Source organism: Festucalex cinctus, chromosome 13 (assembly GCF_051991245.1).
Source record: "Festucalex cinctus isolate MCC-2025b chromosome 13, RoL_Fcin_1.0, whole genome shotgun sequence".
Lineage (NCBI taxonomy): Eukaryota > Metazoa > Chordata > Actinopteri > Syngnathiformes > Syngnathidae > Festucalex > Festucalex cinctus.
Window position 1 is genome coordinate 24,061,671 of NC_135423.1, and position 72,089 is coordinate 24,133,759.

Genomic DNA, 72,089 nt, shown 5'->3' on the forward strand with positions numbered 1-72,089 from the left:
CACAAAATTTTAAACTGCAAGTATGCGATATCCAGGCATGTGTGCGACTTATTAAGTTGTACTCACAAGATTCTTAAAGCATGCACATGCAGTATTTTGCCTCCAGGAAGAATTTACATTTGTTTTGTCTCCTCTTTTTTTAAGACAAAAATGTTTGTATTTACTTTTTTTTTTTTTTTTTTTTAAATAGTTTTGGTGTTCGTTGCCACCTTTCTCAGAAGCTGTTTGCTGCGTAAAAACAACAAAAACAAATGACTGCGTTAATTAGAAGGCAAGATGAACGTTTTCACCCAAGAATTTACAGCACTTCACTTTTTCCACATTCTGTTATGCTGTAGCCGTATCAATAATAAATTTAAAAATGTGTTCCTCAAAATCCTAAATACAACATCCCAAAATTAAAATGTAGATTTATTTTACTCCTTTTATCTGATCATCCTTGAGATATTTCTTCAACTTGCCTGTGGTAAATATAGTTGATTGGGCATGATTTCGAAAGGCACACACCTGTCTATATAAAATCCCACAGATAACAAGTGCATGTCAGAGCATAAACCAAGCAAAATGTCAACGGAATTGTTGTAGACTTCAGAGACATGATTGCCTGAAGGACAGATCTGGCCTTTGAAGGTAACAATGAAAAAGGTGGCTTTCATTATCTGTAAATAAAAAGTTTCAAAATGGAATACATTTATCCTTTTCACCAAAATGATTTTTTTTCTCCAACATTTCCTCAATACTTTGTTGATTCACTTTTGGCAGCATTTGAACTCTCAGGTCTTTTTGAATATCACGCCACACAAAAATCAGAAATTAGGGGGGGAAACAATTAAACAGAAATCAGGAAAAAAGCATGTGTATTTAAAAAAGAAAGAAGAATATGATGTCACAAGCTTGGCACACCGATTGTGTTCCTTTTTGTCCGCAGTAAATGTTTGAACATGTTAAAAAACAAAAAAAAAAAAAAACATCACGTCATCATTGAGTTTTCTCCAGTAAGAACAATTGTGAGGTTTTGTTTTGTTTTGTCTTTTTAATTTAACATTCAAGATGGAATGATTCTTAATAGGTACCATTGTATTGTAATACCAGTACATATTAATGTGTATTGTAATTTGTTTTAACAGTTTTTTACGATTGCTTAATCACAAAATGCAAAACAGGGCTCGGATTTTAAAAATCTTACACGCAATTAGCACAACCATGCACACGAGATGCAGAACATCTCACATCCTGTGCAAAAGGAATTACTCTTGTCAAAACTCTAAACACACATATATAAACCATCTTATGTTCCCATATGACATACACAAGTGTCATAAGGTTTAACTATGTTTGAACCAGTTACATACTGCATTGTTTAGCTTACATTTTTTCACACTATTAACACACTATTTCTGGTACCTGAGACAGTTACCACAACATGTAACTCATGTACCAAATCACTTAACCACTTCCACTAAACCATAAAAACGCAATTCCTGCTTTAAACTCAGTTCAACGTTCTAAAACACACGTTTTTCAAAACGCTACACACAATTCTCTGCTATAAACATAACTTTTCATGAAGAAAAACAGTTGTTTTCACAAAGAACACACTGCCAGTCAAAATGTTGAATGTACTTGCCTTGCTATACTCGCTGAGTCATCACATGGTTTACAGTTTTTGACAGTTGGTAACACACAACTTCAGTGTGCTGTGAATGAATGGTTGGTTGTGTGCAGCAAATGCTGAGCTTTGTGTATCAATTGACTGGTATGTGTGTGTCATCCAAGGATGTGGCTGTGTGTACCAAATGAGAACACGAGTTCCGTTTCGCCGGCAAAGAGTCATCTTGAAAAGGGAGCGTCAGTTCTAGCTTTTTGTATGTGAGGTTTTCAGGTTTGTGTGTACAATTTGAAGGAATGTGAACTGTATGAATGAAGAAATGTGTTTTCCATTCATCATGGAGTTTGGTGTCAAGTGTGTTACACTGTGGTCATCAGTGTTCAGCTGGGTCATGTAAGTGTCTTATGATGGTTTGTGTGTCATTTGACAACAAAATAGCATTTTGAGAAGAAATTGTATTATTTTGAATGTAAAGTGTTCTTTTGTAGGAGGAATGAAGGCGTGTGTGTTTTCTGGATTTGTGTGTAGAGTTATGAGAATATGGACCATGCTTTCAGAAAACGTGTGCCATCAAGAAAAACTGTAATAAACTTTTAGCAGTTACTGTAAGCAAAGTACACGAAGAAAGTACAAATACACAATATGATAAATCAGTCAAACACAAGATACATTCTACACACTATTGAAAATAGGATTCATTTTTCTTCATATAACCAAACCAGTCAAGATAGCCAATCACAACAAAATGTGGCCCAGAACTGTAAGACCAATAAAAATACTGTACTTCCAGTACAGATTAAATTTACTGTTTGAAAAAAGAAAAAATAATAATCCAGCCATCCATTTTCTTAACCGCTTGCACCTCACAAGGGTCGTGGGGAAGTGCTGGAGCCTATCCCAGTTGGCTTCGGGCAGTAGGCGGGGTACACCCTGAACTGGTTGTTGCCAGGCAATCGCAAGAAAAAGAATAAAATAAATTAAATAAATCAGCAACTCTGGTCCCAGAGATCTGCAGCCCTCCTCCAACATAGGCGCTATCAGGCTTCTCCAGAGCTTGCTGATGAGTTGGTCATTTGAATCACCTGTGTTGGAGGAAGGAGACATCTAAAACACGCAAGACTGCGGCTATCTAGGACCGGGGTTGCCCTACCCTTGGCTTAGTTAGATCTGACCAGCAAATTTCATCAACATCGTAGGCAAAATCATCATTGGATTTTTTTATTTTTATTTTTTAACCCATTGTCTTGTTGGAGGGTTGACTGGTTAACACATCTGCCTCCCAGTTCTGAGGATTCGGGTTTGAGTCCAGATTCCGGCCTTCCTGGGTGGAGTTTGCATGTTCTCCCCGTGCCTGTGTGGGTCTTCTCCGGGTACTCCGGTCTCCTCCCACATTCCAAAGACATGCATGGCAGGTGAATTGGGCCCTCCCAATTGTCCCTAGGTGTGTTTGTGAGTGTGGATGGTTGTTCGTCTCTGTGTGCCCTGCGATTGGCTGGCAACCAGTCCAGGGTGTACCCCGCCTACTGCCCAAAGCCAGCTGAGATAGGCTCCAGCACTCCCCGCTACCCTTGTGAGGAGTAAGTAGTCAAGAAAATGGATGGATGGATGTCTTGTTGGAAGGCCTCCCTCAGCATCAATCCGTGGTTGATGACATTATCAACTATCCATCCATCCATTTTCTTGAGCGCTTATTCCTCACGGAGAGAACATGCAAACTCCACCCAGGAAGGCCGGAGCCTGGACTCGAACCAGAGTCCTCAGAACTGGGAGGCGGACGTGCTAACCACTACCACACCGTGCCGCCCTCATTATCAACTAGTGTTGCATAAATTTTGACAAATTTGCTCCTCTTCTTTGAGAATGTTCTCCTCATATTTCTGTTCTTCCTCAACCTCTACCTCCTACTTGTCCTTCACGGATTCCCCCTCTCATACTCATTTTTCTTCCCCTGACTTCTTCTGTTTTGGTTGAAAGCAGATGAACTTACCTGCTGCATTTTGCAGTGTTCAAACATGATTGGTTTGTCTACAATAAAGCAATCGTCTTGAAACAGCTCACGTGCGTGTTTAATCAACTGGCTCACGAGTATGGTAATTTGTCAGTCAATGATTTGGAATTGCAAGGAAGTGACTTTATGACATAAGCTACCTCTGTGTCTTATGTATAAAAGTGTGTTCAGTGTTTCGCAAATCATTGTGTGTGTTGTTCTGAAAAAAAGTGTGAGGCTGACTGTGTTTATAGTGGTAAAAATCTGGTCCAATTTTTTTACTCCATCAGTGTAATGTGTTGATAATTATGTAATTCTGTTTTGTTTTTAGTGTTTATGCAATCGTAAAAAAAACAAAAAAACAAAAAAAAACTGTAAGAATACGATGTATTTCTTAATTCAACTATAAACACATGGTCAAATGATATATTATATATATATATATATATATATATATATATATATATATATATATATATATATATATATATATATATATATATACACACACACATGCTTTGGTATGACAAAGTCAACATTGTGAGTGCATTTTTATTTTATTTTTTGCATTTTCATTTGCATTTGCGAAGCAAACCCTGCTTTTTGCACAAAACAATGTCTGTACCTGGATGTCTAAGTTTTATTTGTGGTCAGTGAAAAACACAAAGAAAGAAAGAAAGAAAGAAAGAAAGAAAGAAAGAAAGAAAGAGAGAGAGAGAGAGAGAGAGAGAGAGAGAGAGAGAGAGAGAGAGAGAGAGAGAGAGAGAGAGAGAGAGAGAGAGAGATTTTGTGTAAATACCTGCCAGAGGCAGCCTGAGAAGTACTACAACGGGAGAGTAAAGAAAAATAAAACAACAGCATACAAAAAGCTCAAGCCCCCTTCTGATTGAATTTGTTGAGGCATGGCATTGAGATAGATCACAAACACTGATTTGTGTGCGTGAGTGTTTCCGACCACTGCCCAAAGTGGAAAACGATGGAATTTCCCTTCCAGATGTGAGAGACTGGTGTCTGCATGTGTGTGTGCGTGTGAGAGAGAGATAAGCACATTTGTGTGTGCATCAGCATTCAAGCAGTCCTGTGAGTGTGATTAGATATTTACTCTGTGCTGCAGTGTGTGATTAAGTGTGGTTTGAAGCAGTGGTTTTACGCTACACTGCGTCACTGACTGCAATAACAATACTCACATGGGTAAAAGAAAAAAAAAATGGTGGGTTTGGAACACAGCAGAGCGCTCTGTTTCGTATCTGCTTTTAAAAACTGCATCCCATTCAAGACCAGCATGTTAAGCTATCAGGTAAACAAAACAAATTATGACATGTTATCCTGATTTCATTTCAAGGAGCAGCCTTCACCTCCGCTGCGTTCATGTGGTGTACTTGCACAATTTTTATTGCACTTTTTAGTTTACTGATATTAGTAATAATAATTATGATTCTATTTTTTCAGTCATGGGACAAGGAAAACGATTTCTTTTAATTTGATTGCACTGCATTAATTGATCTAAATTAAATCCAATATCTACATCATGGATCTGATTACAGTCTTTAGAGAAGATACCAAGAACCGATACCAGTAGTACTTTTGAAACAAAATCTATCATGTTCCAAAAAAAATGGGCAACAAATCAACAAAAGACTGGCAAAGGAATGCTCAAAAACACGTGTGGAACATTTCACAGGTGAACAGGTTAATTGGAAATAGGTGAGTGTGAAAATTGGGCATCACCAAAAGGCTCAGTTGTTCACGAGCAAGGATGAGGCGAAAACGTCTTTATGCAAATAGTCCAAAAGCTGAAGAACATTTATCAACATACAAATTGCAGGAAATTTAGGGATTTTATCATCTACAGAATCTGAGGCAACAAGGGCGAAAAGCAAAGGCATTACAATAAATAAATAAAAAATCATATAAAAGATATTGAGGGCTCAGGATCACTTCAGAAGACCACTGTCAACATAATTGGATGTTAATATTTAAGCCAAAACTCCATTTAGCCATATAGCAACCATCTGAGATGGACTGACACAAAGTGTAAAAGTGTGCTGTGGTCATGACAAGTCCACATTTCAACCTCGGACTCCTAAGCAACTGAAGTTGTACATTAAGTAAGAATGGGAAACAATTCCTTTTACAACAATTAGTGTCCTCAGTTCCCAAATGCTTATAAAGTATTGTTAAAATTAAAGGTGATGTAACACAGTGGTAAACATGTCACTGTCCCAGCTTTTTGGAACATGTTGCAGGCATCCATCCATCCATTTTCCTGACCGCTTATTCCTCACAAGGGTGCTGGAGCTCAGCTGGATCCCAGCTGGCTTTGGGCAGTAGACAGGGTACACTCTGGACTGGTTGCCAGCCAATCGCAGTGCGTACAGAGACAAACAACCATCCACACTCACAATCAACCTAATCAACCTGCCATGCATGTCTTTAGAATGTGGGAGGAGACCTGAGTACCTGGAGAAGATCCACGCAGGCACGGGGAGAACATGCAAACTCCACCCAAGTCTCGAACCCAAGTCCTCAAAACTGGGAGGCAGACGTGTTAACCAGTCATCCACCGTGCTGCCCCTTGTTGCAGGCATCAAATTCAAAATAAGTAAACATTTGCAAAAAAAAAATAAAAAATCAGTTTGAATATTAACTATCTTAATGTTACATGACATTCTAATTTGGAGCTGAGCAAACTTCAAGTTCAGATCCCCTGACAGGATTGTGTAGTCACATGTAGCTTTAATGTGTAGTGACAAACAAAACTAAAAGCGTTTCCATACAGTCTGGAACAACTGAAATAGCAAATTTATGTTTCTCTTTTTGTTGAGTGTAATATGCAGTACATGTAAATGATGAATGAATTTAAAAGAATGGCCTGTGCAGGAGGTTTCTCAATTGCTCGTTTTTCTTTATTTTTCAGAATGGGTCATAAGGAGTGACTCACAGTTCAATGCCCTTTGTAGATGACATTAGAGGAAGTTGAAAAATTCATAATTCTGCGTTTTCAACAACCAGTTTATAAAGAAAATGTAGGGCGCATAAACAACATTGTATAATTAAGATCTATGCGCTTTAAAAGAGACAACTAAATTAAAACGAGGTCATGGAGGATTACTGATGTTAGAGCCAGTGGTTTGATGATTCATATCGGTTTGCTTTTATCAAGTTGGATTAGAAAAATAAATCATTTGAGGCTAATTGAAATGTCTTCTCATGGCACTCACGAGTACAACATGAACTCCTGTGACTGTTGACTCCTTACTCATTGATGTGCACCAGCTTGAAGTGAGGGAGGCTTTTGACATCAAAATGAAAAACAAATCCTCAGAACATACACATTTTAATCACAATTGATTCACAAATGGAACAATCAATATGTTTACATATATTAGAATAAAAAAATCTAACATTGATTTATTTAAATCAATTAATCAGACTTTTAAAATTCACGTAAACATATTACTCTCACTCTGATCGAACCTTTGAAAGTTGGAGTCATTAATTAATTCAACTTGTATACACTGCAATCAATCAAGTTGGATCTGGATTGCTGTTCATGAGCCAGTGTTGGTCAGATGACAAATCTGGGAAAAGAATATCATTATTACCACGTCACAATTAATTGTAACCAGCCAACATCTTTTGCGCACTGACTAAACACATAAAAAGTGTCTTGTGAAATAATCCACGACTCCAAAAACTCAGTAGGACTACAAGAAGACAAGGCGGTGGCCATTGTCCTTGGCTGGCTTTCAAATCAGTGGTGTTACTAATGCATGACACATTAAAATATTGTTTATTATTTTTGCTTGTTTTTTTCAGTTCCTACTAGTTTTTCTTCATACCAGAAGTTGGATAGCATGAACAGAATTGATTTGGCGAAAATGTGTATCCTTAGAGCATATTTTGATTTCTCGTCAGGGTTCATTCAAGGTCGCAATGTTGGCTAAATGACGGCAATCGGTATTAGTCAAGTGGTTTAATGGTTTTTCTTGTTGCGAGGAAATTTTGAACAACAACTCACATCAACATTCGGTACCTTCACAAACATTCATACCCTCAGTGGCATACGGACTTAAAACATTTCTTCTATATCTACGTCATCAGCTAACCTCCAATCACGGCTTTCCACTATTTTATTTAATTATTTATTTATTTATTTTTTATTGTTCACTAACCACTGTGGCTAGTGGTTTCCCAGCATAGCCACTCACTATTTTCATTAGCCACAATTTTGTTGTTTGCTAATTATGTTTAATATGATTAGAGCTGGATTCAAGAACAAGATAACCAATAACCAATTTCCACCTGATTCCATGGAAAAGACACTAACCGACTGGAAAAGCTTGAGCAGTTGTGCATTGTTTTGTGGTGTATTCCTTCATAACAGCAAAGCTCGCGTTGCACAGTAAACTAAACGTTTTAATACTTTTAACGTTTGACAGACAAAATAATTGCTTCTTTTCCAATTTCAATTGGAATTGCAGGTTTTTAACATCAACTTTGTTCGTTTTTTTGTTTGTTTGTTTTTTTTGTTCTTTTTGAGAGAGAATTTGAAAGCTGTCTTGTTTCTGTTGGTTTCATCGTTTCTAAGAAGGCTAGCTGCCTCTAATGCTGCCATTGTAAATGAGAAATGGTTGTCAACCTGGTTAAATGAAGGTTAAATTAGAAAATAATATACATAAGGGAATTGGGGCATAATCACTTGTAGAAGGGAGGTGAACATTTTTGAATTAACTTCAGTGGAAACTTGTGTAATATAAAAAAAAAGAAAAGAAAAAAAAAAAAAAAGGTGGAAACCAAGCATGTTGGTAACATGATGAATGTGTGCAAGCAGTGAGTGAGTACTGAATGTCAGATTTTGTTCAAAGCATTCTTCCCAAGTATCCCACATTAGAGTTTAGTTTATAAAGTGAGCATCCATCACCACAAAAAAGCTTTTTTGTTTATCACTTTCAATTCACTTACAGATTTGTGACATTGTGGTAATGGGAAGTTGTTTAAAACAGATATGTCATCCAGGTTGTCTCACGGCCAGATAAATGACAGCGATCAAGAAGAACAACCAGAGCATGATGAAAGGATTCCCCTTTAAAGATACAGAAATTGATGCGACTCAGCTTGTGACATCAGGGGTTGCCGCAGCAAGTCAGCTACATGATTTAGCATTGTTTTTATGAGGATGCCCATCCTGACAACTGAGATTCTTTTTTGTTTGTTTGTTTGTTTGTTTGTTTTTTAAATCCATGCTTGGGACCGACAAAGGCTGTATGTGGCACTGCCCAACAATTGAACCCACTTCGTAGAGATTGCTCAATACCACTTTTACATATAACTGCACCCTCGAGGATTGGCCAATACTGATCCTATACCGATGTGATTCTTTTTGTCACTAAAACATGTTAATAATATGTGGATGTAATCTGCTTGATTCTTGATTTTGACATATAAAAGAATTGTATTGTATTCTGGTCCCCAAAAGAAAGAAAGAAAGAAAGAAAGAAAGAAAGAAAGAAAGAAAGAAAGAAAGAAAGAAGGGAAATGCACTGAGGTCAAGTGTAACTGCTGAGGTTTTTTTAACTCATTCGCTCGCCGCCATTTTCACAGAAGCAATCCTGTTCGCTCCTGGCTGTTTTACTGGATTTTGACTGATTTTGAAAGGCCCACAGAATATTGTGTCCTATTGCTATAAAAATATGGAACCTATCAAAAGAAAGATTAAAGTCTCTTCTGTCATCAGAAGAAAAAAAAAAAAAGTATATTTCTATCTGTTTCCGTTTTGGCATTAGAATGTAGCTAAGTTTAAGAAATTTTCACAAATCTATTTAGAAATATGAGTAAATTAGCTTTTTTTCAACATGGCCCCGGTTGATCTCCTTTGCTCTGCTGCCACCTGTTTTTTTTTTAGTATTTATATGTTTTTGGGAGCAAATGAGTTAAAACGGCAGACATGACTACAACCAGAGATATCGGGGTGTTCAAACTATAGCTATCTTTTTTTTTCTTTTTCTTTTTCTTTTTTTTTTTAGCGGCCTACGGCATAAACTAAAATAAACATTTGACATGGCCCATGTCATTTGTCTGTACTTTGTTTTTAATCTCTCTTTTTGTTTTCAACCAAACACACGTGTTAAGTGCCACCCCAAAATCCTGAAAAACCTTTGACTTTTTGCTTTTCAAAACACTTTTATTAACTTTATTGTGCTTTTTTTTTTTTTTTACATTTTTTTTTTTTTTTTGAAAGGGAGCAGCATTTACCGTTACACCACCAGTGATATTCAAGCAAGATCAACTTGTTGAAATTCTCCTGAAATTTGCAGCAAATTATACTTTCTGGGATGCAATGCTGGGATGGAGTTGAGTTTCTGACACTCACGTTTCCCAACAAGTATTTCATAGCTTCTCTCCACCCACTGACGCTGCTGGTGCTGCCGCCGTTGCCGCTGCTGGTGCTGCCGCCGTTGCCGGTGCCGCCGTTGCCGGTGCCGCCGTTGCCGCTGCCGCCGTTGCCGCTGCCGGTGCTGCCGTCGCCGCCGCCGGTGCTGCCGTCGCCGCTGCTGCTGCGGCCGTCGCCGCTGCTGGTGCTGCCGTCGCCGCTGTTGGTGCTGCCGTCGCCGCTGCTGGTGCTGCCGTCGCCGCTGCTGGTGCTGCCGTCGCCGCTGCTGGTGCTGCCGTCGCCGCTGCGCCTGCTCGCTAGGCCTGTTCGCCGGGCCTGCTTGCCGCTGGGCCTGCTCGCTGTTGGGCCTGCTTGGCCTGGTTTGGCTCCATCGTTGCTGGTTCAGCCGTCGCTGCTGCTCGCCGCGCCTGTTTGGTTGGCTCCACCGTTGCTCGCCGGGCCTGTCTGGTTGGCTCCACCGTTGCTCAACGGGCCTGCCTGGTTTGGCTCCATTGCGGCCACTCTGCGGGTCTGTGTCGCCGGTGCTGCCGTCGCCGCTGCTCGCCGGGGCTGCTAGCCGGGCCTGCCTGGTTGGCTCCACGTCTGCTCCCGGGCCTGCCTGGTTGGCTCCACCGTTGTTGCGGCTCTGCGGGCCTGTACTGCTGGGTCCGCCGTCGCCGCGGCTGGCCGAGACTGTCTGTCTGGCTCTGCCGTTGCCGCCGCTCGACGGACCGGCATAGCTGATTCTGCCATCGCCGCTGCTCGACAGGCCTACATCGCCGATTTCGCATCATGCCACCAAAACAAAGACCGGACTCAAAACCGGAGGATGACTATCTAACACTCACACAGGTAAACACACTACTGCAACAACAAAATGAACTATTCAATACATTACTAAGTCAGCAGCAGGAACAATTCAAAGGTTTTGTTAAAATAATATTGGACTCAAATAATGCAAGGCTTGACAACATCACCCGGGAAATACAAGAAATAAAGGGAAGTCTACAATATACACAAAAGGAAGTGGATGAGCTCAAAATGACTCAAATTCAAAACACGGAAAACAGTAAAACTACGCAAACAGAAATCTATAAGATACGTGACAGTTTACACATTCTAAATGAAAAAATTGAATACCCGGAAGGACAGTCAAAGAGAAATAATCTGATTATAGAAGGAATAGAAGAAACACCGGGAGAAACATGGACAGACACCGAAGCGAAAGTGATGAAGATGTTTAAAGAGAAGCTACAGATGGAGACGATAGAATTGGAGCAGGTACATCGCAAAGGCAAACCTGAAATTGGGAGGAACAGACCAAGGTCAATAGCTGTTACAGTTGAAAAACACAAAGACAAAACAAAAATCCTACAAAAAGCAAAAAAATCTCAAGGGTACAAAAATATACATTAACGAGGACTTTACTGACACTGTTAGGGAAAAACGGAAAGAACTCATACCAAAAATGAAAGAAGCACGAGAGAGAGGAGAGATTGCCTACATAAGATATGACAAACTGATAATTCACCCTCGAACAAGCACATCAAGACATCATGACCAACGCAACTCACTAATAAACTGAAAGAATATATAGTATGCTGGGTATAGTATACTTGACTAAGATCTACAAAATGGCAAATTTGTACACAAAGGGAAATAACCTTAAAATATTTGATTATACGGAACATAAGATATCTGATCTAGAAAATACCCTTGACCCAGATACATTTTTTGGTAGCAACAATTATGATATCGTTTGTGAGTATTATACAAATGAACAATTAAATGTAAATATAGATAATGATTGTTATGCACTCTCAATTATACATTTTAATAGTAGAAGTCTACATAAAAATGTTGCAGAAATTAAAGAATGCTTGCGTAAAATTAACAAATTCCATGTAATAGCCATATCAGAGACATGGCTTGAAAATGAGATAACAAATGATATTGAGATGGAAGGATATGAACTGTTTACAATGAATAGGGAAAACAGAAGAGGAGGAGGGGTTGCAATTTATGTCGATAAGGTTTTTAAATGTAGTAAAGTTGAACATCTGACAACTGCCATGGATAACGTAATGGAATGTGTGACAATTGAAGTACATATAAAAAATGTACCAAATGTAATTATAAGTTGTATATATAGGACACCTGGGTCATGTCTTGACACATTTAACGATAAACTAGTAGAAATTCTTAGTTATACAAATGATAAAAAAACACGAATAATGTGTGGTGATTTTAACATTGACCTGTTAAATCCTAATGGACACCAGAAAACAACCGACTTTATAAATATGATGTATAGTAACAGTTTATTCCCTGTCATTACGAAACCAAGTAGAATAACAATTGATACAGCTACACTAATAGATAATATATTTATAAATAAAATAGATTTTAAAATAGAAAGTGGACTCCTTATTAATGATATAAGTGATCATCTTCCGGTCTTTGCAGTTCTCCATGATTATTTTGATAAAAAAATTATGAAGCCGTCAACTTACACAATTGAAAAAAGATTAACAACACCTAGGTCCATGGCTGCCTTTAAGCTGGACCTAGAAAAGCATAACTGGTCTGAGGTCTATTCAAAAAACGATCCTAACACTGCATATAGTGAATTCCAGTCAACAATTAACTTTTTATACAATAAACACTGCCCAATAGTTCAAATTAAAAGGAAGTATAAAGGTCCAAATAAGGTATGGATGACAAAGGGGATAGAAAATGCATGTAAAAAGAAAAATATTTTATATAAAAGATTTCTTAAAACAAGAACTATGGAATCTGAAACAAAGTATAAGACCTATAAAAACAAATTATTAATTATTATACGTATAAGGAAGAAAGATCATTACCATGCATTACTAGAGCAGAATAAAAACAATATGCAAGAAATATGGAAAATACTAAATGATGTAATTAAAAATAGATCTAAAAAAATAAATTATCCAGAATATTTTATAAAAGATAAAGACAGTGTAATCGATAAAATTTCAGACATAGTCAATAACTTCAATGAATATTTAGTTGATGTGGGTAGTAATTTGGCAAATGAAATTCCAGATACAAGAAATAAACATGAAATAGATAAGTACGTTGTAAATAATTCATCAACTATGTTCTTAAATGGTGTTAATGATATTGAAGTATTAAATGTTGTAAAAACATTAAAAAATAAAAAGTCTACCAACTATTTTAATATTGATATGACACTGGTAAAAAGTATTATAGAATATGTTGTAAAACCTTTTACATATATTTGTAATTTGTCTTTCCAAACTGGTATATTTCCATCAAAAATGAAAATAGCAAAAGTAATTCCTATTTACAAAAGTGGGGATAGACATATATTTAGTAACTATAGACCAATATCATTGTTGCCACAGTTCTCAAAAATTCTAGAAAAATTATTTTTATATAGACTGGATAATTTTATTGAGAAACATAAGATTTTGAGTGAATATCAGTACGGTTTTAGAGAAAAACGGACCACCTCAATGGCAGTCATGGAACTTGTAGAGGAAATAGCTACCAACATAGACAATAAAAAATTTACTGTTGGGATATTTATGGATCTAAAGAAAGCATTTGACACCATAGACCATTCTATATTAATGAATAAATTAGTGAAATATGGTATAAGAGGCTTAGCATATAAATGGATAAAAAGTTATTTGGATGATGGATATCAGTATGTGCAGTTTAATAATACAAATTCAAAACAACTGAAGATTACTCATGGAGTTCCTCAGGGGTCTGTGCTGGGCCCTAAATTATTTATATTGTATATGAATGATATCTGTTGTGTCTCGAAAATACTCAAGAGTGTCTTGTTTGCGGATGATACAACTTTCTACTGTTCTTGAGACAACTTGAAGCAGCTTCTGACTACTGTGGAGTATGAATTAAGTACAATAAAAAATTGGTTTGATATGAATAAATTATCATTAAATTTAAATAAAACCAAGTTCATAGTTTTCGGTACTAGACCAATCACTCATCAAGTTAAAATTATGGTGAATTTAATTGAAATAGAAAGGGTGTATGAAAATAAATTCCTTGGAGTAGTTATTGATGATAAATTAAGTTGGAAACCACACATAGAAAATGTTAAAAGGAAAATGTCAAAAATCATAGGGATACTCTATAAAACCAAGGAGGCCCTGAATATGAATTCACTATATACATTATATAATACATTATTATTACCATATTTGACCTATTGTGTGGAAATTTGGGGTAATACATATAAAACAAATACCGACACTGTTTTTAAATTGCAAAAAAGAGCCATAAGGATTATTAATAGATCAAAATATACAGAATCAACACATCCACTATTTATTAAATTAAATACAATGAAATTTTATGACTTGGTTGAGTTTAAAATAGCACAAATAATGTATAAAGTATACAATAATCTACTCTGCCACAGTACTCAAAAGTTGTTTGAAATTAGAAACTGTCCTTATGAGATAAGGGGTACAAGTGTATACAAAAAACCCAAAGCAAGAACAAATATTAAGCAAAGGTGTGTCTCCGTTAAAGGAGTTAATTTGTGGAATAACTTGGGAACTGACCTGAAAAGATGTAATTCACTTGTTGAATTTAAAAAAATGTTTAAAAGTAAAGTTCAATATTATTATTTAAATCAGATATGAGTTAAGAAGATTGTAGAAATGATTTATTCGTTTACTTATTTTTCTTTGATGTATTGATATGAGTGTAATGAAATTTGTATATATGTGTGTTACTATTGTGTATTTTCTATTTTTCTATTTATTTTTTATTTTTTTTATACGAGTAGGATTATATTTTCTTTTATTAGAATGTAATTTATTATAAATAAGTGATAGGATATGAAGAATAAGGGGTAGGACTGGATAAGTTTTCAACTTCTTCCTACTCCCTTGAACATATACATCGATATTTATTGGATGTTTCTTTTATTTTTTACTTTTAACTTTCTTTGTTTGTTTATGTGTTTATATAATTATATATGTATATATGCATATGTTCAATAAACTTCAAGCTTCAAACTTCTAAAAACAGTTGTCTCTTATATACAGTCTCTCATAAGAAAAGTGCAATGTACATGTTATCCAAAACCATACATATCCTATTTGTAATACTTTGCTAAGAATTTGTCTTATGGGAGTAATCTGTCTCAGGTGGTTAGAGTAACCCCACTGGAGAAGTGTTATTAAGATCATCATCATCTTTAGTGACACACACACGCATACACAACCACACACACATTGTTATGATATTAATGAATGAATGTGACATATGCATGTACGAGTTTTTGAAATGGTGCATCTTGTCATACTATAGAAATGGAGAATAACATCAGCGTAAACCCCCCCAAAAAAACTCCACTTTGAAACCTGTTTTTAAAGGTTATGCACTTCATTTGAAAGCGATCTCTTGTGAACGACCCAACAGAGTAAGAGGTCATGTTGTCTCACCTCAGCTATGAGAGCTGATACACTTTTCATGTTTTGACAGGTTGAACGGACGCTCTCCTATCATTAGATCATTCAAAGACACTTGAGCTTTTCACTCTTATGAACTCTTAAGCTTTCCCCTTGTGGGTGTGAATGGTTACCTCTGAAGGCCAGCTTAAATACTTACAATGTGCGTGCGTGCGCACGCGTGTGTGTGTTTAACGAGACGTGATGATAGATTTATAGGCCTCTCACATACACTGGAGCAATCAAGGAATCACCCCAACTCATATCCTCTCCTCTAATGAAAAAAAAGTCCCAGAGAACACAGAAAGCCAGCAGGGAGCGAACAGAGGACAATGAATGAATTGGACCTGATTGATGAGGCAGGAAAAAAAAGAATAGAAGAAGAAAGAAGGAGAAAAGAAAGGATGGATGAGGGAGTCCACAAGCAATAGGTGGGGAACAGTTGTTCCACAAAAAAAAGAAAGCGAAAGAAAGACGAAAGGAGAGAACAAAAAAAAAGACATGGAAAAGTTTCTTGATGAAATGGCCATAAAAGGACGACTGTGATTTCTTAGACTAATCATTGTGCTCCAATTTTGACTGTATGATTTTCACATAAACTGAATCCCTCCTGCTGATAATCCTTCTCAAAGTGCCTTTTAATGAGACAAAAAGATGAAAAGTAGAAACAGAGGGATAAAATCCTGATTAGTTGTCAGGGATGAATTGTGTCAACAGAGTCTGGTAGGAATCAGCAGAGAGGAGTGAGCAGGTTGGATGGTCTGCTGCCAGCGAGGAGGCAGGCAGGCAGAAAGAAAGATAGCAGGAGAGAAACAGAGGGGAAATGATCCTGGTGGTTGAAGGTGAACAATCCTAGTCATCAAACAAAGGAAAACATGGGAAACAACTCAAATAACTGAGCTGATAGCAGCTTCTTCCTAACTGGTTGAAACAAAGATGGGTGGGCAGAAATGCACATGAAGCTGTGCAGTTTTTGTATGCAGTGCAGCATTCTCTAATTTAACTTGGGATTATTTTTTTTTTATAGAAATAATTCACAATATTGTGAGTTACTATACTCAATAGATATAAACGCAACACTTTTGTTTTTGCTCCAATTTTTATGAGATGAACTCAAAGATCTAAAACTGTTTCCACATACACAATACAATATCACCATTTCTCAAATATTTTTTCACAAACCAGTCTAAATTAGTCATAGTGAGAACTTCTCGGTCTTCTCCGGGTACTCTGGTCTCCTCCCACATTCCAAAGACATGCATGGCAGGTTAATTGGGTGCTCTGAATTGTCCCTAGGTGTGCTTGTGAATGTGGATGGTTGTTCGTCTCTGTGTGCCCTGCGATTGGCTGGCAAACAGTTCAGGGTGTCCCCTGCCTACTTCCCAGAGCCAGCTAAGATAGGCGCCAGCAGCCCCCGCGACCCTTGTGAGGAATAAGTGGTCAAGAAAATGGATGGATGGATGGATGGATGGATGGATGGATGGATGGATGAGAACTTCTCCTTTGCCAAGATAAACCATCCCACTTCACAGTTGTTAGTTCATGTTTCTGAACAATCAGGTCCACAATGAAACAATTATCCTTTTTGTATGCTGTATCGAATATTTAAACATTAAGTCTAAATTAAGTCATTAATGTTGGAGTGGTTCACTTGCCTGACTTCCATGCAGGCTGCTTGTGTTCATTCCCACTCAGTCACACTGTGAATATAACATGAACATTCATCTTGTTTTCTTGGATTTTTAACCTAAATTCATTGTATTGTGTTTTTGTGTGAGATGAAAAGGTGCCTTGAAATAAATTGAATTTGCATTATTGTGAGCGTGAATGGGCCAGGTTGTAGTCTGCTTTTCACCTGAAGTCCTTTGGGAATGCATAGTTTCAAGAGGATCATGTAAGATAACCACACTTAATAATAAGACATCAGCCATTCCTTTGACGATGTTTTTGGTAATGAGTGTGCAGTACTCCGCTTACAAGCAGTCCCTTTTGCTGTCATTCCATTCTTAATCTTTTACTATTATTATTTATTTCGACTTGTTCGTCTGTATTTTCAGTTTTACACTTCTCAGTACTAAGATAAAGTCAGAAACAGACAACAGTAGCGTGAAGAAGGATCTTTTGTTTCCTTCGCAACATGTTGGCTCATGTAAAGGAGAGGATCATATCAAAGAGGACAATTTAGACCTTTAGATGTAGAGTTTTGTCAGCATCCTCAACTGAGATAATTTTGTGATTAAAAACGACTGTGTGGCTAATTTGAATAAATGAAATCAACGCGTTACTTTGTTTACACTCTTTTACATGTTGATGACCATTTTTGGGCTAGTGGATCTTCAACTCACCCGCCAGCCTAATGAGGACAAGCTGTATTGGGAATTCATCATCACACTCCCGCTTGCCATCACTAAAGCCATTGTGATGACGTAACACCCCATGACGTGAAAGTGAGAAAACGTCAACAAATTCATCACCAAAAACAAATGAAATTTTTTCCATCCTTGCGGTTTCAACTTATCCATGCCCTTTTTTGGTTATGCCTGCCTTGGCTGTGAGTCAGGATACAAAAAGGCCATGTGCTTTTCCAGATAAGCACAAGTTCTTCTCTGAGGAATAACGCATCCCAAATCACCCATGTGTCTTTCACACAGTCTCTCTCGCTCACACACGCACACACCCCTACACTTGTGGGTTAATGGGCCCAACTTGCGTACTAAACAGCTCTGCACTCAGTTGCCAAATAAATGTGTTCCAACAACATTCTTGGCAGAGATAAACTGTGCACCTCCACAAGAGAGACATAGCTGTATAAAAATGGATATACTGTTTGCCGGGCGCTTGTGTTAGCTCGTTGATCATGTGAACATGGGAAGAAATACAGTAGCTGAGTAGTGTGTTTTAAAATAAGCGGTTAAGAAAATGGATGGACCAAAAAAAAAAAAAAATCCTCATTTTCCTTTTTCCATAAAAATATCAATCAATAAATAACTAAATCCATCAATCAATCAATAAATAATTACATAAATAAATGAATATTTTGAACAGTCTGAATCTCTCACGAAGTGTGTCAAATAACACACTTAACACATATATTTATTTACATTACACACCTGCATTTCCCATTTGTGGACAATTAAAGGAAACTATTTTATCTTTTTCTTATCCCCTTACTTTAATGCAGAGATTCTCATCCAGGGTGCCGTGACACACAGAAGCAACATGGAAATGATCCACTTAAATTGGCCCCAAAAATATTTATTACTTTACTTATCAATATCTAATTGTTTGTCTATCTATGCCAGCTTGACACCTGGGTCGCTCTTGGATGATCGAGCTTCTCACCTTATCTCCATGGGAGAGCTCGGACACCCTGCTGAGGAATCTCATTTTGGCTGCTTGTATCTGGGATTTTGTTCTTTTGGTCACCACATCTCGCGACCATAAGTGAGTGTCGTGTGCTGAAGAGTTAGATCCCAAAGCGCAGACACAAATAAGGTTTTAAATATTTATTTACATAACTTGACTAAACGAAAAACAATGAGAATGCATCGAGAATCGCGAGACACCAAGCCCCCTTGGGCTGCGGAGAAGCACAGAGGAACAGAGAGCAATAATCCGTCAACAGACACATTCCTCAGATAGCTTATATAGACAGTGAATCAATCTCATTGTTGTAGCTAGACATGTAGGTACCAGTACTGACATGGAATTATCTGATTTGCTGTTGACCCAGTAACGTGATTAAAGATTCTTGACATCACATAGACACAAGAGCATGTAAGTAAAACATACAATACACATCATTCACCACCCACCCCCTGACAGAATAACCCATTTAAAAACCTACAGTAAAAATATTGCACCTTACTCCATTATATCTATTCCACAGGCTGGCGCCCTCCTCGGATGCCATCACGAACAGTACAATTAATACCTATCAATTATATGCCATGAGTCTTTCTTGTGCAAATTAGCATTCTCTTAAGTGACCTGTGCAAAGTGCTGTATGAACATTAAAGTGCTACATGCAAACTCGATGTAACGGACTTTGTGTTCGTTACAATCAGATAGCATCAAACCAGCCGAAACCTGATGCTTGTTACATCAGTACAAAACAGACACTTGATCTCAACTTAACAGGTCATGGACTCAAACTTGACCCAGGCGTGAACCCAGACATGAGACAAGACCCCAAACAAACCTCCTGCATGACTCGAGTCATGACAGTGGGGGTAGGAACTAGAAATGTAGATCAAGCAGTAAATCAAGGGCTACACATTTCGGTTCAGCTCCTTCACCACAACAGACAGATAAAGAGTCCACATCACAGCAGACGCTGCACCGATCTGCCTGTCAGGATCTCAGTCCTGACCTGGAGAGAGCACTCCACCCTTTTCTGACTGAGGTTCATGGTCTGATTTGGAGCTTGCTGATTTGCATCCCAACCGCTTCACATTCGGCTGTGAACCACCCCAGCATGTGTTGTAGGTCACAATACTACATCCTCTGCAAAAAGCTGAGATGCTGACACCACCAAATGCTTCGGCTGCACCTAGAAATTCTGTCCATAAAGGTAATGAACTGGTTCACTGACTAGCCTTGGTGGAGTCCCAAACGTTACCGGAAGGTGGTATCTGGCAATGGTGATACAGGGACCGAGCAACAAGAAAATCATTATTGCAGTAAATCCATTTCCCTATATCCATTTTTAAACTATGTCAGGGGGAACATACTAGGATAGAGGACCCATGTGCAGGGAAGCATTCTAAGCAAGGCATGTGTGCTCACAAAATCAAAGATATTTAATTGGAAAAACACAAAAGGAAAACAAGGCTCATTGTAATCATCAAGAACAATATCAGAGAAACTTTTAAGACATGACAACTGAGGATCTAGTAAGAGACACAAATGATGAGTGTTGACAAAGTTCCTTTTCTACGCGAGGTAGAAAAAAATGAACAAGTTCATAATTAAAATTTTTCTAAATACTTCAAATTTTGCTTTTTGTAGGAGTTGGATTGAAAGTTGCTTTGCAAACTTTTCCAATGCAAAAAATAAAATACAGATGTAAAATAAATAATCAATCCACCTTTTACACTAGTGCAACTGTGACTCCAGATAATAACCACTTAACAACATAATCGCACTTTGAAGACTACATACAGTACAGTACCATTATATTTCTCCACTCATGTACTAGTCAAAGGTGGTCGGCTCTAAACATAACTCAGCCTGTGCCCTCAAAACAGTTCTGCAGAGCTGGTATTTTGATTGGTAATTGCACAGCAGAGGACTGCAGATTCCTGTAGCGCATGGTCAAGACATCTGTGAAGACCGACCACCTACCACGCTCCCTCTTCCGCTGTTGGGACACTTACCAACGCGTTTTCCTTCCATCAAAGGAGAGACTAAATTGACAGAACCTGCCACAGCTTCTACCCCGGATGATCAAACCGCTAACACCCTGCATTCACAACATGATGCGAGCCCCTGCCTACTCATACCCATAATACCCATAATACAATAATACAGTTCATTCTTCTTATCATTCATTATCAATCATTTTGTGCTTTCAGCTACAAAATATAATCTGCAATGTTCGATTATGTGAGAAATGCAATGAACTAAACATGATGTATTGCTTCCTGAAATATGGAGAAGGAAGGAAATATGTGTTGGTTGGCAGTAAACGATAAGTTAAGTTACTAGGTGGGTTTCATCCATCCATCCATTCATTTTCTTGACTGCTTATTCCTCACAAGGGTCGCGGGGGTTGCTGGCGCCTATCTCAGCTGGCTCTGGGCAGTAGGCGGGGTACACCCTGGACTGGTTGATAAGATACCATATAGCTAGGCTATGTGAATGTGAGCATGGAGCAGAGCAAAGCCTGCTCCTGTGTGTATTACTCATGTTGTTCATGTAGATGAATCCACTTCCATTAGCACAGCAGGATTATACTACAGCCATAGTGCTGTTGTCACTAAATATAGGTTGTGCCTGTGAATTCATGGCTGTAGAAAGAAGTTGATTTCAAATCAGTAAAGGAATAGCTCTAGGGCGGTGCACATGAGATCTCTTTAGTTGACCAATGACACAAATAGCCACTGTAGACTAAAAATGCAGCACACGTCGGTAGTCAACACCTCAACACATGGACAATTAATAGCTTACTTTGATTTGTGTGCGTGTGTGCATGTTGTGATAGTGTATATGTATATAGGTGGCTGTTCTCAGTCCTGGTATGACACTTTCATGGCTGCAATTTATTGACTTCAGTGAATAATAATAGATTTATTGCTTAGGAACTGCTGCAATTCATCTAATTTATCAAGCAAAAGGAGAGAGAGGTCCAATCTGTCAGAAAAATGGAGGGAGGAAGTGTATGGCATAAAAAAAAATGACAATGTGTTAGTGAGAAGCGGAGGAAGAAGTGAAACTTTGCTGCATTTCAGAGTCCCCTGTCAGCATTATTGGATCTATCTGAAATATTGAAAAATAAGGTCCATGTTGCATTTACACAGTATAAGTACACAATCTGTGTGTAGAGTTGTTAGAGATTTGTAGAGGGCGTTTCGTCAACAATATTTGTCCATGTAGTTCTCAAATTGTAAAATGCAGTTTTCCTAGCTTTCCATATGCGTGAAATCACATTATGTAACTGATAACAATTAAATTCCACTTTACTCACAAGGTCATTGGATCGCCGTAGCTTGTTTGTAATGGTGTGTATTTCTAAATGAAAAATCCTACATCTGCGTTCTATTTATTTGTGCTGTACACCCTTTCAATCTTTGTCATGCGCTTAGTATGATGATTGTGGCATTTGCTGTGTTATTGATGATTACCTTTAGAACACTTCACACTAGGGTTGCACAAAAAAAAAAAAAAAAGGTGATATATATTGCAATAAGAAATAATTACAGGAAAACCAAAAACATAAACATTATAAAACCTAACACGTGAATTTCTCTTTTCTGTCCCTAAATTATTGTTTTGACAATTTATAATAACTGCAGTAGAAAATTAACTATGGCTCAGTTGAGTACAGATGTACCATCCACTGATGATGGATGTTCAAAATCAAGCAATCAGTGACATGTACAACAACAAAAAGCTTCACCATTATGTCATCCCAAATAAAATGTACTTTCAGTCCATTTTTGTTCTTGAATAAGCACTCTCCTTTTGATTTGATTTTCTTGATGATAATCTTCAGTTTAGTTTCCATGAACTCGAATGACTTCGGTCAAATGTGACTTTTAGACCGTGGGAATTTGCCATTTGAAAAGATCCAAAGCCAAAAATTGCCAAACGTGTGGGAACACGTCTGTTTTTGTTGTCTTTGTTATCTTTGTGTTTGGCAAGTGAGTTGGAAAGCGTCCTGGAAGGCATTCAAGCCGCACGCCTGCCAAACGCCATCCGAGAAAAGTCAAAGTTGGAACAAAAGTTAGTGGGTGTGTGTCAGGTGTTTATGTGCCCTTTTTAAAATTGCTGACACCCAACAATTAAATATAATAAGTCCACTTTCATGAGGAAATTGTTGGGTTCTTTTGTCTCGCTTTGGACAAAATGGCTGACATGAAACAACTTGTTTCTTGTCGTATGAATGCGCTACTTGATCTTTTTTTCTCTCCGTATTTTTCAGGGTCACCACACGTTTGGATCTTGTTGAAAGCATGCTGGACCCAAATGTAAAAATCCTCCAAAGTGATAAGGAGGCGCAAAGAAACCCAAAAATGTAAAAAAGCCAAATCGAAAAACGACACAAATCAAAATGCGGCAAAAAATTCAAAGCGCAGATTTATATATATATATGTATATACACATACATACATAGCCTATGGGCGGCACTGTGACAGTGTGGTTACCACGTCCGCCTCCCAGCACTGAAGACTCGGGTTTGAGTCCGGGATCCGGCCTTCCTGGGTGGAGTTTGCATGTTCTCCCCGTGCCTGCGTGGGTCTTCTCCGGGTACTTCGGTCTCCTCCCACATTCCAAAGACATGCATGGCATGTGGATTGGGCGCTCCGAATTGTCCCTAGGTGTGTAGTCTAGGGTGTACCCCGCCTACTGCCCAAAGCCAGAGATAGGCTCAAGCGACCCTTGTGAGGAATAAGCGGTCAAGACAATGGATATATATACAAAAATAATAATAATATATATATATATATATTTTTATATATATATATATATATATATATATATATATATACAAAAATAATAATAATATATATATATATATATTTTTATATATATATATATATATATATATATATATATATATATATATATATATATATATATATATATATATATATATATATATATATCCCTCCATCCATCCATCCATTTTCTTGACCGCTTATTCCTCACAAGGGTCACGGGGTGTGCTGGCGCCTATCTCAGCTGGCTCTGGACCGGTTGCCAGCCAATCGCAGGGCACACAGAGACGAACAACCATCCACACTCAAAAGCACACCTAGGGACAATTCAGAGCGCCCAATTGACCTGCCATGCATGTCTTTGGAATGTGGGATATATATATATATATTAGGGGTGTGCAAAAAAAAATCGATTCATAAAAGAATCGAGATTCTCATTTTCGAATCGATATTAATATCCAAAAATCGATTTTATTTAAATTAGAAATGAAGAAGAAGGGGAAAAGGCAGTTGTAGCCCACATGCTGTATTTGTGGAAAAAGGCACTTACAATACAAAATTAATAAATGTTTAAACAAAAAAAAAAAAAAAGACACTTCATATATATAAATATATATATATATATATATATTAGATGCAGATGTAAATTATATATTATATATATATAATTTACATCTGCGATTGGCTGGCAACCAGTTCTGGGTGTACCCCGCCTACTGCCCAAAGCCAGCTGGGATAGGCTCCAGCACCCCCTGCAATCCCTGTGAGGAAAAACGGTTAATAGAATGGATGGATAAAATTTACATTTATCAATGTTATGAACTGTAAGGAAAAAGCCCTTTTCCACAATAATTAACAAATTAACAAAAACAAAACATTAAAAAAAAAAAAAAAAGTACAGGTACTTTACTGCCTATCACTGTTTTCTAAATACCACCAAATGCTAATAATAATTATTATAATTTAATAATTAGGTATGTTCGATACCACTTTTTTTCAGACCGATACCAATACTCAACTTTTGAGTGGTCACCAATACGACAGATACCACTACTACATAAAATTCCAATATATTACAATATAGTATTTCTCCTTAAAAAAAAATAAATTATGGCAATTTTCTATTCCTCTAATTTCTAGTTCCTCTTGTAAAATGGCCACAAGAGTGCGGCTGATACTGGTATTGGCCACCATCATGAGTGCCGATACCTTAAAATAAGGCTGGTACCGATACCTGGTATTGATACTTATAATAATAATTTTAAGAATAGCTAGTAGGCAAGTCGGTGGGTGCAAACATGCGGGTGTCTACTTTACGTATTGCTCAAAAGAAACAATTGTCTCTGCACTTGCATCTTTAATGAATTTAACATGCTAACATGTTTCTGAAAAGTGGGAGTTTGCCGGCATACCAGGGTAAAAACCACGCAAGCATGAGGTCATGTGCTTGTGTGGCTTTTCTGCAGGTACCCCAGGAAAGAAAACGGGAAGTGCGAAAGTCACAAGTGCAAGGCGGACATGCAAGGCGTTTCCGCGGCGAGCTGCCAAGGGTGTGAACCCAATTGGTTCCTTCAATCAGGTCCAAACTCGCATCCATTTCCGTGTACAGCACCAGGAAGTGCTGTTGAATCATTCCTTTATTTATGCTTTGCTGGTCTTGCATCATCAAAGTTTTTTTTTTTCTAAAACAATCTGTAACAAGCGACACCAGTTGAAATGAAAAAAATTGCTCTGACCTACGTCATCTAATTGCCCTAATGAAACAATTATAATTCCTTCTTCAACTTTGCTGCAAAACGGTGGCCGGCTCCGCCCAGTCAGCAGATAAATATGCCAGCATGTCCAAGGAAAGCATCACTTCTCCACTGAGGGGCACTTGCAGCTTCCTTCCAGCTGGTAAGTACAATTACACACACATCATCGACTTGACCTGCTGACCACTTTGCATTTCAACATTTGCGCTCAACTTGAAAGGAAACACGTCTAACATTATCTACTCCAGGTATTGGCAACATCAATGATGGAGGGGGCCACAGTTTTTCATCAGTGCAAATGGGGGGCCACAAAGATGTAGAACAAAAATGACATTTTCAATATGGAGAAAATATGCATATAACCGATTCCCAAAATTCTTCAAAATACATCAATAATCATTCAATATGCATTTTCTTGGAAACGGGGGCTGTTGCCGACAAACAAACAAAAATAATGTCCCAAAAAAATATTGTGAACAAATGTGAAAACAGGTGAATCAGCAGGTGCCGAAAACCGCACATATATGTGGGGGTCCACTGTAAAAGAGGATACATCTTTCTATAATTCTCACTACTGAAACTTGTGAAAAAATTAGAGCTGTCAAACGATTACATTTTTTAATCAGATTAAACACATCGTAGAATTTTGATTTATCATGATTAATCACTGACTTAAAAAAGCTTTTTTCCCCAAAATTTTTCCCGCTGCACACGCTCATCCTGCTTTTTGTGAACAATTTTTTTTTTTCATAATTTAAAATGGGAAAAAAAATGACCTACAGCATATGTAAACATTTATTAAATGCTTTACTTTAATGCATGTAGTTATGTTTATTGCTCAAACTCCAACAGCTACCTTTAATGTAACCACTGTTGGCTAAAAAGGATCATCTGCGGGCAAAATTAATAGTGTGATTAATCTGCGGTAATACAATGATTAATGTGATCATTTTTTTGTGATTAATTAATTAGTTAACGCTTTAACTTTGACAGCGCTAGAAAAAATAAAAAATAAAAAATCGATCAGGGGCCTGGTCAGTTTGTGGGTGTGGGCCACAAATGTCTCCACAAAGTTAGCGCCTCCGACTCTTGCCAGCGTCAGCATTTTGCCAAGTCAAAAACTTAAAGGATTTTTTTACATGAATCTCTATTTCATCCTCACCTCCAGTGTGTGCGGTCATCACTGACCTAGCGTTCTGTGACGCGAGTTCTGGTCCGGTGTTGGACGAGAGGAAAATAGTCCAGCAAGCTGGCTGGGGTCTCGGAAATAAAGCGTTTTTCTTCTAAAAAAAAAATTTGTGTTCAAAAGAGTGATACATTTGCACACTAAACTCCTTTCTGAAAAAAGTCAGACGCCATTACCGCCGGGCACTATTTTTCTGTTTGTTTGTATCAATCCGCGTTGCCCTGTAGACAGCTGATCAACGCGCTGCAGACAGCTGATCCGCGCGCCTTCCGCCTTCGAAAAGACAAACAACTTGTAGATTAGTGCGCGTCGTTCAGCTGCATGCGGGGCGCCGCGCAGTGATACGAACGAACAGAAAAGTAGTGCTGGCGGTAATGGCGTCTGACTTTTTTTCCGAACTGAGTTTTGTGTGGAAATGTATCACTCTTTTGAACACAAATCGTTTATAGAAGAAAAACACTTTATTAAGGTGACCCCAGCCAACTTGCTGGACTATTTTCCTCGCGTCCAACACCGGACCAGAACTTGTGTCACAGAGCTCTGTCAGGGGAAAGTCAGTGATGATTGCACACACTGAAAGTGAGGATGAAATAGAGATTCATGTCAAAAAATCCGAACTGTCCCTTTAACTGGAAGACATTTCAGATCAAAATGCAGAAAAGATTTGAATGACAACTTTAAATTAATGTTGTCATCAAATTGTGAAAAAGTTTGTTTGTGTGCTTTTCAGACAATCAGATTGTTTGGTAAATCTTCAAGTGTCACCCCGTTAAAAGTAAGGACAATTTTCACTTCTATTTGACCTCAATTCCCAAAAAGTCATTCTCGTTTGGTCGCTTGGACTGACCACTTTGTTTTGTGCGTCTTTCCAGCAACGAGATGTACAAGTTGATTCTTCTGGCAGGTAAGACGCACCAGTGAAAGCAAACTCCAAAGCTTCCTCGCAGCTTGATTGACTTTGAAAGTGTTTGACAAAATCTGTCGATTGATTTGAAGGTCTGTGCGCCGTCATCGCTCAGTTGGGTAAGTTTGCTTCCCGCACCGATTGGCGGACGGCAGCAAATGTGCTGTCGTTTTAGCGATTTTCACATTCCAGATGCGGCACCAAGAAAGCTAGTGTGCACCTATCAGAAGACCTCCAGTTCGATATCAGCAAACCTCTTTGACATTATGGAGAGCATCAATCCGCACCTGTGCACTCATCTCATCTACACCTCTGTCAAGCCCAGCCCAGTGAAGGTCATCCCAAGCCCGAGTGACAACATCAAATTTCAAGACTTCAACAAACTCAAGTCCAGGTCAGACTTTGAGCACTTTGAGCTTGTTGGATACGTTGAATAATAACAAGGAAACTTTTGTCGTTCCAACAGCAACCCGAACCTTAAAACCCTTTTGGAAGTTGATCTGACTGATTTGAATACCAACAACATGTAAGTCACAAAAGGCATGAAGCAGTTTGAAGACTTGTACTTCTCTTCCTGTATAGGATGCCTTGAGATACGAGCGACCTTGCGTGACCACGCTCATCAAATACAAGTGGGCAATTTTTTGCTTTGACTTGCTGGTGCAAACTTAAAATAGGAGGCGGAGAGCATAGCAGTTTGGCAACTATTGAGCAATTCATCAAAAAGGAAGGCCGCTCCCAGCTATTAATCCAGTGACATGACACAATTTGCATTTCAAACAACCATATAACTGACTTGGGAAAGTCGGCTTAGCTTCGTGCCGACAATTTTTTTTTTTTTAAATAAATAAATAAATAAAAAATAGCAAAGCAAAACACCATTGACATGCTAACAGTTAGCACTGACAGTTGTTTTTGAAGCAATGCATATTATTTGAAAACAAACAGTGCAGCAACACGTGTAGACATACAATATGGCAATAATCACAAGCATATATATTCTTTATCCACTGTATAGAATTACTATTAGTGCAACTTACAAAGAAACTTACAGTAGCAGAAGAAGAAGTCCAATTCTTTTTTGTTTGTGTTTGCATGAATGTCTTATACTGCCCAACAGTGGACAGGGCACAGCACAGCATAAGGATCAGCACATTTAACTGGATTGCGGCATTAAATCATAACGCAAAAACTGTTTCATATTTTACATTCTGTTCAAATACATCATATTCAATATTATTTTGCACTAAATTTCCTGATTAAAAATCACAAACACACAATGTTTTGATTTTGGGTCGGCTGGAACGGCATAATTGCACTTTGATTCATTTCAATGGGAAAAGATGATCTGCCATGCAAGCGTTTTTAAAGTACAGGTCACAGAAGGAATTACGCTCGTATCTCAAGGCAACACAGCATTTGGAGAAAGTCACAATTGGCAATTGGAAGCAAACAACAAGTTCTTCTTTGTGGCGCTGTTCTTCCTTTCCTGCCCGTTTACCAGATTCATCCAAGGAAACAGGGCCCTGTTTATCCAATCTGTAATTGACATCCTGATGCATGAGCGATTCGACGGCGTCAACATCGTGTGGGAGTTTAAAGTTGGCGTCAGTCAACCAAGTGACAAGCAAAGCTTCACACTTCTCATGAAGGTCTGACCTTAAGATTGTCCTCTAAATGGGGAGCGAATTTGTCGCGTTTGCCAAAGACTTGACAATGGCGTTCTGCTCAACAGGAATTGAAGGTCGCGCTGAGCACTCTACCGCTCACTGTGGGCCCGCAACTGCTCACTGCAAGCGTCTCAGCAGTGAAACTCCAAATCGACCAAAGTTATGAAGTCCCACGACTTGTCAAGTAAACACAAAAACGGTTGGCAGCAAATCTGCACTTATACCAAGGCAAAAACTCATGTGTGTTTTTTAGGCTCGTCGACTTCCTCAATGTGATAACCTTCGACCGTGATCGAACTGTTGTTCCACCTCTCGTTGGCCCAGCACCATTCCCCAATGCAGTAAGTTGGCAGAATTGGATTGATGCTAAAAAATGAAAGTGGTTTGTAGTTGGGACTACGGCTGTTCGATTTTGCCTAACAAGAAAATCCCGATTTTTTTTTTCTCTCAAACCCAAAAATTGGCAAAAATTATTTTGAATATTATTTGAATTTAATTTGTCTTTCTTTGACCTCAAAGTGCCAGTGAATTTAACTCTGTTAATACACACAGAACAATCCTTTTGGATTAAGAGCATCTTACTTATATAGTGGACTTCAGATCTGTTTTTACTTAAACCTACAATGAAAGAAGAGTGCATATACCATTTGAAACATAATTAAGTCAGGTGAGGTCGGTAAGCAGACAGGCTCAGGGTGATGTGCTACAGTCACATTTTTTTCTGGGCTTGCTTAAACATAAATGCATGATTAGTGCAAAACTGATAATATCCAAAGTGACAATCACCTTATCTTATAAACAAACACAAATATGCATCTAATGCTAATACTAGTGCTAATACCAGTGAAGGTAACAAAAAGAATGATCCTCTCTGGCATGATGAGCACCTCATCTTTGCAAAAGACATCAGGTCTCTCTCTCTTCATTAAACAAAAATGAATAAATAAAGTGCAAAGATGCAAACCGTTAACTTTTGTAAAATGAATAACCTAGTCAAGCACGGTAGTCGAGTGGTTAGCACGTCCGCTTCCCAGTTCTGAGGTCTCCGGTTCGAGTCCAGGCTCGGACCTTCCTGGGTGGAGTTTGCATGTTCTCCCCGTACCCGCGTGGGTCTTCTCCGGGTACTCCGGTCTCCTCCCACATTCCAAAGACATGCATGGCAGGTTAATTGGGCGCTCCGAATTGTCCCTAGGTGTGCGTGTGAGTGTGGATGGTTGTTCGTCTCTGTGTGCCCTGCGATTGGTTGGCAACCATTCCAGGGTGTCCCCCGCCTACTGCCCAGAGCCAGCTGAGATAGGTGCCAGCAGCCCCCGTGACCCTTGTGAGGAATAAGTGGTCAAGAAAATGGATGGATAACCTAGTCAAGTAAGTCTCTAACAGTCCAATCAGTCTTCCGGACAGCCAGCCAGCCTTTAGGCGAGTTCAGGAAGGCAGACTTCAAGTTTCCTGAGAGAAACACAAGTCTGTCTTGTTGAAACCATACAACTTCTACACTACAGATCTAGCCATCCATCCATCCATCCATCCATCCATTCATTTTCTTGACCGCTTATTCCTCACGAGGGTCACGGGGGGTGCTGGCGCCTATCTCAGCTGGCTCTGGGCAGTAGGCGGGGGACATCCTGGACTGGTTGACAGCCAATCGCAGACTACAGATCTACCTTTGCTCAATTTATTAAAACTCTTTAGTTACTCTGATTATAGCAGTCTGCCTGTGTGGGTGCGTGGGTGTGTGTGTGTGTGTGTGTGTGTGTGTGGTTGTTTTTTTTTACGTTTTCTCTCCACGTAAAGCTCTGTTCCTCTGCTCTCAGAATCCGACAGGGTTCAGGAGTTACGGTGATTGGAAAAACGTATCATTATTAGGGGTGTGCCAATACATCGATTATTAGATTCATCGCGTTTTGACACGTGACGATTAGATTACGATTCATAAATGTTGAAAAACTATTATTTTTCATAATAGTTTAATAACAGAAACACTACCGCTGCTTGCGGAACGAAAGTAAAAGACACGCTTGCTGCCCGGACACTTAAAGGCACGCACGCGGTGAGGATAGCGGCAGCGGAAATTAATGAGAGACAGATTTTCTCCCAAGAATTAAAAGCTAGCGTTTTAAAGCATTTTGGCTTTGATTACGATTAATATATTTTCAAAATCGATTATTTTCCAATAATGCAATAATTTAATGACGGAACACTACCGCTGCTAATAGTACAGAAGTCTGTGAAAACACAAAGTATTTTGGTTAAAAGAAGTCTTATTTATTTCTAAAGGCACTTTATGTTTAATATTTTCCAGAAAATCTGGAATTCATTCCACCAGAGTAAATTTTATTTTATTGTAATAGAGAAATCTATTTTTGAAAAGTACTGCCTTTGAAACAATTGTTTTTGCACCTTCTTGTGAAAAAGAGCAGCTTAAGAGTAGCTTTGTGTTGTATGGGCATCGTTTCCATCGTTCCTGTTGGATCATTTGGTGATTGGAAATAAAAAGTCATGGACATAAATTGGTTTCGCTACTTTAATTAATGAATACTGACAAATATACCTTAAAAGTATGAAGTAGCTAAAAAGTAAGAAAAAATCTAAAATCGTGACAATCGTGATGATCATTAGTATCGTGACAATTGTTCAAGAATCAAATCGTAGCACCCCTAATCGTAATCGAATCGTGGGATACCTTAGATGGCACACCCCTCATCATTACGTTTCTACTGTGTCATTTTCCTTTGACACACGTCTTCCCCTCCTCGATACATGGCAATCTGCCAGCTGCCACAACGCATTTGGTATCGACGTAAATCTCCGCTTCTCTGTTTTCAGAAGCCGTTAGAATTGTGTTGCTCGTGCAAACGGTTCACAAGTTACGGTGATTTGGAAAACAAAAAATATACTTAGATTTTCCAGTCGGGCTCGTATCTGAGGGATAATTATGTTGACTTGTCTGGGTAGCCATGGTTGTTCTTGTTGTTGTAGACTTCGCGCTCGTGGGAGGAAGTGGAAATGCAGAGGAAACTATGGCAGCTTAGATTAACCAAAAATGGTGCGGGGTTGAAAATCTAAAGTCCAGATTTGAACGTTTTTAAAACTGTTTTTATAATCAGAAAAGGTTACGGTTCAAAATCGATTTATCAAGCAGCCCTGTTTGGACAACCTTGGCCGAAACATTTTGTCCTCCTCTCCATGAACATTTGTTGTTGTTGTTGTTGTATTTTAGGAATTTTCAATGCAGTACTGGTTCAGTGAGGGGGCACCAAAAGAAAAGCTCAACATGGGAATCGCTTCGTATGGTTTTGACACAAACCCCTCCGCTAATCCGAGCATCATCGCCAAATACGAGGTAAGATGTGAAACTGTGGATAATTCCAAGCAATGAGAAGACATGATATGAAAATCTGAACGGACTTTCAGGAGTGCGCTCGACCTCCACCTCCGACAACAATTAGCGTCGACAGTGATGAGACCATTGTGGCCAAGGTAATCACATTTCAAGTGGATATTTTTGTCCCTCACCCCGGGTTTACACCGGTTGCGTGTGCGGTGCGGCTGCGGTGCGGTGCGTCTTGACTGCGTGCTCCGGACGCGTCAATTTTTTGGCCAATCCACACTCCGCACAGCTGCGGTCCGGCAGCTCCGTCGCCGACCACTTCCCGCCGTGTCTGACCGCGCGCGATCATGTGGCATTAAAAACAACAACAAACACACAGAAAGTCTGTGCTCAACAGAGAAGCAGAAAGAGAGGTGGACTTTTATTATTTTGTGGCTTTCTACCTCCAATATAAACCTCTCCTCGTCCATGTTCGCTGGTGTCTAAACCGTGAATGAGCACCTCGCACATTAACTCCAAGCCCGTCTACGCCCACATCACGTTTTGCTAGCATGCTTGCGAAATAGGAGCTGGCGAGTGTTTTATCTTGAAAGATAACCGGAAATTTATTTTGAAACTGCGTCGGTCTTCCTGTCCCGCTCGATGTGTTTTGTGCTAGCTTGCCATTTGCCGGAGGCCTACCGCTGCGGCGTCCGGCAAAAATAGAAAATAGGTCTATCCTTGCGGAAGGGCTGCGGCACGCCGCAGCTGAGACGCAGTCGACACGCAACGCACCCGCAAGCGGTGTAAATTGCACCATTCGAATGAATAGAATCTAATTGCTTGCGTCGCCGGAACGCACCGCAACCGCACCGCAACCTCAACCGGTGTAAACCCGGGGTCAGTCTCTCAATCAGCCGTTAATGCTTTTTTCTTGTTTGTTTTTTTCTGCTGCCCATCCAGGCCAAGTACATTGTAAATGCTGAATTTGGAGGAGCCTTTGTCAAGTCTTTGGACCTGGATGACTTCAATGGAAACTTCTGCGGTCAAGGGAAATATCCTGTCATCGGCCTGATCAAGTCTATAATCTAAGAGAAAGTGTCGCTCGCTTTCTACGAGGTCTGCGGTGAATGGAACTAATCTGTCAAATCACGTCACTTCCTACGTGTGGCATTTGGGATGAGGGCTGATCTAATGCGCCACTCGCTTATCGCAATTTGACAAAACATTACAAAGGCAGCCATTTCGCATAAGAGCAAGAACCATACAAAAGGTCAATCACTCCAGATTTCCTCCAGACAAAAATTGTTTGCTCAACTACAAATTCATTTGCAGCACTTCACGAGCAAAATTCATCCAATAACATGCCAAAATACATGAAAACTTCCAATCCAAGAACTCATACTCGTGAGATGATTTGTAGTCGACAATGGCCTGGCACACAAAACGATTGTGTTCCACCACCGATTTAGATATCTGGCATGATCATAAATTTGAACACAAACTCTCGGCGATGCCCGAGTGGAGCGGAGTCGGAAGCGTTGGAAAATGGTGATAATGTCCAAAAAGGTTGTTTTTTTTTCTTTGTAACATTCGGACACGCCTACAAAATGGCTTCACTACCTTAGTAGCCTCGTTCCAATTTGTGCAATTTTACCAAATGCTGGATGTTTTCTCTTTGATATTTTTCCATTTTGTAATGATGACATGATGCGCTTGATGCACTAAACAAGCTCCAGTCTATATCATTGGCCATTCACGCTTTATCAGCTGATGCAAAAAAATTCAATAAAATGTGTCAAGACACAACAAATTCCTTCTTGATTGTTTCTTTAAGTGTCTCCAAGTGTGGAGACTTCCAAAATGTTGCATGTTAAGAAACCATCAGCAAAAATGAACACTTTCAATATGAACACAAAAAAACAATTTACAAAATGTTAACAAGAATACATTTATATAGCATCTGTGTCGCTTGTAAAACGAAAGTAAGGTTACTAAATAGAACATTTTAGAGAAACTTGTCAGTTTTACGGGTGATGCAAACATGAATACACCCCACTGAAAGTCTCTGGAATAAAGCTAAATTTCAGACTTCAAATTCTAATTATTCATAGCACAGGTGTCAAGCAGACAGTTGACTATACAAGAAAATTTTCCAATTCATGTTGTTAGCAATGGCACCACATGGAAGAGAAATGTCACAAGACAAGAAAATAATTTCTTTACGCTGCAAAGTTGAAAGCTACAAGATTAGCCAAGCTCTACTTATCAATGAGAATACTGCAACAAAAGTGTTACCAAAATAATCCAAAGGGAGGAACTGCAACCATCTTACAGAGACATCCAGCAAACTTGACCACACGTACTCACCAATCTTGCACTCACATGCACACACACCCCGACAAACAAGTACACTGTGTTCCAACTATGTTTTGCATTTGCATTATTAGGGTTGGAACACCCATGTAACTAGGGGCGTGAAAACCAAATAAAAAGAGAGGGTGAGGAGTACAGTAGTGAATTGTATCAGTCAGTTCCTCTCCTCGAACTGAGTGTCTTCTCTCCTTTTTGTTGTGTTTAACTCATTCACTGCCTTTGACAAGTATACTTGTCAATTGTATTTTTTAGAGCGGTGCTAAATGGGGGCGAATCTGAGCATGCTCCACTGTAAATATCAAACTTGGAAACAACTTTACTGATGCCCAACCACCGGTAGATGACATCATTGCCCCATTTTATAGGAAATAAACACAGTTTCAGAGTCCATGGGAGAAATGGCTGTATTTTGGCAAACCTACATTTTTCTGCTGTCAATTATAAAAGAACGGGACGGGACAAAAAGTAGGGAGTCTATTCTGTTATTTGGTAGATTCGGTTTATATATAATTATTGAATGTAATATCACGTGAGTATTGGAAATGTAAAAATTTTCTATAATGACTGGCAGTGAATGAGTTTTTTAATGTCAATCAGGTAAACGGTTTACCTGATTTACCGTAAACCTGACAGCCGTTATTTAAATTTGGAAAGTAGTAATAATCTTCATATTCTTAGCCCCTGTCAGTCTTCTGCATTCAAAGAAACACAACCAAAGTTCCTCTAGTCTAGTCACATTACATAAACGATACTTACATGTTGTGCTACACAAATACTTTGGTCATCTAGTAGTTGGAAAACCTCAAATGAAGCATAGCATGACTTAATGTCGTATTATGTCATTCACTGTAAAAATAATTGTTACCGGCAGTACCGCCCACCGTTGTGATTGGCAGGCCAGCACAAGCGTGTGTGCTACAAAGGAATTGCGCAAGGGACACATGAGAAACAATAATAAATAAAGAAATAAAAGTAAAATATCGTTCCAATATCATTCAATGCAATTCCATATATAAATTGCACGACTATACTTGAGAAATCCCTGAAGCAAAAAAAAAGAAAAAAAAAAAAAAGGCAACTCTATGGAACATTAAAAAAAATAAAAAATAAATAAAGATTCCTGCAGTAACCTGTTCAACCTGGGTTTTTCACCCATTTAAGAACTGGAATTAACATTACCAACAGTTGTACAATCTAAAACTTGACTTTTCTACCCTTCTTTGATGCAAAACCACCAATGACATCATCATATGAAGATTGTTGTGCAACTGTATGATTGATGCTGGTGATGGCAAGTACAGAAAGACGTTCCTGTCACATAGTGGAGCTCAAGTACGTTTAAAAAGCTTTATAATAACACACTAACAAATATTTCAAAATCTATACTAACATATAGCTTCTAAAATACCATGCCTAAGTATGTTGAAAGTAACTTGACAAGTCCAGCCAGCCCAGCTAGATCTGTGTTGTATTTACAACATACTACTTAATAAACTGGTTTGCTTAAGGCTGAAATTAGTGGCATCACAATGATGCCTCCATTCTAATAGATGCTAGTTCAGCAAATTCATTACAGTCGTCTTTTGTGGCTATGCAACATATTAGCACGATACTGTCACTCACATCACTCATAGAAATTGGCCTACCTTTTCTCCTCTTCTTTTCTTTTTCTAAACTGGGCACCTGATGGCGTCTTTCCTCTTGTACATTTATTTTGATCCATCAACTTCATTTAGTAAATCTTGACGCCAAGACGTGCCCGATACTAAAGGTGAATGAAAACTCACCAGACTTTACTTACAGATCTGGTCTGGCAAAAAAATAATAATTATATTTTAAAGTCGACATACAGGAGTACAGTCGCCATACACGGTTTATGGAAAATGAGTGGCACATATAGCACCCCGAGACAAACATTATTATATCATTATTAGTGTGTGTGTGCGGGTGAAATGCTACCATGGGAAATGTTGTTTTCAAGAGCGTAATTTGTCCCTTTTCTCCCCATTCCACATTACAGCAACAACACCTCTGTTAGCAAGCAAAGCTTTACTTCACCTCATTGGATGTGTTGGTCTGTCAGTCGTGGTTATTTTCAGTGACAGTTCGAAAACAGCATATGGCCTTCAATCAATCAATCAATCTATCTATCTATCTATCTATCTATCTATCTATCTATCTATCTATCTATCTATCTATCTATGCATTTAATGAGTGTCAATTATACAAGGATTTTTGCTATTTGTAGGCTGCCTGGGTCCCTATCACCCGCAAATAGCAGGGGTGCACTGTATAGAAATATATATTGTGGTGATATTTATTGCTATTTTGTCTTCATGAGCATACTTGCTATTGGCGTAATCCAAAAGTAATCCAAAGTAATCCAATTACATTACTATACTATATATATATATATACTAACAACTAACTAACTAAATTTTTAAGCAGGTAACTTGTAACTGTAACGGAATACATTAATAACATTAACCCTCCCAACCCTCGTCCTCTTCTCCCAGCAGCTTGGCCTCGTGTCCAGTATAGAAGATGCAAATGACACAAAGAACTCATTCATTGGTCAAATTCACATTTGCTGACACAATTAACAATCTGATTACAATTTTTCAGGTGTGCCAGCTAATTAATATGATAGGTCAAACGTATACATACGCTGGCCAGAGGCCAGCTAATAGTTACGTTGTAAAACATAGCTTTTTCAAATGAACTTATACTGATAATGCCAGTCACTTCAAATCGAACTGCTCCAAAGGCTGTTACACTTGACCACTCTCAGTTACGGTTAACCTAAAAATAAACCCAAATTTAAAGGCTAAAGTTATTGCTGACCTCAAAGCTAAATTTTTACACACAATTATGTGTGTTATGCTCAGTGTTGCCACAGTTACCTTGAAAAAGTAACTTAGTTACTTTACTGATTACTTGGTTTTAAAAGTAACTAAATTGCGTTACTGATTACTTGATTTTAAAAGTAACTAAGTTAGATTAAAAGTTACTTTTTTAGTTACTTTCAGCAGCTGCCGATAACACCATCTCAACATAAAAATAATGCAGTAGAAACGGAGTTCCAAATACTTTATTGAAAGTGCATTTTTAACATGAAAATAAAGGTGTTTTTTTATGAAAAACAAAATAGGCAGTCTCTCTTGACTTCTTGTAACGTAAATACTTTTTATAAAACAAAAAATAAAAATCTATCCAGGTTGAAAATGAAAATCCCCTAAATTCCTCTGTTTGTTTGTTCCGCTATTCCAGTGTGTACACATGTATCAGTTTAAATATTTATTAGTAGTTATTGACAGTTATAATTGTTTTTTGGTTTGTTTGTTTTTTCTCTTCAAAATAAGGATCAGGAAAACAAAAGGTTGATAATTTAATGTTAAATATAAATATTTAACCTTTAGACAGACACCAACACAATTAAACATAATATTTGCACATTGTGAAGTATTTCAGAAACATAAATTTAAGACATGAAATAAACCTACTGTCCAGCCAAAAGAAATATGAAGCCACCTTATAGAACAATAAATCTATCAAACACATTTTAACCACTTAATATATGCAAAAATATTTCCAAAAGTTCATTTCCCTTTTTAATCAACAATGTTTGTATTTAACAATTGTTTTTTCTTTTGTCATCACTTTCATTTTTGGTTAATGTATGACATCTTTTTTTGTTTTTTTAATCTGAGACACGATGATGACCACAGAATCACTACTGTTCATATTTTGTTTTTTGGGCTGTCGTAATCGCGGGCACGTCTCAGTTCTCCTATCTGCTGCTCATGCTAGTTGTAGACATTGACAGGGAGCCACAAACTGAGAAATGAGATACTTGCAGTGTGCTTTTAGCTTAGCTGGTGTGTTGGCTGTGGGACATACCTGTGTGGTTTGAATCCATGCATTGGATCGTCACGGGAGTTATTCTTTTTGGCTCGCGCGCAGTACCAACGCCGGCCCGGGACATTCAAGTGCACCGAGAGGACTCGATAGCCATGGGAAATACCGAGATGTACGGCACCGGCTTCTGCTAACTGTCTCCATTTGTATGTTGTCACTCGTTGCGCGCGCGCGCGCCGTGTCGCGAGCACGGAAACACGGAAGTAGCTTGAATGGTGATGCTACTGAAATGTAAACAAAACAAGTAGAGCACGGCGCAGAACTCTTGCTATTGTTATGAAAACCATAAAGCCTCACTCGCAACCGATACGGTCGTTTAGCTCCCCTTGACGAACGATGGTTCGGTCGAATCGTTTTTTTGTTCCACCCCTACTGAAAACGTAACTTGTCTGACGTCACTCCCCCTGGCGAGAGGGCGGAGACGACCTCATCCCATAATGCTTCACGGACCAGTTGAGGATGGAAATAAATTATTTTTTTTTACCACTTTTATGGTCCATAATGCACACTTTTTTTGTTGTGTTGTGTGCCTGTTGGTTAATAAAACTAGTAGTAAAAGTATCATCACTTTTGTTTTGAATGTGCAAACCATTCATGACCAGACCATGGCTGAATTCAGTGTGGTGATCAATGACTTCTGCCTCATCTTCGTAGTTAGCAGTAGTTGTTTGTGACTGTTACAACAGTGAGATAGTTTGCCTTCTTCATGAAAATGTGGAGTAACGCATTGGTTCTCTGGACAGTAACTTTAATCAGACTACTTTGTAGAATAAAGTAACGCGTTAGACTATTAGTTACTTTAGAAAGCAACTTTTTTGAGTAACGCGTTACTAAGTAACGCGTTACCGGCAACACTGGTTATGCTGTTTATCATTGCAATTTCTCTTGAATATGTTTTTGTATGAAATAAAAGTCCCCCTCCCCGCCCCACCGAAGTTATTTGTTTTTGTGTTATTTGTTGAATTTCTGAATGATTACCTTTCAATTTAGACCAGGGCTGCTCAAGCCAGGTCCTGCATATCTATTTATGCAGTATTATACTGTATGTTTTAGATATGTGCCTCTTCCAACACACCTAAGAGGGACAAGGGAACAGGGACTGATCCAAAACAAGCAGGAAAATATATCATTAGGACTAGATTAGGCAGCTCTGATATAGGCAGTTTGTAATGGTTACTATTAGCAAACAGTGTCTTATATTTTGGAGCGTGAACTCTATATGTGTGTTTGTGTGTAGATATGGGAGTGGACAACGAGTGAAAAACAGTTAGAAGCTGTTTCTATAGTTGTTTGCATGTTTACATGCACAATAGATCCCATTAGCAGTGTTGTTTTGTCTTTTAGGTATAGTCTAAAGATTGAAGGTTGTTGGAAGGATAATGAGATTTTAGACTGTGACTCCTGCTCCATCCTAAAAGACTCCAATACTTTCTGCTAGGCAGCATGAATAAAAGCGATTCGTTTTGGCTGAGCTATGTGCCAGTGTTTTGAGAGGAAGAGGGAGGGAGAAGAAGGAATACAAGATGAGAGGAACATGCACGGGGGAAGTATTAAAAACACAGTTGAACGATATTTTCTTAGCTCTGAAAATCTGCCTGATTGATTCCCTAGTGGATGTTACTGGTGACATTGCATGCTTCATAAGTACAAATACATAGCTCTGAGTCCAACACTTTTAAACATTGTTACCATCTGGACCCATGGGCAGAAGTGACAACACTGAGTCAAAAAGGTGTTTCTCTTTTAGTGGCTACATATTATTCACTCTGCATCACCTTATCAGGTCAGAGCATAACCATCACAATGAACCATGATAAACTGGCAGTCCAGGAATTACCTCAGTCCTGAGATAAAGATACCATCCGTTTTTCTGGCAAAGTCTCTGCTCTCCTCAAAATAGCTACGTTATAAATGTTTTGAGAAGCAGGACAGTCTCCTCGTATACAACGTAAACACACTACAGATTGTAACGTACAGAATTGGACTAGCTGAAAGACAAAATAAAAACTTATCAAATAAATACCTGATGATTATTCTGAACCCTGGTCCCTGATTGTTAATTAAAAGATACCCTGGAACAATTTATTGGTGAAATAATTTCACTGCAAGAACACGTCTGCTTAATATGAGATAAAATACACTTGTTCTTAGCGTAAATTTACTAGAAACAAGTGAAACTAGAGCTGCGAGCAGCTATAAAGGGCCCTCGCAACCCGGGCCACGTTGGGGTACTTGCACGTCGGGGTACTGGCACGTTGGGGTACTGTCAAATAGGACAAGGACCATCTAAAATGTTTTTGACAAGCCTTGTGTGTGCAAAGTTTAATCAAAATGCAAAATATGGTGTGCAATTCCCAAAATAAATTCAAAATGGCGGACTTCCTTTTAGGTTTAGCATACGGCTACAGAATACTTTTTGTAGGTCTTAAGCTAATAGGTATGCCTCCCAGTTTTCACAAATCTAGGTCAAGTCATCTTTAGTTGTGTATCGCTTGAATCATACAATTGGAAATGCTCCATAAAAATGCATAGAGGGCGCTATTGAGCACAACGTTGGGTTACTTGCACGTCAGGGTACTGGCACGTTGGGGTACTGTTACATGGAACAAGGACCATTTAAAATGTTAGTTTTTTCCATGCCTTGTCTGTGCAAAGTTTAATGAAAAAGGCCAAAAATGATGTATAATTCCCAAAATAAAATCAAAATAGCGGACTTCCTCTTTGGTTTGGCAAATGGCTGCATAATACTTTTTTATAGGTCTTAGGCTGATAGGGTTCTGTCCTAATTTTTAAAAATCTAGCATAATCATACAATCGGAAATGCTTCATAAAAATGTCTAGAAGGCGCTATTTATTGCAAATTGCACAATAAATCTCTGAAAATTCATGTTCATGACAAGTCTGATGTGTTTGCAAAGTTTCATGAGTTTTCATGTGTATAAAAAAAAGCAGCACTTGACAAACAATGCATTGCTATGGCAACAGCGTGTTACAAAATAAAAAACTTTCGATTACTTTGCATCTTAAACATCTTAAGATGAAACACACCAAGTTTGAAGACAGTCGGATAAATTTTGTAGGAGGGGTTCGTTAGAATATGACCCCTGAAAAAGGCCACAAAAATTGGCAACAAATCCCATCATAAATCAAAATGGCAGACTTCCTGTTTGGTTTAGCACATTGTTCCAAGAGACTTTTTTGTACATCGTGGGCTCTTATGTATGCCTGCAAATTATCATAGCGCTAGGTGAAACGTACAACCGGGAATGCTTCGTTAAAGAGGAGGTTTTTTTTAGCTCAAAATGTGATGCCCGGCCCCTACGGGACTTCCTGTTGGGTTTAGCACATGGCACCAAGAGACTTTTTGTACATCCTGGGCTGTTACATATGTCTACAATTTTTCGTCGCTCTAGCTGCTTCATACAACTGGGAATGCTTCATTAAGAAGGATTTTTTTCCTTTGCAAAAAGTGCATGCCACGACAACAGCGTGTGACGAAATAAAAAGCTTTCAGTAACTTTTCATCTTCAACATCTTAAGATGAATCACACCAAGTTTGAAGATGATCGGATAAACTCTGTAGGAGGAGTTTGTAAAAATATGACCCCTTTTAAATGGCCAAAAAAAAATGGCAACACATTCCAAAGTAAATCAAAATGGCGGACGTCCTGTTAGGTTTAGCATATGGTTCAAAAAGAGTTTTTTGTACCTCGAGGGCTGTTATATACCTCTACAAATTTTGGTAGCTCTAGCTGCTTCGTACAACTGGGAATTCTTCCTTAAGAAGAATTTTTTTCCTTTGCAAACAAGTGCATGCCACGGCAACAGCGTGCGACGAAATAAAAAGCTTTCAATAACTTTTCATCTTCAACATCTTAAGATGAATCACACCAAGTTTGAAGATGATGGGATAAACTCTGTAGGAGGAGTTCGTTAAAATAAGACCCCAATGAAATGGCCAAAAAAATGGCAACACGTTCCAAAATAAATCAAAATGGTGGACTTCCTGTTAGGTTTAGCATATGGTTCAAAAAGAGTTTTTTGTAGGTCATAGCCCGTTACATATGTGTACCAATTTTCGTAGCTCTAGATTAAACGTACAACCGGCAATGCTTCGTGAAGTAAGAATTTTTAAACTCTAAATTTGATGCGCCGCCGCCGTCATATAGTATATCAAAAACTTTTCATTTTTCACAATGATGTTGTCCCAGGTGTTGAGATGGTACATCCCAAGTTTGAAGTCAATCGGGTTAACAGTGTAGGAGAAGCGGGCAAAAGTATGACCCCTGTAAATGTGCAAAAATTGGCCAAAATTGGACATTTAAATACTCATATCTCACTTCCTGTCTATTTTAGGGTACACAGATCAAAGAGGTTTTTGTTCATCTGGATATGCTACAGGTGCCACACAATTTTCATAGCTGTAGGACAATCGTAGCGGGACAGGGATCCGTTTAAGCTATGTAGGTGGCGCTACAGAGCCATTTTTCTGTTATCATGTATGGCGACTTTAAAATATAAAATTTTTCGCCAGGCCCGATCTGCGTGTAAAGTTTGGTGAGTTTTCGTTCACGTTTAGTGTCTCAAAAATGTGATTGTTTGCGGAAAAGAATTAAAACAATAGGGACCTCGCAGCGGTCGCTGCTCGGGCCCTAACTAGAGCTGCGAGCAGCTATAAAGGGCCCTCGCAACCCGGGCCACGTTGGGGTATTTGCATGTCGGGGTACTGGCATATTGGGGTACTGTTTCATAGGAAACCGTCTAAATTGTAAATGTTTTAGACATGCTTTGTGTTTGCAAAGTTTCATGGAAGGCCAAAAATGATGCACAATTTAAAATCAAAATGGATTGGCACATGGGTATAGAATACTTTTTGGAGGTATTAGGCTGATAGGTATGCCTCCCAATATTCACACATCTAGCTGAACCATATAATCGGATATACTTCATAAAACTATCTAGACGACGCTATTGAGCCATTTATTACAAATTGCACAACAAATTATAAAATATTCATGTTCATGAGAGATCTGATCTGTGTGCAGTTTTGTGAGTTTTTCCCCGTGTTTAGACTCTCAAAAAAAAATTCTTTGCAAACAATGCATCCCTAAAGCAAAGGCATGTGACAAAATAAAAAATTTCAATAACTTTTCATCTTAAATATCTTAAGATGAAACATGCCAAAGAATGAAGACGATGTGATAAGTTTTGCAGAAAATATGACCCCTATAAAAGGCCCCAAAAAGTGGCTACAAATACCAAAGTAAATCAAAATGTCAGACTTCCTGTTTGGTTTAACATATGGTTCCAAGAGACCTTTTTTGTACATCGTGGGCTCTTATGTATGCCTCCAAATTATCAAGAAAAGAAGTTGGGTTTAGCACTTGACACCAAGAGACTTTTTTTAAACATCGTGGGCTGCTACATATGTCTACAAATTTTCGTAGAATACTTTTTGGAGGTATTAGGCTGATAGGTATGCCTCCCAATATTCACACATCTAGCTGAATCATATAAAAAACATTTTTCTTTGCAAACAATGCATCGCTACAGCAAAGGCGTGCAACAAAATAAAAAATTTCAATAACTTTTCATCTTAAATATCGAAAGATGAAACGCGCCAAAGAATATATGACGCCTATAAAAGGCCCCAAAAATGGCAACAAATACCAAAGTTAATCAAAATGGCAGACTTCCTGTTTGGTTTAGCATATGGCTTTAGAAACTTTTTTGTAAGTCTTAGGCTGATCTCCCAATATTCACACATCTAGCTGAATGATATAAAAAAAAAAATTCTTTTCAAACAATGCATCGCTACAGCAAAGGCGTGCGACAAAATAAAAAATTTCAATAACTTTTCATCTTAAATATCTTAAGATGAAACGTACCAAAGAATATATGACGCCTATAAAAGGCCCCAAAAATGGCATCAAATACCAAAGTTAATCAAAATGGCAGACTTCCTGTTTGGTTTAGCATATGGCTTTAGAAACTTTTTTGTAAGTCTTAGGCTGATAGGTATCCAAATTTTTTCACATCTAGCTGAATCATACATTTCCAAAAGCTTCATAAAAATGTCGAGATGGCGCTATTGAGCCATTTATTGAAAATTGCAGAAAAACTCTCTAAAATGTTCATTTTTTATGGCAAGTTTGATGTGTGTGCAAAGTTTCATGAGTTTTCGCATGTTTAGAAAAAAAACAAACAAAAAAAAAACAGCATTTTACTTGGCAAACAATGCACCGCTATGGCAACGCCGTGCGACAAAATAAAACACTTTCGATAACGTTGCATCTTAAACATCTTAAGATGAAGCACACCAAGTTTGAAGACAGTCGGATAAATTTTGTAGGAGGAGTTCGTTAAAGTATGACCCCTAAAAAAGGCCACAAAAAATGGCTACAAATCCCAACGTAAATCAAAATGGCGGACTTCCTGTTTGGTTTAGCACATGGTTCCAAGAGACTTTTTTGTACATCGTGGGCTCTTATGTATGCCTCTAAATTATCATAGCGCTAGGTGAAACGTACAACCGGGAATGCTTTGTTAAAGAGGAGTTTGTACATCTTGGGCTGTTACATATGTCTACAAATTTTCGTAGCTTTAGCTGCTTCGTACAACTGGGAATGCTTCTTTAAGAAGATTTTTTTGTATCGCTTGAATCATACAATTGGAAATGCTCCATAAAAATGCATAGAGGGCGCTATTGAGCACAACGTTGGGTTACTTGCACGTCAGGGTACTGGCACGTTGGGGTACTGTTACATGGAATAAGGACCATTTAAAATGTTAAGTTTTTTCCATGCCTTGTCTGTGCAAAGTTTAATGAAAGAGGCCAAAAATGATGTATAATTCCCAAAATAAAATCAAAATAGCGGACTTCCTCTTTGGTTTGGCAAATGGCTACATAATACTTTTTTGTAGGTATTAGGCTGATAGGGGTCTGTCCTAATTTTCACAAATTAGCAGAATCATACAATCGGAAATACTTCATAAAAATGTCTAGAGGGCGCTATTTATTGCAAATTGCACAATAAATCTCTAAAAATTCATGTTCATGACAAGTCTGATGTGTTTGCAAAGTTTCATGAGTTTTCACACATGTATAGATAAAAAAAAAAGCAGCACTTTACTTGGCAAACAATGCATCGCTATAGCAGCAGCGTGCGACAAAATAAAAAACTTTCGATAACTTTGCATCTTAAACATCTTAAGATGAAACACACCAAGTTTGAAGACGGTCGGATGAACTTTGTACGAGGAGTTCGTTAAAATATGACCCCTGAAAAAGGCCACAAAAAATGGCAACAAATCCCATCGTAAATCAAAATGGCAGACTTCCTGTTTGGTTTAGCACATGGTTCCAAGAGACTTTTTTGTACATCGTGGGCTCTTATGTATGCCTGCAAATTATCATCGCGCTAGGTGAAACGTACAACCGGGAAGGCTTCGTTAAAGAGGAGTTTTCTAGCTCAAAATGTGATGCCCGGCCCCTGGGGGACTTCCTGTTGGGTTTGGCACATGGCACCAAGAGACTTTTTTTGTACATTGTGGGCTGTTACATATGTCTACAAATTTTTGTAGCTCTAGCTACTTCGTACAACTGGGAATGCTTCATTAAGAAGGATTTTTTTCCTTTGCAAAAAGTGCATGCCACGACAACAGCGTGCGACGAAATAAAGAGCTTTCAATAACTTTTCATCCTCAACATCTTAAGATGAGTCACACCAAGTTTGAAGATGATCGGATAAACTCTGTAGGAGGAGTTCGTTAAAATATGACCCCTATGAAATGGCCCAAAAAATGGCAACACATTCCAAAGTAAATCAAAATGGCGGACGTCCTGTTAGGTTTAGCATATGGTTCAAAAAGAGTTTTTTGTACCTCGAGGGCTGTTATATACCTCTACAAATTTTGGTAACTCTAGGTGAAACGTACAGCCGGGTATGCTTTGTTAAAGAGGAGTTTTTTTTAGCTCAAAATGTGATGCCCGGCCCCTGGGGGACTTCCTGTTGGGTTTAGCACAGGGCACCAAGAGACTTTTTTTGTACATCTTGGTCTGTTACATATGTCTACAAATTTTCGTAGCTCTCGCTGCTTCGTACAAATGGGAATGCTTCTTTAAGGATATTTTTTTTCCTTTGCAAACAGTGCATGCCATGACAACAGCGTGCGACGAAATACAAAGCTTTCAATAACTTTTCATCTTCAACATCTTAAGATGAATCACACCAAGTTTGAAGATGATCGGATAAACACTGTAGGAGGAGTTCGTTAAAATAAGACCCCAATGAAATGGCCAAAAAAATGGCAACACGTTCCAAAATAAATCAAAATGGCGGACTTCCTGTGAGGTTTAGCATATGGTTCAAAAATAGTTTTTTGTAGGTCATAGCCTGTTACATATGTGTACCAATTTTCGTAGCTCTAGATTAAACGTACAACCGGCAATGCTTCGTGAAGTAAGAATTTTTAAACTCTAAATTTGATGCGTCGCCGCCATCATATAGTATATCAAAAACTTTAGATTTTTTACAATGATGTTGTCCCAGGTGTTGAGATGGTCCATCCCAAGTTTGAAGTCAATCGGGTTAACCGTGTAGGAGAAGCGGGCAAAAGTATGACCCCTGTAAATGTGCAAAACTGGGCCAAAATTGGACATTCAGATGATCATACCTCACTTTCTGTCTATTTTAGGGTACACACATCAAAGAGGTTTTTGTTCATCTGGATGTGCTACGGGTGCCACACAATTTTCGTCGCCATAGGACAATCGTAGCGGGACAGGGATCCGTTTAACCTATGTAGGTGGCGCTATGGAGCCATTTTTCTGTTATCATGTATGGCGACTTTAAAATATCAAATTTTTCGCCAGGCCTGATGTGCGTGTAAAGTTTGGTGAGTTTTCGTTCACGTTTAGCGTCTCAAAAATGCGATTGTTTGCGGAAAAGAATAATAACAAAGAAAAAGAAGAAGAAGAATAATAAAGGGCCCTCGCAACCCGGGCCACGTTGGGGTATTTGCACGTCGGGGTACTGGCATGCTGGGGTACTGTCAAATAGGAAACCATCTAAATTTTAAAAGTTTTTGCCATGCTTTGTGTTTGTAAAGTTTCATGGAAAGGCCAAAAATGATGCACAATTAACAAAATTAAATCAAAATGGATTGGCACATGGCTATATAGAATACTTTTTGAATATATTAGGCATGCCTGCCAATATTCACACATCTAGCTGAATCATATAATCGGAAAGACTTCATAAAAATGTCTAGAGGGCGCTATTGAAGCATTTATTGCAAATTTAATAAGAAATCTCTAAAATATTCATGCTTATGACAAGCCTGATGTGTGTGTAAAGTTTCATGAGTTTTTGCACATGTTTAGACCAAAAAAAAAAGCAGGATTTTACTTGGCAAACAATGCATCGCCATGAAACGGTGTGGGACAAAATAAATAACTTTCGATAACTTTGTATCTTAAACATCTTAAGATGAAGCACACCAAGTTTGAAGACAGTCGGATAAATTTTGTAGGAGGAATTCGTTAAAATATGACCCCTAAAAAAGGCCACAAAAAATGGCTACAAATCCCAACGTAAATCAAAATGGCGGACTTCCTGTTTGTTTTGGAAGATGGTTCCAAGAGACTATTTTGTACATCGTGGGCTCTTATGTATGCCTCTAAATTATCATAGCGCTAGGTGAAACGTACAACCGGGAATGCTTCGTTAAAGAGGAGTTTTTTACCTCAAAATGTGATGACCGGCCCTTACGGGACTTCCTGTTGGGTTTAGCACATGGCACCAAGAGACTTTTTTGTACATTGTGGGCTGTTAAATTTGTCTCCAAATTTTCGTAGCTCGAGCTGCTTCGTACAACTGTGAATGCTTCATTAAGAGGGAATTTTTTCCTTTGCAAACTGTGCATGCCACGGCAATAGCGTGCGACGAAATAAAAAGCTTTCAATAACTTTTCATCTTCAACATTTTAAGATGAATCACACCAAGTTTGGAGATGATCGGATAAACTCTGTAGGAGGAGTTCGTTAAAATAAGACCCCTATGAAATGGCCCAAAAAATGGCAACACGTTCCAAAGTAAATCAAAATGGCGGACTTCCTGTTCGGTTTAGCATATGGTTCAAAAAGAGTTTTTTGTACCTTGAGGGCTGTTACATATGTCTTCAAATGTTGGTAACTCTAGGTGAAATGTACAGCCGGGAATGCTTCATTAAATAAGAATTTTGAAACACAAAATTTGATGCCTCGCCTCTGGCGGACTTCCTGTTAGGTTTAGCATATGGTTCAAAAAGAGTTTTTTGTAGATCATAGTCTGTTACATATGTGTACCAATTTTCGTGGCTCTCAATTAAACGTACCACGGCAATGCTTTGTTAAGTAAGAATTTTGAAACTGTAAATTTGATGCCCCGCCACCGTCATATAGTATGTCAAAAACTTTAGATTTTTTTACCATGATGTTGTCCCAGGTGTTGAGATGGTACAGCCCAAGTTTGAAGTCAATCGGGTTAACCGTGTAGGAGAAGCGGGCAAAAGTATGACCCCTGTAAATGTGCAAAAATGGGCCAAAATTGGACATTCAAATACTCATACCTCAATTTCTGTCTATTTTAGGGTACACATATCAAAGAGGTTTTTGTTCATCTGGATGTGCTACAGGTGCCACACAATTTTCGTAGCCATAGGACAATCGTAGCGGGACAGGGATCCGTTAAACCTATGTAGGTGGCGCTACAGAGCCATTTTTCATGTATCATGTATGGCGACTTTAAAATATCAAATTTTTCGCCAGGCCCGATCTCCGTGTAAAGTTTGGTGAGTTTTCGTTCATGTTTAGTGCCTCAAAAATGTGGTTGTTTGCGGAAAAGAATAATAACAAAGAAAAAGAAGAAGAAGAATAACTAGAGCTGCGAGCAGCTATAAAGGGCCCTCGCAGCCCGGGCCACGTTGGAGTCCTTGCACGTTGGGGTACTTGCACGTTAGGGTACTGGCACGTTGGGGTACTGGCACGTTGGGGTACTGGCATATTGGAAGCAAAATTTCTTTGAAAATGGCATAATAAACGTTTACATGTAGAATATTTTTTTTTGTCAGTGTGTGTCAAGCTCAACGGGTTTTGGTGATTGTTAAGACCTGCAAAAATCAGCGTCCTTTTTTATTTTTAGGCAATGAGTTGCCCTGATTGGTATTTTTTGTAAAAGTGTATATATACATCATCGCTCGTTGTCCTCATTGCACAATGTTACTTTTATTGTCCAAAGGGGCAATCAAAAATGAATAAAACAAAATGGAAACGTACATACGTTTGGATCGGTGTGAAGCCAGTGAACAATTTGAGTGGTGGAAACTAAAAGAATATTCAGAAATGACTTAGTCATCACACTTAGAATGAGTTTACATTTTTTTGTACAAAATACCGTATGTGGGTTTTTTTTTTTTTATATATTATGCCTCAAGGGCTAGGTGGCGCTGTATTTATAACTGAATGTTGTCATAGAGATACCTTCAGGCCTTGATTATAAGCATACATGTCAAGTGTGGGATTTTTTTTGGAGCATGTACCGTGGAGTTATTATGCATATCCTTCATTCACGATATTGCTTTTAATGTCCACAGAGGCTATCAAAAATAAATAAAAATATATATATGTTTGGATAAGTCTGATGCCAGTGAACATTTTGAGTGGTGGAAACTAAAAGAATATTCATAAATGACTTAGTTATCACACTTAGAATGAGTTTACATTTTTTGTACAAAATACCGTATGTGGGGTATTTTTTTTTTATGCCTCAAGGGCTAGGTGGCGCTGCATATATAACTGAATGTTGTCATAGAGATAGCTTCAGGCCTTGACGATAAACATACATGTCAAGTTTGGGATTTTTTGGAGCATGTACCGGGGAGTTATTAAGCATATCCTTTTTCAGTGCGAAACACAAATTTTGATGCCCCGCCTTCATCATATAGTATTTCGAAAAGTCAAGATTTTTCCCCCTGTCGTTGGCTCAGGTCTTGACATGGTCCAGGTCAAGTCTTAACTCAGTCAGATGAAACGTGTAGGAGAAGTGGGCAAAAGTCTGCCCCCTGTGAATGTGCAAAAATTGTCAAAAATGGGACATTCAAAAATTCGTAGCTCACTTCCTGTTCATTTTAGCATATGGGTCCAAGAGACTTTTTTGTAGGTCTTGGGCTCCCTCATACACCTAAAAATATTCGTCGTTCTTGCTTAAACGTACAACCGGGGCTGCTTCGTTAAAAACTTCTAGGGGGCGCTATTGAGTCATTTTTGTAAAAATAGCACAATCAACAATAAAATATTGCTCATTTTACCAGGCCAGATGTGTGTGCCAAGTTTCATGAGTTTCTGTGCATGTTTAGACCCTCAAAACTGGCGTTGTTTTCTTGGCGAACAGCGCTTTGCCACACCCACAGCAATTCGCGAAAACTCACAAACTTCGTGTTGTGACATCATGAAGGCCGAAACCCTCATCTGAGCAAATATGAGGTAGGTCCAGTTAACGTGTTTGGAGAAAAACGTAGAAGAAAATTCGTAAGAAAAAAAATTGCCACTAGGTGGCGCTATCAGTTAGATGAAATATAAGTCAGTAGATGTCTTTAGGGCTGGACTCTCATCAAATGTGTGAAATTTTGAGAAGATAGGATCATCTCGGTCAAGTTAATGCAGCTTTTATTTTCAAGAAAAATCTTCAGACTTTGCGTCACCGTAGCGGCCACGCCCTTTGGCGAAAAGTTACAATATTCAGTGTGGGGCATGATCAACATCTTAAGGCTTTTCTGACCAATTTTCAACTGGATCCCTTCAACGAGCTCAGCGCAGTAGCTAAAAACGTAAAGTATGACATTTATTGTAACCACTAGGTGGCGCTATATGTATAACTGAATTTTATCATATAGATGTTTTCAGGCCGTGACTATTACGTTGCCTGATAAGTTTGAGATTTTTTGGAGCTTGAACATGGGAGTTATTAAGCATTTGCTCTTTCTGGACAAATGAAATTTTAAAGGCAATATTTGATGCTCCGCCCCCGTCCTATAGTATTTCGAAAAGGCAAGATGTTTTGCCCAGCTGTTCTCTCAGGTCTTGAGATGATAAATGCCAAGTTTGAAGTCAATTGGATGAAAAATGTTTGCAAAGGGGGAAAAAGCATGACCACAGTGAATGTGCCAAAATAGGCCAAAATTGGACATTAAAAAATTCATAGCTCACTTCCTGTACATTTTAGCTACATGGTCCCAATAGACTTTTTTGTGCGTCTCGGGGTGCTACACGTGCCTGCCAATTTTCGTTGCTCTAGCTCAAACATGCCGGGCTTGGTTTATATTTTTCTATGCTAGGGGGCGCTATAGAGTCACGTTGTTATGACGACTTCATAATATCAAATTTTTCGCCGGGCCTGAGGAGTGTGCAAAGTTCGGTGAGTTTTCGTAAATGTTTAGGTACCCAAAATCGTGATCGTTTACGGAGAAGAAGAAGAAGAAGAAGAAGAAGAAGAAGAATAATAATAATAATAATAATTCGAACGAAAAACAATAGGGACCTCGCAGCGGTCGCTGCTCGGGCCCTAATAATAATAATAATAATAATCCGATCGAAAAACAATAGGGACCTCGCAGCGGTAGCTGCTCGGGCCCTAACTAGAGCTGCGAGCAGCTATAAAGGGCCCTCGCAGCCCGGGCCACGTTGGAGTCCTTGCACGTTGGGGTACTTGCACGTTAGGGTACTGGCACGTTGGGGTACTGGCACGTTGGGGTACTGGCATATTGGAAGCAAAATTTCTTTGAAAATGGCATAATAAACGTTTACATGTAGAATATTTTTTTTGCCAGTGTGTGTCAAGCTCAACGGGTTTTGGTGATTGTTAAGACCTGCAAAAATCAGCGTCCTTTTTTATTTTTAGGCAATGAGTTGCCCTGATTGGTATTTTTTGTAAAAGTGTATATATACATCATCGCTCGTTGTACTCATTGCACAATGTTACTTTTATTGTCCAAAGGGGCAATCAAAAATGAATAAAACAAAATGGAAACGTACATACGTTTGGATCGGTGTGAAGCCAGTGAACAATTTGAGTGGTGGAAACTAAAAGAATATTCATAAATGACTTAGTCATCACACTTAGAATGAGTTTACATTTTTTTGTACAAAATACCGTATGTGGGTTTTTTTTTTTTATATAAGCCTCAAGGGCTAGGTGGCGCTGTATTTATAACTGAATGTTGACATCGAGATACCTTCAGGCCTTGATTATAAGCATACATGTCAAGTGTGGGATTTTTTTTGGAGCATGTACGGTGGAGTTATTAAGCATATCCTACATTCACGATATTGCTTTTAATGTCCACAGAGGCTATCAAAAATAAATAAAAATATATATATGTTTGGATAAGTCTGATGCCAGTGAACATTTTGAGTGGTGGAAACTAAAAGAATATTCATAAATGACTTAGTTATCACACTTAGAATGAGTTTACATTTTTTGTACAAAATACCGTATGTGGGGTATTTTTTTTTTATGCCTCAATGGCTAGGTGGCGCTGCATATATAACTGAATGTTGTCATAGAGATAGCTTCAGGCCTTGACGATAAACATACATGTCAAGTTTTGGATTTTTTGGAGCATGTACCGGGGAGTTATTATGCATATCCTTTTTCAGTGCGAAACACAAATTTTGATGCCCCGCCTTCATCATATAGTATTTCGAAAGGTCAAGATTTTTCCCCCTGTCGTTGGCTCAGGTCTTGACATGGTCCAGGTCAAGTCTTAACTCAGTCAGATGAAACGTGTAGGAGAAGTGGGCAAAAGTCTGCCCCCTGTGAATGTGCAAAAATCGTCAAAAATGGGACATTCAAAAATTCGTAGCTCACTTCCTGTTCATTTTAGCATATGGGTCCAAGAGACTTTTTTGTAGGTCTTGGGCTCCCTCATACACCTAAAAATATTTGTCGTTCTTGCTTAAACGTACAACCGGGGCTGCTTCGTTAAAAACTTCTAGGGGGCGCTATTGAGTCATTTTTGTAAGAATAGCACAATCAACAATAAAATATTGCTCATTTTACCAGGCCAGATGTGTGTGCCAAGTTTCATGAGTTTCTGTGCATGTTTAGACCCTCAAAACTGGCGTTGTTTTCTTGGCGAACAGCGCTTAGCCACACCCACAGCAATTCGCGAAAACTCACAAACTTCATGTTGTGACATCATGAAGGCCGAAACCCTCATCTGAGCAAATATGAGGTAGGTCCAGTTAACGTGTTTGGAGAAAAACGTAGAAGAAAATTCGTAAGAAAAAAAAATGCCACTAGGTGGCGCTATCAGTTAGATGAAATATAAGTCAGTAGATGTCTTTAGGGCTGGACTCTCATCAAATGTGTGAAATTTTGAGAAGATAGGATCATCTCGGTCAAGTTAATGCAGCTTTTATTTTCACGAAAAATCTTCAGACTTTGCGTCACCGTAGCGGCCACGCCCTTTGGCGAAAAGTTACAATATTCGGTGTGGGGCATGATCAACATCTTAAGGCTTTTCTGACCAATTTTCAAATGGATCCCTTCAACAAGCTCAGCACAGTAGCTAAAAACGTAAAGTATGACATTTATTGTAACCACTAGGTGGCGCTATATGTATAACTGAATTTTATCATATAGATGTTTTCAGGCCGTGACTATTACGTTGCCTGAGAAGTTTGAGATTTTTTTGGAGCTTGAACATGGGAGTTATTAAGCATTTGCTCTTTCTGGACAAATGAAATTTTAAAGGCAATATTTGATGCCCCGCCCCCGTCATATAGTATTTCAAAAAGGCAAGATGTTTTGCCCAGTTGTTCTCTCAGGTCTTGAGATGATAAATGCCAAGTTTGAAGTCAATTGGATGAAAAATGTTTGCAAAGGGGGAAAAAGCATGACCACAGTGAATGTGCCAAAATAGGCCAAAATTGTACATAAAAAAATTCATAGCTCACTTCCTGTACATTTTAGCTACATGGTCCCAATAGACTTTTTTGTGCGTCTCGGGGTGCTACACGTGCCTGCCAATTTTTGTTGCTCTAGCTCAAACGTGCCGGGCTTGGTTTTTATTTTTCTACGCTAGGGGGCGCTATCGAGTCGCATTGTTATGACGACTTAATAATATCAAATTTTTCGCCGGGCCTGAGGAGTGTGCAAAGTTCGGTGAGTTTTCGTGAATGTTTAGGTACCCAAAATCGCGATCGTTTGCGGAGAATAAAGAAGAAGAAGAAGAAGAAGAAGAAGAAGAAGAAGAAGAAGAATAACTAGAGCTGCGAGCAGCTATAAAGGGCCCTCGCAACCCGGGCCACGTTGGGGTATTTGCACGTCGGGGTACTGGCATGTTGGGGTACTGTCAAATAGGAAACCATCTAAATTGTAAACGTTTTTGCCATGCTTTGTGTTTGTAAAGGTTCATGGAAAGGCCAAAAATGATGCACAATTAACAAAAAAAAAAAAAAAAAAAATCCAAATGGATTGGCACATGGCTATATAGAATACTTTTTGAATATATTCGGCATGCCTGCCAGTATTCACACATCTAGCTGAATCATATAAACGGAAAGACTTCATAAAAATGTCTAAAGGGCGCTATTGAGCCATTTATTACAATTGCACAACAAATATCTAAATAAAATATTCATGTTCCAGACAGGTCTGGTGTGTGTGCAAAGTTTTGTGTGTTTTCGCCCATATTTAGACTCTCAAAGAAGCATTTTTCTTCACAAACAATGCATGGCTAGAGCAAAGGCGTGTGACAAAATAAAAAAATTCAATAACTTTTCATCTTAAATATCTTAAGATGAAACACGCCAAAGAATGAAGACGATCTGATAAGTTCTGTTGAAAATATGACCCCTATAAAAGGCCCCAAAAAATGGCTACAAATACCAAAGTAAATCCAAATGGCAGACTTCCTGTTTGATTCAGCATATGGCTTTAGAAACCTTTTTGTAAGTCTTAGGCTGATAGGTATCCCAATTTTTACAAATCTAGCTGAATCATAAAATACAAAACATTTGCAAAAGCTTCATAAAAATGTCTAGAGGGCGCTATTGAACCATCCATCCATCCATCCATTTTCTTGACCGCTTATTCCTCACAAGGGTCGCGGGGGCTGCTGGCGCCTATCTCAGCGGGCTCTGGGCAGTAGGCGGGGGACACCCTGGACTGGTTGCCAACCAATCGCAGGGCACACAGAGACGAACAACCATCCACACTCACACGCACACCTAGGGACAATTCGGAGCACCCAATTAACCTGCCATGCATGTCTTTGGAATGTGGGAGGAGACCGGACGCTATTGAACCATGTATTGCAAATTGAATAAGAAATCTCTAAAATATTCATGCTTATGACAAGCCTGATGTTTGTGTAAAGTTTCATGAGTTTTTGCACATGTTTAGACAAAAAAAAAAAGCATTATTTTACTTGGCAAACAATGCATCACCATGACAATGGCGTGCGACAAAATAAATAACTTTCGATAACTTTGCATCTTAAACATCTTAAGATGAAGCACACCAAGTTTAAAGACAGTCGGATAAATTTTGTAGGAGGAGTCCGTTAAAATATGACCCCGAAAAAAGGCCACAAAAAATGGCTACAAATCCCAACGTAAATCAAAATGGCGGACTTCCTGTTTGGTTTAGCAGATGGTTCCAAGAGACTTTTTTGTACATCGTGGGCTCTTATGTATGCCTCTAAATTATCATAGCGCTAGGTGAAACGTACAACCGGGAATGCTTCGTTAAAGATTTTTTTTAGCTCAAAATGTGATGCCCGGCCCCTACGGGACTTCCTGTTGGGTTTAGCACATGGCACCAAGAGACTTTTTTGTACATCGTGGGCTGTTACATGTGTCTCCAAATTTTCGTAGCTCTAGCTGCTTCGTACAACTGGGAATGCTTCATTAAGAAGGAATTTTTTCCTTTGCAAACTGTGCATGCTACGGCAACAGCGTGCGACGAAATAAAAAGCTTTCAATAACTTTTCATCTTCAACATCTTAAGATGAATCACACAAAGTTTGGAGATGATCGGATAAACTCTGTAGGAGGAGTTCGTTAAAATAAGACCCCTATGAAATGGCCCAAAAAATGGCAACACGTTCCAAAGTAAATCAAAATGGCGGACTTCCTGTTCGGTTTAGCATATGGTTCAAAAAGAGTTTTTTGTACCTTGAGGGCTGTTACATATGTCTTAAAATTTTGGTAACTCTAGGTGAAATGTACAGCCGGGAATGCTTCATTAAGTAAGAATTTTGAAACACAAAATTTGATGCCTCGCCTCTGGCGGACTTCCTGTTAGGTTTAGCATATGGCACCAACAGGCTTTTTTGTAGATCATAGTCTGTTACATATGTGTACCAATTTTCGTAGCTCTAGATTAAACGTACCACCGGCAATGCTTCGTTAAGTAAGAATTTTGAAACTGTAAATTTGATGCCCCGCCACCGTCATATAGTATGTCAAAAACTTTAGATTTTTTACCATGATGTTGTCCCAGGTGTTGAGATGGTACAGCCCAAGTTTGAAGTCAATCGGGTTAACCGTGTAGGAGAAGCGGGCAAAAGTATGACCCCTGTAAATGTGCAAAAATGGGCCAAAATTGGACATTCAAATACTCATACCTCACTTCCTGTCTATTTTAGGGTACACATATCAAAGAGGTTTTTGTTCATCTGGATGTGCTACAGGTGCCACACAATTTTCGTAGCCATAGGACAATCGTAGCGGGACAGGGATCCGTTTAACCTATGTAGGTGGCGCTACAGAGCCATTTTTCTGTTATCATGTATGGCGACTTTAAAATATCAAATTTTTCGCCAGACCCGATCTGCGTGTAAAGTTTGGTGAGTTTTCGTTCATGTTTAGTGCCTCAAAAATGTGGTTGTTTGCGGAAAAGAATAATAACAAAGAAAAAGAAGAAGAAGAAGAATAATAATAATAAGAATTCCTTCAGGAACAATAGGGACCTCGCAGCGGTCGCTGCTCGGGCCCTAATAACTAGAGCTGCGAGCAGCTATAAAGGGCCCTCGCAACCCGTGCCACGTTGGGGTATTTGCACATCGGGGTACTGGCACGTTAGGGTACTGTTTAGAGGTGGGAATCTTGGGGCACCTCACGATTCGATTGCGATTACGATTCAGAGGCTACGATTCGATTATAAAACGATTATTGATTTCCCCCCAGGCAGCAGAAAAAAAACAATGTATTTTGGTGCTTTTAATGTTTCGTACATTAGTTACAAAAATAGTACAAAAGTCCTCTCAGGCCTAAATAAACTACTATTTCAGTATCAAGTTAACAGTTCAAAACAGTAAATAAAATACTCAAGTCCTCATTCTGTAACAACAGCTTTTAAGTATATTCAGTCTTCAACAGAATAAAACATAGCATTGAGCAAAAATATATTATTTTTATCCACTCAAAAGTGCACTGAGATATAAATGAAAGACAATGTGAACTACTACTTCAATACAAATGCCTAAAAAAAAAAAAGTGCTTTCCTGCTTTTTAAGTTGTGTAAAGATGAACATGTAAGCATTAAAGTTTCTCAGAGGTACAAAAAAAAAAACCTCGAGTGCTTTTCTGCTTTTTAACTTGTGTAAACATGAACGTGTAAACATTAAAGGGATCGTTCGGCTTTTTTAACATGAATCTCAATTTGATCCTCACCTCCCGTGTGTGCGATCAGCACTGACTTCTTTCTGACAGCGTTCGGTGACACGCGTTCATGTTCGACGTTGGACGAGAGGAAAATAGTCCAGCAAGCTGGCTGGGGTCTCGGAAATAAAGCCTTTTTCTTCTAAAAACTATTTGTTTTCAAAAGCGTGATACATTTCCACCACAATACTCTTTTCTGAATAAAGTCAGACGCCATTACCGCCAGCCACTACTTTTCTGTTCGTTCGTTCGTATCACTGCGCGGCGCCCTGTAGAACGCTAACCGACGCACTGCAGCCAGCTAGCTGATACTTCCGCCTGAAGTTGTTTGCCTTTTCGGAGCAGGTCTGATCTGACGAAGAGGTGGGTTGGTCAGCTCAGTCATGCTTGTTGTTGTTTTGAATGTCGAGGCGTGAGTTGTGGATGTGTACTCTCGGTCCGTCCCATTAAGCGTCCCGAAGACCGCGCGCGCTACTGCGTTTCAGTTCCGCGTACTTTCCGCTCCGGTCCACTTTTAGTTTCGGTTCCCTTGGCATATTTATATAATCGGAATTTGGACTTTTGTGAATCGTTCTCGATTGTTCCACGGCCGAATCGTGAATAATCTAAGAATCGGAAATTTTGCACACCTCTAGTACTGTTTCATAAGAAACCGTCTAAATTGTAAATGTTTTGCCATGCTTTTTGTGTTTGTTCACATTGCTATGGAATGCTTTGTCGAGGTATTCGGCTGATAGGTATGCCTCCCAATATTCACACATCTAGCTGAATCATATAAAAAAAAAAAATCTTTGCAAACAATGCATCGCTACAGCAAAGGCGTGCCACGTTGGGGTACTTGCACGTCGGGGTACTGGCACGTTGGGGTACTGTCAAATAGGACAAGGACCATCTAAAATGTTTTTGACAAGCCTTGTGTGTGCAAAGTTTAATCAAAACGCAAAATATGGTGCGCAATTCCCAAAATAAATTCAAAATGGCGGACTTCCTTTTAGGTTTAGCATACGGCTACAGAATACTTTTTGTAGGTCTTAAGCTAATAGGTATGCCTCCCAGTTTTCACAAATCTAGGTCAAGTCATCTTTAGTTGTGTATCGCTTGAATCATACAATTGGAAATGCTCCATAAAAATGCATAGAGGGCGCTATTGAGCACAACGTTGGGTTACTTGCACGTCAGGGTACTGGCACGTTGGGGTACTGTTACATGGAACAAGGACCATTTAAAATGTTAGTTTTTTCCATGCCTTGTCTGTGCAAAGTTTAATGAAGAAGGCCAAAAATTATGTATAATTCCCAAAATAAAATCAAAATAGCGGACTTCCTCTTTGGTTTGGCAAATGGCTACATAATACTTTTTTGTAGGTCTAGCATAATCATACAATCGGAAATGCTTCATAAAAATGTCTAGAGGGCGCTATTTATTGCAAATTGCACAATAAATCTCTCAGAATTCATGTTCATGACAAGTCTGATGTGTTTGCAAAGTTTCATGAGTTTTCATGTGTATAAAAAAAAAAAAAAGCAGCACTTGACAACTGTTACATGGAACAAGGACCATTTAAAATGTTAGTTTTTTCCATGCCTTGTCTGTGCAAAGTTGAATGAAAAAGGCCAAAAATGATGTATAATTCCCAAAATAAAATCAAAATAGCGGACTTCCTCTTTGGTTTGGCAAATGGCTACATAATACTTTTTTGTAGGTCTAGCATAATCATACAATCGGAAATGCTTCATAAAAAGGTCTAGAGGGCGCTATTTATTGCAAATTGCACAATAAATCTCTGAAAATTCATGTTCATGACAAGTCTGATGTGTTTGCAAAGTTCCATGAGTTTTCATGTGTATAAAAAAAAAAGCAGCACTTGACAAACAATGTATTGCTATGGCAACAGCGTGTTACAAAATAAAAAACTTTCGATTACTTTGCATCTTAAACATCTTAAGATGAAACACACCAAGTTTGAAGACAGTCGGATAAATTTTGTAGGAGGGGTTCGTTAAAATATGACCCCTGAAAGTTTTTCCTTGCCCGGTTGGAGGGTTAGATCAGGGGATGTCGCAACTTGTTTGTGGTTTAGTGCTACAGAAGTAAATGTGTCTTAACAACCTCATGATTGAATGTGTTTTCAATTCTCTAGGATGTGATTGGATTGTATCAATTAAATGTTCTTATAACTGATTCAGTGAGTAGTAAAAATAGTGTGTCAAGTATAATGACATGAAATATAAGGAATACAAAAAACAAAACAAGAACCCTCTAAATTACACATTTTGTTCCAGGCTTTATGTGCGTGCATAGTTTGAGTATACACCTAGGTTTAGGCCAGGAGTGTTCAAACCTTTTGCAAAGAGGGCCGGGTATGGTAAGGTGAAAATGTGTGGGGCCTAATCAACCATTTAGTTTAGCCTGACATAATTTTTTTACATGCATATGTAAATATATATATGTGGACAAATGTGTACATATGTCTACAAATTTTTGTAGCTCGAGCTGCTTCGTCCAACTGGGAACGCTGCATTAAGAAGGATTTTTTTTTCCTTTGCCAACAGTGCATGCCACGACAACAGCGTGCGACGAAATAAAAAACTTTCAATAACTTTTCATCGTCAACATCTTAAGATGAATCACACCAAGTTTGAAGATGATCGGATAAACTCTGTAGGAGGAGTTCGTTAAAATAAGACCCCTATGAAATGGCCAAAAAAATGGCAACATGTTCCAAAGTAAATCAAAATGGCAGACTTCCTGTTAGGTTTAGCATATGGTTCAAAAAGAGTTTTTTGTACCTCGAGGGCTCTTACATATGTCTTCAAATTTTGGTCACTCTAGGTGAAACGTACAGCCGGAAATGCTTCATTAAGTAAAAATTTTGAAATGCAAAATTTGATGCCCTGCCTCTGGCGGACTTCCTGTTAGGTTTAGCATATGGCACCAACAGGCTTTTTTGTAGATCATAGTCTGTTACATATGTGTACCAATTTTCGTAGCTCTAGATTAAACGTATAACCGGCAATACTTCAGATGAAACATGCCAAAGAATGAAGACAATCTGATAAGTTTTGTAGAAAATATGAGGCCTATAAAAGGCCCCCAAAAAATGGCTACAAATAGCAAAGTAAATCAAAATGCCGGACTTCCTGTTTGGCTTAGCATATTGTTCTAAAAGACTTTTTTGTACATCGTGGGCTCTTATGTATGCCTCCAAATTATCATTGCGCTAGGTGAAAGGTACAACCGGGAATGCTTCGTTAAAGAGGAGTTTTTTAGCTCAAAAAGTGATGCCCGGCCCTTGCGGGACTTCCTGTTGGGTTTAGCACAAAGCAGCAAGAGACTTTTTTGTACATCGTGGGCTGTTACATATGTCTCCAAATTTTCGTAGCTCTAGCTGCTTCGTACAACTGAGAATTCTTCATTAAGAAGAATTTTTTTCCTTTGCAAACAAGTGCATGCCACGACAACAGCGTGCAGCGAAATAAAAAGCTTTCAATAACTTTTCATCTTCAACATCTTAAGATGAATCACACCAAGTTTGAAGATGATCGGATAAACTCTGTAAGAGGAGTTCGTTAAAATAGGACCCCTATGAAATGGCCAAAAAAATGGGAACACGTTCCAAAGTAAATCAAAATGGTGGACTTTCTGTTAGGTTTAGCATATGGTTCAAAAAGAGTTTTTTGTACCTTGAGGGCTGTTACATATGTCTTTAAATTTTGGTAACTCTAGGTGAAACGTACAGCCGGGAATGCTTCATTAAGTAAGAATTTTGAAACTCAAAATTTGATGCCCCGCCTCTGGCGGACTTCCTGTTGGGTTTAGCATATGGCACCAACAGACTTTTTTGTAGGTCATAGTCTGTTACATATGTGTACCAATTTTCGTAGCTCTAGGTTAAACATACAACCGGCAATACTACGTTTAGTAAGAGTTTTGAAACTCTAAATTTGATGCCCCACCGCCGTCATATAGTATGTCGAAAACTTTAGATTTTTTACCATGGTGTTGTCCCAGGTCTTGAGATGGTACATCCCAAGTTTGAAGTCAATTGGATTACCCGTGTAGGAGAAGCAGGCAAAAGTATGACCCCTGTAAATGTGCAAAAATTGGCCAAAATTGGACATTTAAATACTCATATCTCACTTCCTGTCTATTTTAGGGTACACACATCAAAGAGGTTTTTGTTCATCTGGATGTGCTACAGGTGCCACACAATTTTCATAGCCGTCGGACAATCGTAGCGGGCCAGGGATCTGTTTAACCTATGTAGGTGGCGCTATGGAGCCATTTTTCTGTTATCACCTATGGCGACTTTAAAATATCAAATTTTTCGCCAGGCCTGACGTGTGTGTAAAGTTTGGTGAGTTTTCGTTCACGTTTAGTGTCTCAAAAATGTGATTGTTTGCGGAAAATGTTAGTTTTTTCCATGCCTTGTCTGTGCAAAGTTTAATGAAAGAGGCCAAAAATGATGTATAATTCCCAAAATAAAATCAAAATAGCGGACTTCCTCTTTGGTTTGGCAAATGGCTACATAATACTTTTTTGTAGGTATTAGGCTGATAGGGGTCTGTCCTAATTTTCACAAATCTAGCAGAATCATACAATCGGAAATACTTCATAAAAATGTCTAGAGGGCGCTATTTATTGCAAATTGCACAATAAATCTCTAAAAATTCATGTTCATGACAAGTCTGATGTGTTTGCAAAGTTTCATGAGTTTTCACACATGTATAGATAAAAAAACAAAGCAGCACTTTACTTGGCAAACAATGCATCGCTATAGCAGCAGCGTGCGACAAAATAAAAAACTTTCGATAACTTTGCATCTTAAACATCTTAAGATGAAACACACCAAGTTTGAAGACGGTCGGATGAACTTTGTACGAGGAGTTCGTTAAAATATGACCCCTGAAAAAGGCCACAAAAAATGGCAACAAATCCCATCGTAAATCAAAATGGCAGACTTCCTGTTTGGTTTAGCACATGGTTCCAAGAGACTTTTTTGTACATCGTGGGCTCTTATGTATGCCTGCAAATTATCATCGCGCTAGGTGAAACGTACAACCGGGAATGCTTCGTTAAAGAGGAGTTTTCTAGCTCAAAATGTGATGCCCGGCCCCTGGGGGACTTCCTGTTGGGTTTAGCACATGGCACCAAGAGACTTTTTTGTACATTGTGGGCTGTTACATATGTCTACAAATTTTTGTAGCTCTAGCTACTTCGTACAACTGGGAATGCTTCATTAAGAAGGATTTTTTTCCTTTGCAAAAAGTGCATGCCACGACAACAGCGTGCGACGAAATAAAGAGCTTTCAATAACTTTTCATCCTCAACATCTTAAGATGAGTCACACCAAGTTTGAAGATGATCGGATAAATTCTGTAGGAGGAGTTCGTTAAAATAAGACCCCTACGAAATGGCCCAAAAAATGGCAACACATTCCAAAGTAAATCAAAATGGCGGACGTCCTGTTAGGTTTAGCATATGGTTCAAAAAGAGTTTTTTGTACCTCGAGGGCTGTTATATACCTCTACAAATTTTGGTAACTCTAGGTGAAACGTACAGCCGGGTATGCTTTGTTAAAGAGGAGTTTTTTAGCTCAAAATGTGATGCCCGGCCCCTGGGGGACTTCCTGTTGGGTTTAGCACAGGGCACCAAGAGACTTTTTTTGTACATCTTGGGCTGTTACATATGTCTACAAATTTTCGTAGCTCTCGCTGTTTCGTACAAATGGGAATGCTTCTTTAAGGATATTTTTTTTCCTTTGCAAACAGTGCATGCCATGACAACAGCGTGCGACGAAATACAAAGCTTTCAATAACTTTTCATCTTCAACATCTTAAGATGAATCACACCAAGTTTGAAGATGATCGGATAAACACTGTAGGAGGAGTTCGTTAAAATAAGACCCCAATGAAATGGCCAAAAAAATGGCAACACGTTCCAAAATAAATCAAAATGGCGGACTTCTTGTGAAGTTTAGCATATGGTTCAAAAAGAGTTTTTTGTAGGTCATAGCCTGTTACATATGTGTACCAATTTTCGTAGCTCTAGATTAAACGTACAACCGGCAATGCTTCGTGAAGTAAGAATTTTTAAACTCTAAATTTGATGCGTCGCCGCCGTCATATAGTATATCAAAAACTTTAGATTTTTTACAATGATGTTGTCCCAGGTGTTGAGATGGTCCATCCCAAGTTTGAAGTCAATCGGGTTAACCGTGTAGGAGAAGCGGGCAAAAGTATGACCCCTGTAAATGTGCAAAACTGGGCCAAAATTGGACATTCAGATGATCATACCTCACTTTCTGTCTATTTTAGGGTACACACATCAAAGAGGTTTTTGTTCATCTGGATGTGCTACGGGTGCCACACAATTTTCGTCGCCATAGGACAATCGTAGCGGGACAGGGATCCGTTTAACCTATGTAGGTGGCGCTATGGAGCCATTTTTCTGTTATCATGTATGGCGACTTTAAAATATCAAATTTTTCGCCAGGCCTGATGTGCGTGTAAAGTTTGGTGAGTTTTCGTTCACGTTTAGCGTCTCAAAAATGCGATTGTTTGCGGAAAAGAATAATAACAAAGAAAAAGAAGAAGAAGAATAATAACTAGAGCTGCGAGCAGCTATAAAGGGCCCTCGCAATCTGGGCCACGTTGGGGTACTTGCACGTCGGGGTACTGGCACGTTGAGGTACTGTCAAATCGGACAAGGACCATCTAAAATGTTTTTGACAAGCTTTGTGAGTGCAAAAGGCCAAAGATGGTGTGCAATTCCCAAAATAAATTCAAAATGGCGGACTTCCTTTTAGGTTTAGCATACGGCTACAGAATACTTTTTGTAGGTCTTAAGCTAATAGGTATGCCTCCCAGTTTTCACAAATCTAGGTCAAGTCATCTTTAGTTGTGTATCGCTTGAATCATACAATTGGAAATGCTCCATAAAAATGCATAGAGGGCGCTATTGAGCACAACGTTGGGTTACTTGCACGTCAGGGTACTGGCACGTTGGGGTACTGTTACATGGAACAAGGACCATTTAAAATGTTAGTTTTTTCCATGCCTTGTCTGTGCAAAGTTTAATGAAAGAGGCCAAAAATGATGTATAAATCCCAAAATAAAATCAAAATAGCGGACTTCCTCTTTGGTTTGGCAAATGGCTACATAATACTTTTTTGTAGGTATTAGGCTGATAGGGGTCTGTCCTAATTTTCACAAATCTAGCAGAATCATACAATCGGAAATACTTCATAAAATTGTCTAGAGGGCGCTATTTATTGCAAATTGCACAATAAATCTCTAAAAATTCATGTTCATGACAAGTCTGATGTGTTTGCAAAGTTTCATGAGTTTTCACACATGTATAGATAAAAAAACAAAGCAGCACTTTACTTGGCAAACAATGCATCGCTATAGCAGCAGCGTGCGACAAAATAAAAAACTTTCGATAACTTTGCATCTTAAACATCTTAAGATGAAACACACCAAGTTTGAAGACGGTCGGATGAACTTTGTACGAGGAGTTCGTTAAAATATGACCCCTAAAAAAGGCCACAAAAAATGGCAACAAATCCCATCGTAAATCAAAATGGCAGACTTCCTGTTTGGTTTAGCACATGGTTCCAAGAGACTTTTTTGTACATCGTGGGCTCTTATGTATGCCTGCAAATTATCATCGCGCTAGGTGAAACGTACAACCGGGAATGCTTCGTTAAAGAGGAGTTTTCTAGCTCAAAATGTGATGCCCGGCCCCTGGGGGACTTCCTGTTGGGTTTAGCACATGGCACCAAGAGACTTTTTTGTACATTGTGGGCTGTTTCAAATGTCTACAAATTTTTGTAGCTCTAGCTACTTCATACAACTGGGAATGCTTCATTAAGAAGGATTTTTTTCCTTTGCAAAAAGTGCATGCCACGACAACAGCGTGCGACGAAATAAAGAGCTTTCAATAACTTTTCATCCTCAACATCTTAAGATGAGTCACACCAAGTTTGAAGATGATCGGATAAACTCTGTAGGAGGAGTTCGTTAAAATATGACCCCTATGAAATGGCCCAAAAAATGGCAACACATTCCAAAGTAAATCAAAATGGCGGACGTCCTGTTAGGTTTAGCATATGGTTCAAAAAGAGTTTTTTGTACCTCGAGGGCTGTTATATACCTCTACAAATTTTGGTAACTCTAGGTGAAACGTACAGCCGGGTATGCTTTGTTAAAGAGGAGTTTTTTAGCTCAAAATGTGATGCCCGGCCCCTGGGGGACTTCCTGTTGGGTTTAGCACAGGGCACCAAGAGACTTTTTTGTCCACTTGGGCTGTTACATATGTCTACAAATTTTCGTAGCTCTCGCTGCTTCGTACAAATGGGAATGCTTCTTTAAGGATATTTTTTTTCCTTTGCAAACAGTGCATGCCATGACAACAGCGTGCGACGAAATACAAAGCTTTCAATAACCTTTCATCTTCAACATCTTAAGATGAATCACACCAAGTTTGAAGATGATCGGATAAACACTGTAGGAGTTCGTTAAAATAAGACCCCAATGAAATGGCCAAAAAAATGGCAACACGTTCCAAAATAAATCAAAATGGCGGACTTCCTGTGAGGTTTAGCATATGGTTCAAAAAGAGTTTTTTGTAGGTCATAGCCTGTTACATATGTGTACCAATTTCCGTAGCTCTAGATTAAACGTACAACCGGCAATGCTTCGTGAAGTAAGAATTTTTAAACTCTAAATTTGATGCGTCGCCGCCGTCATATAGTATATCAAAAACTTTAGATTTTTTACAATGATGTTGTCCCAGGTGTTGAGATGGTCCATCCCAACTTTGAAGTCAATCAGGTTAACCGTGTAGGAGAAGCGGGCAAAAGTATGACCCCTGTAAATGTGCAAAACTGGGCCAAAATTGGACATTCAGATGATCATACCTCACTTTCTGTCTATTTTAGGGTACACACATCAAAGAGGTTTTTGTTCATCTGGATGTGCTACGGGTGCCACACAATTTTCGTCGCCATAGGACAATCGTAGCGGGACAGGGATCCGTTTAACCTATGTAGGTGGCGCTATGGAGCCATTTTTCTGTTATCATGTATGGCGACTTTAAAATATCAAATTTTTCGCCAGGCCTGATGTGCGTGTAAAGTTTGGTGAGTTTTCGTTCACGTTTAGCGTCTCAAAAATGCGATTGTTTGCGGAGAAGAATAATAATAAGAATAATAATAATAACTAGAGCTGCGAGCAGCTATAAAGGGCCCTCGCAACCCGTGCCACGTTGGGGTATTTGCACGTCGGGGTACTGGCACGTTAGGGTACTGTTTCATAAGAAACCGTCTAAATTGTAAATGTTTTGCCATGCTTTTTGTGTTTGTTCACATTGCTATGGAATGCTTTGTCGAGGTATTCGGCTGATAGGTATGCCTCCCAATATTCACACATCTTGCTGAATCATATAAAAAAAACAATTCTTTGCAAACAATGCATCGCTACAGCAAAGGCGTGCCACGTTGGGGTACTTGCACGTCGGGGTACTGGCACGTTGGGGTACTGTCAAATAGGACAAGGACCATCTAAAATGTTTTTGACAAGCCTTGTGTGTGCAAAGTTTAATCAAAACGCAAAATATGGTGCGCAATTCCCAAAATAAATTCAAAATGGCGGACTTCCTTTTAGGTTTAGCATACGGCTACAGAATACTTTTTGTAGGTCTTAAGCTAATAGGTATGCCTCCCAGTTTTCACAAATCTAGGTCAAGTCATCTTTAGTTGTGTATCGCTTGAATCATACAATTGGAAATGCTCCATAAAAATGCATAGAGGGCGCTATTGAGCACAACGTTGGGTTACTTGCACGTCAGGGTACTGGCACGTTGGGGTACTGTTACATGGAACAAGGACCATTTAAAATGTTAGTTTTTTCCATGCCTTGTCTGTGCAAAGTTTAATGAAGAAGGCCAAAAATTATGTATAATTCCCAAAATAAAATCAAAATAGCGGACTTCCTCTTTGGTTTGGCAAATGGCTACATAATACTTTTTTGTAGGTCTAGCATAATCATACAATCGGAAATGCTTCATAAAAATGTCTAGAGGGCGCTATTTATTGCAAATTGCACAATAAATCTCTGAAAATTCATGTTCATGACAAGTCTGATGTGTTTGCAAAGTTTCATGAGTTTTCATGTGTATAAAAAAAAAAAAAAGCAGCACTTGACAACTGTTACATGGAACAAGGACCATTTAAAATGTTAGTTTTTTCCATGCCTTGTCTGTGCAAAGTTGAATGAAAAAGGCCAAAAATGATGTATAATTCCCAAAATAAAATCAAAATAGCGGACTTCCTCTTTGGTTTGGCAAATGGCTACATAATACTTTTTTGTAGGTCTAGCATAATCATACAATCGGAAATGCTTCATAAAAAGGTCTAGAGGGCGCTATTTATTGCAAATTGCACAATAAATCTCTGAAAATTCATGTTCATGACAAGTCTGATGTGTTTGCAAAGTTCCATGAGTTTTCATGTGTATAAAAAAAAATAAGCAGCACTTGACAAACAATGCATTGCTATGGCAACAGCGTGTTACAAAATAAAAAAACTTTCGATTACTTTGCATCTTAAACATCTTAAGATGAAACACACCAAGTTTGAAGACAGTCGGATAAATTTTGTAGGAGGGGTTCGTTAAAATATGACCCCTGAAAGTTTTTCCTTGCCCGGTTGGAGGGTTAGATCAGGGGATGTCGCAACTTGTTTGTGGTTAAGTGCTACAGAAGTAAATGTGTCTTAACAACCTCATGATTGAATGTGTTTTCAATTCTCTAGGATGTGATTGGATTGTATCAATTAAATGTTCTTATAACTGATTCAGTGAGTAGTAAAAATAGTGTGTCAAGTATAATGACATGAAATATAAGGAATACAAAAAACAAAACAAGAACCCTCTAAATTACACATTTTGTTCCAGGCTTTATGTGCGTGCATAGTTTGAGTATACACCTAGGTTTAGGCCAGGAGTGTTCAAACCTTTTGCAAAGAGGGCCGGGTATGGTAAGGTGAAAATGTGTGGGGCCTAATCAACCATTTAGTTTAGCCTGACATAATTTTTTTACATGCATATGTAAATATATATATGTGGACAAATGTGTACATATGTCTACAAATTTTTGTAGCTCGAGCTGCTTCGTCCAACTGGGAACGCTGCATTAAGAAGGATTTTTTTTCCTTTGCCAACAGTGCATGCCACGACAACAGCGTGCGACGAAATAAAAAGCTTTCAATAACTTTTCATCGTCAACATCTTAAGATGAATCACACCAAGTTTGAAGATGATCGGATAAACTCTGTAGGAGGAGTTCGTTAAAATAAGACCCCTATGAAATGGCCAAAAAAATGGCAACATGTTCCAAAGTAAATCAAAATGGCAGACTTCCTGTTAGGTTTAGCATATGGTTCAAAAAGAGTTTTTTGTACCTCGAGGGCTGTTACATATGTCTTCAAATTTTGGTCACTCTAGGTGAAACGTACAGCCGGGTATGCTTTGTTAAAGAGGAGTTTTTTTAGCTCAAAATGTGATGCCCGGCCCCTGGGGGACTTCCTGTTGGGTTTAGCACAGGGCACCAAGATACTTTTTTGTACATCTTGGGCTGTTACATATGTCTACAAATTTTCGTAGCTCTAGCTGCTTCGTACAACTGGCAATGCTTCTTTAAGGATATTTTTTTTCCTTTGCAAACAGTGCATGCCATGACAACAGCGTCCGACGAAATACAAAGCTTTCAATAACTTTTCATCTTCAACATCTTAAGATGAATCACACCAAGTTTGAAGATGATCGGATAAACACTGTAGGAGGAGTTCGTTAAAATAAGGCCCCAATGAAATGGCCAAAAAAATGGCAACACGTTCCAAAATAAATCAAAATGGTGGACTTCCTGTTAGGTTTAGCATATGGTTCAAAAAGAGTTTTTTGTAGGTCATAGTCTGTTACATATGTGTACCAATTTTCGTAGCTCTAGATTAAACGTACAACCGGCAATGCCTCGTGAAGTAAGAATTTTTAAACTCTAAATTTGATGCGCCGCCGCCGTCATATATTATATCAAAAACTTTTCATTTTTCACAATGATGTTGTCCCAGGTGTTGAGATGGTCCATCCCAAGTTTGAAGTCAATCGGGTTAACCGTGTAGGAGAAGCGGGCAAAAGTATGACCCCTGTAAATGTGCAAAAATTGGCAAAAATTGGACATTTAAATACTCATACCTCACTTTCTGTCTATTTTAGGGTACACACTTCAAAGAGGTTTTTGTTCATTGGGATGTGCTACAGGTGCCACACAATTTTCATAGCCGTCGGACAATCATAGCGGGACAGGGATCCGTTTAACCTATGTAGGGGGCGCTAAGGAGCCATTTTTCTGTTATCATGTATGGCGACTTTAAAATATCAAATTTTTCGCCAGGCCTGATGTGCGTGTAAAGTTTGGTGAGTTTTCGGTCACGTTTAGTGTCTCAAAAATGTGATCGTTTGCGGAGAATAATAATAATAATAATAACTAGAGCTGCGAGCAGCTATAAAGGGCCCTCGCAGCCCGGGCCACGTTGGGGTCCTTGCACGTTGGGGTACTTGCACGTTAGGGTACTGGCACGTTGGGGTACTGGCATATTGGAAGAAAAATTTCTTTGAAAATGGCATAATAAATGTTTACATGTAGAATTTTTTTTTGCCAGTGTGTGTCAAGCTCAACGGGTTTTGGTGATTGTTAATACCTGCAAAAATCAGCGTCCTTATTTATTTTTAGGCAATAAGTTGCCCTGATTGGTATTTTTTGTAAAAGTGTATATATACATCATCGCTCGTTGTACTCATTGCACAATGTTACTTTTATTGTCCAAAGGGGCAATCAATAATGAATAAAACAAAATGGAAACGTACATACGTTTGGATCGGTGTGAAGCCAGTGAACAATTTGAGTGGTGGAAACTAAAAGAATATTCATAAATGACTTAGTTATCACACTTAGAATGAGTTTACATTTTTTGTACAAAATACCGTATGTGTTTTTTTTTTTAATATATATTATGCCTCAAGGGCTAGGTGGCGCTGTATTTATAACTGAATGTTGTCATAGAGATACCTTCAGGCCTTGATTATAAGCATACATGTCAAGTGTGGGATTTTTTTTTTGAGCATATACCGTGGAGTTATTATGCATATCCTTCATTCACGATATTGCTTTTAATGTCCACAGAGGCTATCAAAAATAAATAAAAATATATATATGTTTGGATAAGTCTGATGCCAGTGAACATTTTGAGTGGTGGAAACTAAAAGAATATTCATAAATGACTTAGTTATCACACTTAGAATGAGTTTACATTTTTTGTACAAAATACCGTATGTGGGGTATTTTTTTTTTATGCCTCAAGGGCTAGGTGACGCTGCATATATAACTGAATGTTGTCATAGAGATAGCTTCAGGCCTTGACGATAAACATACATGTCAAGTTTGGGATTTTTTGGAGCATGTACCGGGGAGTTATTAAGCATATCCTTTTTCAGTGCGAAACACAAATTTTGATGCCCCGCCTTCATCATATAGTATTTCGAAAAGTCAAGATTTTTCCCCCTGTCGTTGGCTCAGGTCTTGACATGGTC

The 72,089-nt window shown here is 38.7% G+C and overlaps 1 protein-coding gene across 1 annotated transcript; it reads left to right on the forward strand.

The window, feature by feature from the left end:
- The first annotated feature begins 25,495 nt into the window (after positions 1–25,495).
- LOC144033594 (acidic mammalian chitinase-like) lies at positions 25,496–34,241 on the forward strand. The gene is made up of 12 exons (XM_077541782.1): positions 25,496–25,513; positions 27,288–27,332; positions 27,430–27,461; positions 27,554–27,580; positions 27,654–27,855; positions 27,928–27,987; positions 28,966–29,113; positions 29,197–29,315; positions 29,385–29,472; positions 32,349–32,471; positions 32,543–32,608; positions 33,402–34,241. Exons 3-12 carry the CDS (start codon positions 27,437–27,439, stop codon positions 33,528–33,530), a joined length of 987 nt encoding a protein of 328 aa, XP_077397908.1. The 5' UTR covers positions 25,496–25,513; positions 27,288–27,332; positions 27,430–27,436; the 3' UTR covers positions 33,531–34,241.
- Positions 34,242–72,089: the final 37,848 nt, after the last annotated feature.

What these genes read in the sequence shown, in the direction of transcription:
- LOC144033594 (XM_077541782.1), top strand. Translation starts at nt 27,437, where the DNA reads ATGTACAAGTTGATTCTTCTGGCAG. An exon ending in GAAGTCCCACGACTTGTCAA is followed by an intron (nt 29,316 to 29,384) that starts GTAAACACAAAA and finishes TGTGTTTTTTAG; the next exon opens with GCTCGTCGACTTCCTCAATG. An exon ending in ATGAGACCATTGTGGCCAAG is followed by an intron (nt 32,609 to 33,401) that starts GTAATCACATTT and finishes CTGCCCATCCAG; the next exon opens with GCCAAGTACATTGTAAATGC.